We start from the raw sequence: 71,133 nt of genomic DNA, 5'->3' as shown, positions 1-71,133 counted from the left end.
GTTCTGTAATAAAGAGTTTTACTCACTCCAGTCCTGACTGCTTCAGATAATGGCTTTAGGATCAGCCTCCCGACTTTGATGTGAAAGTAGTCCTACGTATCACAGGCTATTTCTTAATGGAAAACTTCAAAGAATAAACTTTTTTTCCCGGCGCTTCATAATTTACCTCATTGACATAATGTGCTCACTTATCTCACGGCATTTCATCAGTGAGATACAGAGGCATGTTGTTATATTTGATGTTTCAAGACGGCCTGAGAGAGAGAGGAGGTAGCCAATCTCTATCCCTGGTTTGAAAAAAGGAAAATGTGGGTTGTTTTCAAACTCTGCTGGAGGATTTTTCTTCAGTGTCATAAAATCAACACAAGCCAGAAGCACTAACAGTGAATGTATTTCACCTCGTGTAGCAGAGTACATAACACAAGAGTTTGCTCACATCACTCAGAACTGGCTGCACTGTACCATTCACTGTGTCCTCTGACTTTGATACAATAATGATAAAACATTTTTATAGAGACTTCAAAGACAAAATTCATTTTTCCCCCTCTCCTTCTCTGCAGCTCCTGGGAATGGCGTTCTCCATGACACTGTTCCACCAAATCCACAGAACAGGGAAGAAGTATGACGCTTAGCGTGGGACAGACAGCACACAGGGAAAGGAGCCCCATGTACTGCCTGATGGGATAGACTCTGGATGACCCCCCCCCCCATACCTCCTGTATCACAAAGCCTCCCACTCCCCACTCTTCCCAGAAACCCTGTACAGACTGCAGCTGTGTCACCCTTGTCCTCTTCTCTGTCCACTCCACCATTCATTTGCCAAAGATAAATGGGACTGGAAGATGTCTTATGTCGTCTCTCTCCTGTTCAGAAGTAAATATAAATGTTTTGGGCGCTTGGATTAATAGTTTTGCGGGAAGCTTTACTAATGCTCACATCCCCCCTGCAAGGCGAAGAAAGCGGTGAAAAGAAAAATGAGATTGTAGTCTCCAGGTTTTCATGGATTTTGTCGTGTTGATGGTTCATGTTAACTTCCTCTTTCCCTTGTAAATGATGAAAGGCTCCGACATGGTATGCTAGTTTTCTACTCCCCGGAACCCTTTTTTCATTGAAAATGTCTTCTTTTTTTTTGTCATTGAAAATGTCATTTTTATTCCCAATACAGTATGATTTTTTTCTTCTAAATGTGTCCTTTATGCTCCTATGAAATGGAGTGTTTGATATGCTAAGTCAAGACTCTCAAACCCGGTTCCTGGAGAGCTACCATCCTGTAGGTAGTCACTCCAACCCTGTTCCTGGAGAGCTACTATCCTGTAGGTTGTCACTCCAACCCTGTTCCTGGAGAGCTACCATCCTGTAGGTTGTCACTCCAACCCGGATCCTGGAGAGCTACCATCCTGTAGGTTGTCACTCCAACCCGGTTCCTGGAGAGCTACCATCCTGTAGGTTGTCACTCCAACCATCATCTAGTGCACCTGATTCTAATAATTAGCTGGTTTATAAATTGAATCAGCTTAGTTACAACTGGGGTTGGAACAAAAACCTACAGGAGGGTAACTCTCCAGAAACAGGGTTGGAGAGCCCTGTGCTAAGTGTTATCTGTTGTCAGAGGTGTGGAATGGATGAGATGCACAGGAGGCTGCTGAGGGGAGGACGGCTCATAATAATGGATGGAATGGCGGGAATGGTATCAAACGAATGGAAACTATGTGTTTGATGTTTTCGATGCCATGCTATTTAATCCGTTACAGACATTACGGCCACCTGTGATGAGATGTGATGAGTTGCTGTGGATCAGGGATGGGCAACTCCAGTCCTAGGGGGGCGAACTGGTGTTACACTTTTCTCCTAGCCCTATAGCTAACACACCTGATTAGACTAATTGCATTCATCTAAACTGAAGACTATGGGCGCGTTCCTCTGCACAGGCGTTGCTGACGCATGCCAGATCTTACAATGCCTGGATAGATATTTTATGTATCAGCTAACCACATCATATGGTAAAGCAATCTGTCAGTCGATGACACAGTCAATGACGTGGCACGCAACCATTGGCACGTAATGTCTGAGCAGGTAGCACAGGACCCATGATCAGTTGATTATTGGAGTCTGGTGTTAGCAGTGGCTGGGGAAAACGTGTGTCACCAACCAGGCCTCCGAGGACTGGAGTTGCCCATCCTTGCTGTGGATGGTCAGGGGTTGGGATGGGTCGTAGGTCAAGGTTATAATGCCATGAGCCCTAAGTGGTTGGTGCCCTGGATTCGGAGAGGTTTTTCCTGTGATGGAAAGACTTACTTATTACACTTCAGAGGAATCAAGTTAAGAGTGCAGGGCTATCCAACCCTGTTCCTGGAGAGCTACCATCCAGTAGGTTTTCGCTCCAACCCCAGTTGTAACTGACCTGATTCAGTTTATCAACCAGCTAATTATTAGAATCATCTGCACTAGATTAAGGTTGGAGCGAAAATCTACAGGATGGTAGCTCTCCAGGAATGCCTGAACTCTTTAGTTTTTATTCCCTCTCTTTCTCCATCTCATCCTTTCGCTCTCTCTCTTACTTTTTACATGTCAGAACGGCAGGGGGGCGAGACAAGCTCTTCACAGTACACATTTTCACTGACATTCCTGCTAGACTAAGTGATGATGTGTCTACACCTGTAGTCTGGATGCTGCTGCTGTAGTTTTCAAAGCGCCTCCCTTGCGTCAGTCAGTCACAGAGTGGGTGGAAGGGAGGGAGGGAGTCTGATCAAAAGGCGAGGCTGTGGTAAGGCAACGCGCCCTGTAGGACAAGTCGTTTTACTAGCGCTACAACGGTGGCCTATGTGCGGTTCAACAGCAGGAGTCCTGTTTAGTACAAGAACAAGGGTAGGTTTCAGGGTACGTAGATAACTACACTCTAAACTGCTTTGGAGGGCTTTACCAACAGGGTCATGTTCATTAGGCACTAAATGGAACAAAATGGACTGAAACAGTTTAGGACTACCTGGACTTACAATAAGAAACGGTCATTTTTGTAGCATAAACATTTTCCTTTGCATGCCCTAATGAACATGGCCCCGTTTTCCTTTAACATGTCAACATGCAGAAGTAGAGCGAACTTAAAGAAGCATTCACTTGCAACCTTCTGCTTGTAGTAATCAATTAATTGACTTATCCTTAACATGAAGGAGGGGAGGTTGGCTGAACTGACTGGATGTTTACTGTACTTTGGGGAATTTGGTTAGAAGTTAGATAATCGGGACCAGAAGTGTCTCAGTTCTAAAATCTCATCCTACAATTGCAGGAGGGTTAGAGGCTAGGATGCTGCTTGGGATAAGAGGTGTAAGAACTCTGACATTGCTGCTACATGCGGATGTCGTGTGAAGGATAGAGGAGGCGGTAGGCGGTAAAGGACATTTTGCCAAACGCAGCTAACTCGGAGACACTGCGGCCTAGCCTTCACACTCTGTCTGCATTAAGGATCATCTTCAGGACCATCTAAGGTCATTCATTAAATCTTAATTTGAACATATTGGGATGTACAATACTCTACATAGTGGTAGATTGCAGCAGATGTGGGTTTTGTGCATGGCTGTGTCACAGGCTCAGATAGTTGTTGTCGAACTTTCTGTCTCTGATTCACTGGATGCCCCATCGTAATCCATGTTTTACAACCACAGGAAAAACATGACAGCTGCTGATGTAAAGCACTGGCATGAGCGCTTCACATCCTCTGCCTGGATGCATCCACAAACATTCGGCACAATTTATCGCTCCAGCAAATGCTGCGAGGTACATGCCAGGGTTGACATTTGTAGAGATGTGACAGTTGTCGTCGGTCACGTAAGAACAGGTTTGTACCCTGTGTACCGACATCCTTGTACCCTCTGCCACTTTGCTTGCTCCCAGAAGTAATACTGCATCTGATAATCATAGAATTATAGACTAAAAAGCCCATTCATCTCAACTGATAAGATCTGTGATCATTATTGTATTGTGAAAGTCTGACATTGTGTGAAGTGATTTGGGTTGGAAGGGTTACACGTTGAATGAAATGCAGAATAGCCACTTCAGCATGAAGATAGAAATACACGATCAAATCCCGAAGACAAAACCGGCTTCACACAGTCCATATGTCAGACTTCGTTCAAGAATCATTTCAAAATCCCAAACAGCTTTTCCCGTCGTCATTCACGTAACGTGTAACTGTCACTGCCATCTCTGAAATGTCGGTGTTCTACCATTGACATTTTTCTGTTCTTCGGAAAGGAATTCATTCAAGTCTTTGCTTCCCGCATTCTCCCACCGTCAAGTGGTTTTTCAGTGTTTTATCAAACAAATGTTGTTTGTTCATGTTCATAGAGGAGAAGAAGTCTATCACTTTAACACAAGTGTTTTATGATGTTTTCTTGTTGTACATTAGCTGTTTTTGTCTCTTGTTTTTATACGATCTGCTCTTTTACTGTGTTCTACTTGGCTTTGTTGTGTCTGAAGCTCACTGTCAGTCATCCGGAGAGCATTAGTAGTATATCCTTGGGATTATAGACAGATAGTTAGACGGGGGAATTGAAGACAAACAGGAACGTAACGTTATTCCTTTTTAAGGTGCAACTTAACCACCTTCCTGTCTTAACTTCGCCGCAGGCATTTATTCCAGTCCTGTTTTGAGGGAGGAACATGCCATCTGAGTAGGAGGATCAATACATACTGCATGTTTGCTGTTTTGTTTTCTCTATATGCGAAGAGCTGGATCCAATCTGCATCGTAAAAGTATTGCAGAAAATCCGAGTTATAGGTCGATTTGAATTTAAAGTCAATATTCCCGCATTCACATATGTCGGCTCAATCTGAAATGACCTTAAAAATGTCATTCATTTTGTGTACATTAGGATGTGCTATTCTATTATCTGCGGTATGTCTTTAACCATGCCTGTACCGTTCTTGTAAATGCCTGCCCAACTCTGCCCTATGGAGTGTGTTAAATCTCAGATGACACTGACTGAGCAACATAATTCCTCTTACTGCATTACCCTTATTCTAGTCCTGGGAGTAAATATTCTAATTTCACAACTGATCAACTGTTCTTGTTGCACCTCTGCAATAGGAAGGACCCCATTAACCTAATGCCCATTGGCATCTTCTGATATTGACAGATGATATTAACACACACGCTCTCTCTGACTGTTTATTTTTGGAAGTCATTTTCTTAGCTGTACGGGCGTTAACTAATTTCCTACCCATGAATTAATGTTGTTCATCTTTTATTTGTTTGATAGATTGTTTGCATTTGTACTTTTTAATTCAGGAGCATTGTAAACGAAATGTAAATGTGTTTTTTGGGGGTTAGTACTGTATTGTTAGTTTAATTTACAGTATTGCAGCTTGTAGTGCGAAATAGGATACATTTCATTGGTGGATTTGGAATGAGCATTAAGTATTTTTTCCCCTCTCTTCACATGGAAACACTGCCACAGACTGGAGATGGAAAGGGAAGAATGGTTATTGGGGGTTTTGTCTGCTATGGAAGCAGCTCATTTCTACCACCTTTGACATATTTTTATAATCTCATCACTAATCCCTCACAACTAAAGCTGACTATCTGAGCTGTTCTGAAATGTAAGCTCTTGAATGGTGTGTTTGATGTAGTGTCATGGCAAACCGCAGTATTATCTGCTATCTGTCAGCCTTGTCCTGTGGATTTTTTTTTTGCTACATGTAACAGAACTCTGAATATCTATATTAGGTGGTGCACTACATTTCATTCTTTAAATCCTAATATTTTTTAAATAAAGGAAAGTGTGTCGCAAAATCCCACTATACCCTGTACGCTCATTTGCCTTTCATGTTTGAAGACTGACGTTATTGTGTTCCTTTTTTCTTGGCACCGTTAAGTATAGTTTTTAAAATAGGGTTAGATTCGGAATAATTTATACTATTTTGGTATATTGAACGGAGTGAATCAGTGAGCTGTCAGAAGTTAGGCTACATCAAGGGAAACCGTGAACAGCATCTCCCCTTAAAATATGTTGTCATTTAAAGATAATGTAACCTAAGGGGCAGCTACTGCAGACAGTGTGATGAACTAATCACAATAGAAACTCAAATGACAGTTGTCAGGTTTTAAGTTTTATTAGTGGTATGTACAGGATGCGCATGGTATACATTGTCCAGTGAAATGCTTACTTGCAGGTTCCTTCTCAACAATGCAACAATAATAAATAATAAAAGATAAGAATGTGAACATAAAATAAATTACAGTAGAATAGAATAAACATTTTAGCATAAGTATAACACAGGAAGGCACAATTTATAGTCCAATATTTACATGTGTATTGGTGAAGGGGGGAATTGGGGGGAAGTGTATAAATTGAGCAGTATAATAAGAGTTTGAGCCATATATAGATATATCTCTATATACTGTATCTCACTATATCTATGGCTCTGATTTTCTTCGAGTTGGTTTCTACAGATGTGTCCTATAAAATTGTCAATATTTTTACTGTTTGATGTGAGCACAAGAGTATTTTTCTACTGAGCTTTACCCCCTGAGTTAGGCGTAGATTCAATCCAGAGCATTGAAGATCCACACTACAGCGCGGTTCAAATTTAAAGGCAATGCTCCCACGTCACAGTAAACGCAGTATGTCGGCTCAATAGGAAATAACCTTAAAATGTAAATCTCGGAAGAGCACGGATCATTAGCGCTACAGATTGAATCTAGGCCTTAGCCTATCTGTTCTCCTTCTCTCCTTCCTGTTTGGTAGTGAGTAGTTTACTGTGCCATTCCATTCTGGCTTTCTTTAATTTCACTGATCCTTCTATGCAAAAAAAATACCTATTTTAGCCTTTGTACAGACCATTTTGTATTAGTAATATGTACTGAAATAAAGTGATTAGTGGTGATTGGGGATATTCTGTTTGATTTTCCAATATACATTATTTGATTTCTTCAAAATATATATACACTGCTCAAAAAAATAAAGGGAACACTTAAACAACACAATGTAACTCCAAGTCAATCACACTTCTGTGAAATCAAACTGTCCACTTAGGAAGCAACACTGATGACAATAAAATTTCACATGCTGTTGTGCAAAGAATAGACAAAAGGTGAAATTATGAGCAATTAGCAAGACACCCCCAATAAAGGAATGGTTCTGCAGGTGGTGACCACAGACCACTTCTCAGTTCCTATGCTTCCTGGCTGATGTTTTGGTCACTTTTGAATGCTGGCGGTGCTTTCACTCTAGTGGAGCATGAGACGGAGTCTACAACCCACACAAGTGGTCAGGTAGTGCAGTTCATCCAGGATGGCACATCAATGCGAGCTGTGGCAAAAAGGTTTGCTGTGTCTGTCAGCTAGTTCCAGAGCATGGAGGCGCTACCAGGAGACAGGCCAGTACATCAGGAGACGTGGAGGAGGCCGTAGGAGGGCAACACCCAGCAGCAGGACCGCTACCTCCGCCTTTGTGCAAGGAGGTGCAGTGCCAGAGCCCTGCAAAATGACCTCCAGCAGGCCACAAATGTGCATATGTCAGCATAGTCTCACAAGTGTGTCTGAGGATCTCATCTCGGTACCTAATGGCAGTCAGGCTACCTCTGGCGAGCACAGGGCCTGTGCGGCCCACAAAGAAATGCCACCCCACACCATGACTGACCCACCGCCAAACCGGTCATGCTGGAGTGTGCAGGCAGCAGAACGTTCTACAGCGTCTCCAGACTCTGTCACGTCTGTCAATGTGCTCATGTGCTCAGTGAACCTGCTTTCATCTGTGAAGAGCACAGGGCGCCAGTGGCGAATTTGCCAATCTTGGTGTTCTCTGGCAAATGCCAAACGTCCTGCACGGTGTTGGCTGTAAGCACAACCCCCACCTGTGGACGTCGGCCCTCATACCACCCTCATGGAGTCTGTTTCTGACCGTTTGAGCAGACACATGCACATTTGTGGCCTGCTGGAGGTCATTTTGCAGGGCTCTGGCACTGCACCTCCTTGCACAAAGGCGGAGGTAGCGGTCCTGCTGCTGGGTTGTTGCCCTCCTACGGCCTCTTCCACGTCTCCTGATGTACTGGCCTGTCTCCTTGGTAGCGCCTCCATGCTCTGGACACTACGCTGACAGACACAGCAAACCTTTTTGCCACAGCTCGCATTGATGTGCCATCCTGGATGAACTGCACTACCTGAGCCACTTGTGTGGGTTGTAGACTCCGTCTCATGCTACCACTAGAGTGAAAGCACCGCCAGCATTCAAAAGTGACCAAAACATCAGCCAGGAAGCATAGGAACTGAGAAGTGGTCTTGGTCACCACCTGCAGAACCATTCCTTTATTGGGTGTCTTGCTAATTGCCTATAATTTCCACCTTTTGTCTATTCCATTTGCACAACAGCATGTGAAATTTATTGTCAATCAGTGTTGCTTCCTAAGTGGACAGTTTGATTTCACAGAAGTGTGATTGACTTGGAGTTACATTGTGTTGTTTAAGTGTTCCCTTAATTTTTTTGAGCAGTGTATATATTTTTTAAACATACATACACAGTACCAGTCAGAAGTTTGGACACACTTACTCAGCTTTGCATTCTCTCAACCAGCTTCATGAGTTTTCCAAAAGTCTCAAAAGAGTTCCCACATATGCTGAGCACTTGTTGGCTGCTTTTCCTTCACTCTGCGGTCCAACTCATCCCAAACCATCTCAATTGGGTTGAGGTCGGGTAATTGTGGAAGCCAGGTCATCTGATGCAGCACTCCATCACTCTCCTTCTTGGTCAAATAGTCCTTACACAGCCTGGAGGTTTGTTTTGGGTTATTTTCCTGTTGAAAAACAAATGATCGTCCCACTAAGCTCAAACCAGATGGGATGGCGTATCGCTGCAGAATGCTCTGTTAGCCATGCTGGTTAAGTGTGCTTTGAATTCTAAATAAAAGACAGTTGTCACCAGCAAAGAACCTTCACACCATCACACCTCCTCCATGCTTCACGGTGGGAACTACACATTTGGAGATCATCCGTTCACCCACTCTGCGTCTCACAAAGACAAGGCGGTTTGAACCAAAAATCTCAGATTTGGACTCATCAGACCAAAGGTCAGATTTCCACCGGTCTAATGTCAATTGCTCGTTTTCTTGGCCAAAGCAAGTCTCTTCTTATTATTGGTGTCCTTTAGTAGTGGTTTCTTGGCAGCATTCGACCACAAAGGCCTGATTTACGCAGTCTCCTCTGAACAGTTCATGTTGAGATGTGTCTGTTACTTGAACTCTGTAAGGTTCAATCTGAGGTGCAGTTAATTGCCGATTTCTGAGGCTGGTAACTCTAATGAACTTGTCCTCTGCAGCAGAGGAAACTGAGTCTTCCTTTCCGGTGGCGGTCCTCATGAGAGACAGTTTAGTTTCATCATAGCGCTTGATGGTTTTTGCGACTGCACTTGAAGAAACTTTCAAAGTTCTGACCTTCATGTCTCTTTGCTTATATGAGCTGTTCTTTCCATAATATGGACTTAGTCTTTTACCAAATAGGGCTATTTTCGGTATACCAACCCTATCTTGTCACACAGCAGCAAACTTTGTGAAAATTTATATTTGTGTCATTCTCAAAACTTTTGGCCACGACTGTACATTAGAGTGTCTAGTTTGAGAAACAGATGCCTCACAAGTCCTCAACTGGCAGCTTCATTAAAGAGTACCCGCAAAACACCAGTCTCAACATCAACAGTGAAGAGGCAACTCCGGGAAGTTGGCCTTCTAGGCAGAGTTCTTCTGTCCAGTGTCTGTGTTCTTTTGCCCATCTTTTCTGTTTATTGGCCAATCTGAGATACAGTTGAAGTCGGAAGTTTACATACACCTTAGCCAAATACATTTAAACTCAGTTTTTCACAATTCCTGACATTTAAACCTCGTAAATATTCCCTGTCTTAGGCCAGTTAGGATCACCACTTTATTTTAAGAATGTGAAATGTCAGAATAATAGAGAGTGATTTATTTCAGCTTTTTTTTATTTCATCACATTCTCAGTGGGTCAGAAGTTTACATACACTCAATTAGTATTTGGTAGCATTGCCTTTAAATTGTTTAACTTGGGTCAAACGTTTTGGGTAGCCTTCCACAAGCTTCCCACAATAAGTTGGGTGAATTTTGGCCCATTCCTCCTGAGAGAGCTGGTGTAACTGAGTCAGGTTTGTAGGCCTCCTTGCTCGCACACGCTTTTTCAGTTCTTCCCAAAACTTTTCAATAGGATTGAGGTCAGGGCTTTGTGATGGCCACTCCAATACCTTGACTTTGTTGTCCTTAAGCCTTTTTGCCACAACTTTGGAATTATGCTTGGGATCATTGTCCATTTGGAAGACCCATTTGCGACCAAGCTTTAACTTCCTGACTGATGTCTTGAGATGTTGCTTCAAAATATCCACATCATTTTCTTTCCTCATGATGCCATTTATTTTGTGAAGTGCACCAGTCCCTCCTGCAGCAAAGCATCCCCACAACATGATGCTGCCAGCCCCGTGCTTCACGGTTGGGATGGTGTTCTTCGGCTTGCAAGCATCCCCCTTTTTCCTCCAAACATAACGATGGTCATTATGGCCAAAGAGTTCTATATTTGTTTCATCAGACCAGAGGACATTTCTCCAAAAAGTACGATCTTTGTCCACATGTGCATTTGCAAACCGTAGTCTGGCTTTTTTTATGGCGGTTTTGGAGCAGTGGCTTCTTCCTTGCTGAGCGGCCTTTCAGGTTATGTCGATATAGGACTCAATTTACTGTGGATATAGATACTTTTGTACCTGTTTCATCCAGCATCTTCACAAGGTCCTTTGCTGTTGTTCTGGAATTGATTTGCATTTTTCACACCAAAGAACGCGTCTCCTTCCTGAGCGGTATGATGGCTGCATGGTCCCATGGTGTTTATACTTGTGTACTATTTTTTGTACAGATGAACATGGTACCTTCAGGCATTTGGAAATTGTTCCCAAGGATGAACCAGACTTATGGAGGTCTACAATTATTTTTCTGAGGTCTTGGCTGATTTCTTTTGATTTTCCCATGATGTCAAGCAAAGAGGCACTGACTTTGAAGGTAGGCCTTGAAATACATCCACAGGTACACCTTCAATTGACTCAAATGATGCCTTTTATGCCTATCAGAAGCTTCTAAAGCCATGACATCCTTTAATGGAATTTTCCACGCTGTTTAAAGGCACAGTCAACTTAGTATATGTAAACTTCTGACCCACTGGAATTGTGATACAGTGAATAAATGAAATAATCTGTTGGTAAACAATTGTTGGAAAAATTACTTGTCATGCACAAAGTAGATGTTCTTACCGACTTGCCAAAACTATAGTTTGTTAACAAGAACTGTGTGGAGTGGTTGAAAAACGAGTTTGAATGTGTTTGAAAAAACTTCCGACTTCAACTGTATGGCTTTTTTGTTGCAAATCTGCCTAGAATGCCAGCATCCAGGAGTCGCCTCTTCACTGTTGACGTTGAGACTGGTGTGGGTACTATTTAATGAAGCTGCCAGTTGAGGCATGTGCCTTTTACTGAGGAGTGACTTCCATGTGGCTACTCTACCATAAAGGCCTGAATGGTGGAGTTGTGCAGAGATGGTTGTCCTTCTGGAAGGTTCTCCCATCTCCACAGAGGAAGTCTATCAGAGTGACCATTGAGTTCTTGGTAACCTCCCTAAGGGGCTTTCCCCTGATTGCTCAGTTTGGCCAGCTCTAGGAAGTCTTGGTGGTTCCAAACTTCTTCTATTTAAGAATGATGGAGGCCACTGTGTTCTTGGGGACCTTCAATGATGCAGATTATTTTTGGCACCCTTACCCAGATCTGTGCCTCAACACAATCCTGTCTCAGCGCTCTACAGACAATTCCTTTGACCTCATGGCTTGGTTTTTGCTCTGCCAAGCACTGTCAACTGTGGGACCTTATAGAGACAGTGTGCCTTCCCAAATCATGTCCAATCAATTGAATTTACCACAGGTGGAGTCCAATCAAGTTGTAGAAACATCTCAAGGAGGATCAATGGAAACAGGATGCACCTGAGATCAATTTACTTATGTAAATAAGGTATTCCTGTTTTTTATTTTTTATATATTTGCAAACATTTCTAGAAAACTGTTTTCCCATTATGTAGATTGATAAATACATATGTGTTTAATGGATTTTAAAATAAGGCTGTAACGTATCAAAATGTGGAAAAAGTCAACGTACCCTCAGAAAGTATCCACACCCCTTGATTTTTCCACATTTTGTTATGTTGTAGCCTGAATTTAAAATGGATTAAATTGTGATTTTGTGTCACTGGCCTACACACAATACCCCATAATGTCAGAGCGGAATTAGGTTTTCAGAAATGTTTACATATTAATAAAAATGTAAAAGCTGAAATGTCTTGAGTCAATAAATATTCAACTACCTTGTTATGGGAAGCCTAAAAAAGTTCAGGTGTAAAAAAATTCTTAACAAGTCACACAAGTGTGTTTAATAATAGTGTTTAACATAATTTTTTTTATGACTACCTCATCTCTGTACCCCACACATATAATTATCTGTAAGGTCCCTCGGTGAAAACATGTTTTTAGAAATATTTGTACATTTATTGAAAATTAAATACAGAAATATCTCGTTAACATAAGTATTCACACGAGTCAATACTTTGTAGAAGCACCTTTGGCAGCTCTTATAGCTGTGGGTCTTTCTGGATAAGTCTCTAAGAGCTTTCAACACCTGGATTGTGCAGCATTTGACCATTATTCTTTTCCAAATTCTTGTGAACGTGCAAATGGAGGGCTGAGGGGAAGGGCGTGATTTAGGATTCAGCCAATGCGGACACAGTGGACTTATAAGAGACACATTTCACTACCATGTGTAGATGCAACAGCTACAATGTGGGCACAATCAAAATTGGTCCAGCAGCCTGAGTGTGGACTGCTTGATGACCTCACTACCTTTTCCTGTCCAGTCTCAGACTGGATCACCTGTCTGAGACTGGATGAGCCTAAGAGCATCCAGGGCAAGATCCAATAACCAGCACAGAGGGCATCACACACTGGGGTTCAATGGGGACCACAACATCCCAACAGCAGGTGTTAACTTAAGTCTACAGGGAGAGAGAGCAGGACATGAGGATGCTTTTTTTTTAGGTCAAATTTACATTGACACATTGTTGAAGGCCACTTTCATTGGGTAGGCCCATACTAAGAAACCAGAAAATGTGACAGCCTACAGAGAATGCTCTGGTGTTGTAAAACTTTGGCCAGGATTCCATCAGAGGCCCTTTGTTGTCAAGCGCATTGCAATAGCAACAATGTGCCTTTTAAAGGCAATTTCCCTGACATTCAGAGATCGCATTTACGGCAAAATGCTGAAGACTAAAAAAGCAATTGCTTTAGATTCCGGCCCCACTGTCAATACACAATGTCCGGCCCCTAGGGCCTAGACAACCTATATTAACCTACATATGATTATTGATCACAGGGACTTGGTTTGACTAGATGTTTCTCTTGTTGTAGGCTACTCTCATAAGGCTACACTGTAGTCCTTTACTGTAGCCTGGTCTCAGACTAGACGTAACACAGTAACAGTAAATCCCGAACACTCAAATTAGTTTATGTTAAGTTTGGTATGGTTACTTACTTCTTTAGTCTAAGACATTTGGGGGGGGGGGGGGTGCTAAGCTGACATATGGAATTGTTTTAAGATGGTCATGCTATGGATCATGATGTGTATATATATATACATTTTTTATGACTACCTCAACTCTGTACCCCACACATTCAATTATCTGTAAGGTCCCTCAGTGAAAACATGTTTTTAGAAATGTTTGTACATTTATTGAAAATTAAATACAGAAATGTCTCATTAACATAAGTATTATATATAAAAAGACCAGGTTGTTTATGGAGAGTGACAGACAATACATTAAAGCTCCTGGGCCAATGGGCCATTCAGCAGCACTGAGGCCACAGATATTTTGTGTAACCTGATTCCTGGGCTTGCAGGACAGTTCTGGTGCTTACCAGCCATGGCAGAGCAGCGTCACAGCTGCTAGCCCCCCTTTTTAGGCAGCAGCCACTGCAAACTTTACACAGAAGCTGATTCGTATGGTGGTCAAATATCTCTGGGGTTGGACTAGGCATTTCTGTGTGTGTTTTTGGAGGTTTTATTTCATTTATTAACTTTTATTTAACCGGGACGTGTCATTGAGGTCAGAAGACCTCTTTCCCAAGGAAGACTTAAGTTTTCTGGGTATATTTACATTTTTTGGAGCATAGAAAATAACAAAAATGGATAGGAAATTGAATCTTAACCGAGCCGAGACTTTTTCCTTCATCAACCCTTGGATAAGGTACTTCCTGTTCTTTTTCAGCTTCTTGTTCTGGGTAAGTGGAGCCACTCGGCTGAAGACCTCTAACATACTGTAACAAACAAGCCCTTAAGCACCAGTGATCTGGCTGTAGATGTATGTAATGTACAAACTACTGAGCAACAGAATGCTGCACCTCTGAAAAACAGAGAAATACGCTCTCAAGCTAAACGCTCATGAATTAAACATGCAGAGATATAACTCCGAAAGGTTTCCTGGGCTGCAAACCGCTGGCAGACGCTCCCTGTTTAGATAATTCACAACTGTAAAATGTCGACATTCACACCAACAATATATCAATCTGACACGTTGTGGGTGAAATTTACTGTCTCATTTCAATGGTTCTTCATGAACTTTGCACCGTTAATTATTCCTCAAAACTTGCTGGAAGTCTTAGAGGTGGTGTAAAATGTACACTAAATTGTTAAATGTGATGAGGAATGGTTATCTTTAACATGACCAAAGTTACAAGTTTGTTGTAGCGTAGACCTAAAGCCTACAGTCCAAGCTATTTAGCCAGTATTGTGTTTATTCAATGAAGAGCTTGTGTGTCTGGTAAGTCTTCAACACCACCGTTTGTTAAAGAGCATATTGTCTGATGTCTCATATAGACTGATTATCTCTTCTACCAAGCACAGGGGCTGAATGGCTGTCCTAAAGCTCACATGACCATGTCGTCATTGTGAGTGTGCGGCCATGCGGCAGATAGACAGGGGGCTTGATGCTGGTGCATGGTGTTGAAGCCATAGAGATAACACTGGGTTTTTATCTCATTGGGTGAAGCAGACAGCTACAATAAGATAAAGGATAGGGCAGAGATTATGTGATAGACGAGAGACGAAGCACTCACGGGATGGGAGTCGCATTGAAGTTCCATTGGCTCTTTGTGCAGGAGCAAATCCCATCGGGAATATATTGTAACCTGTGATATCACAGCTCTATCAATCCTTCTTTATCCATGTCTAGACAAACAGAGAGAACAGAGATGTGCAGAGTGTGTTATTGAACCGTCCAGGCCAGGGGACCGGTGGCAGCCAAACATCACTGGGCTAGTTGTGTGTGTTTATCTGGACAGGCCCTGTACTGCAGTGCTACAGCCTTTTGTTCCGGTCTCGTACCCATGGCCTGGCTCAGCTTAGTCAGGGGCTCAGGCCGCCCCAACACAATCCACCCAGGATACAGGACCGTTTCTCCCTGTTCAAAGCCTGGAAACATATCTGGAATACTTTCACCAGTGTCCCTTATTCCCAGCACCGAGACAATTTTTTATTATTATTTTTCTCCCCAATTCCGATCTTGTCTCATCCCTGCAACTCCCCATTGGACTCAGGTGAGGCGAACGTGGAGTCATGCGTCCTCCAAAACATGCCCCGTCTAACCAGACTTCTAAACACACGCTCGCTTAACCCAGAAGCCAGCCGCACCAATGTGTCGGAGGAAACACCGTCCAACTGGCGACCGAGGGTGAGCCTGCAGGAACCCGGCCCACCACAAGGAGTCCCTAGGGCGCGATGAGCCAAGTAAAGTTCCCCCGGGCCAAACCTAACCCGGACGACGCTGGGCCAATTGTGCGCTGTCCTATGGGACTCCCGGCCACGGCCGGTAGTGGCACAGCCCGGGAATGAACCCGGGTCTGTAGTAACGCCACTAGCACCGTGATGCAGTGTCTTAGATTGCTGCACCACTCAGGAGGCCAGCACAGACCAATTCTATACAATAGCCATGTTTCAGCCAGCCAGCCAGGACATCAAAGGCAACCTAAGAGCAACAATTATGGTATTGATTTATTTGATGACCTTGAAAACACTGGAGCTCCAATCAAACTGTGTTGTGTGTGGATGTATTATCTAGAGGTTGTAAATGGAAAAGTACACTGTTGCTAGGTATTGCTCTCCAACCAAGACGATTATGACAGCAACTCTTTTCAGACGTTGATGATTCCATGATGGAAAGACAGCGCAAAACAAACCATTTGAATTCTCTCATGTGTCCTTGGTGTGAATAACCCACACAGATCCTCCTCGCAAACAAACCATACTATCTATCAAGCAAAGACGTCCACGATTGTTAATGGTCAATGCAAGTCTCTCTTGCAAAACATATTTTTTATTTCAACGAGACAAAGCAGTATGAGACAACCAATTTTGTATGTTTAAATAGGAGCTTGTGCAATTAATTTCACAGAGAGATCCTACGGTGTACAAGCTCTCTCAGAACCACACACTATTGGCCATCAGGAAGCCAATCAGGGGGTCTGTAAACAAAAGACAAATCATACAAGGTGGTATAACAATCATTTGGGAAATAGATTTTGAAAACAGAACTCTTTACTCCTTCAGGGCTGTGCTTTTTGACAGAGTACACCACCTACTGACAAGGGCTAGCTCCAAGGACTCTAGCTCCAAGAATAGGGTAGCCCAAAGTCTGTCTGCCAAAAAAAGAATAGAAATACAATGAAGAGCTGGAACAACTATCAAATCTTCTGTCTGAGATTAGTTTGGCAAAGATGAAACTACACAGCAAAAGCTGACAATTTCAGACAATTCCCAAAATATAAATGGAAAGAAAAATTGAAGGCAAGGCTCGACTGATTTGGTGAATAGCCCTAAACCCAGGGTTGATAACTGCAGCAACAAAAACAAAAAACAGTATTTTAAGGGCTCTATTCAATCTGTCAGGCTGAAGTGTAATGGATTCCACAATAGAAATGTAAAAGGTAATTTCAGATTGAGCCGACATATGCAGCGTTTATCATAAATGCAGTCTCCGACTAAAGCGGGAACATTGCCTTTAAATTTCAATCACGCTGTAAAGCTGAACTTCCATGATGCGGATTGAATAGAGCCCTAAAGTTATTAACTGTTAAGGGTTTCCTGATCTAAAAAAAGTTGTATTATTACTATTTTGAGGAGATTTTATGCATATCAGATTTATTGTCCTCTTTCAGGTCTTCTCCTTGCTGATTGTTGCTATAGGGGTATATGCAAAGGTTCAAAAAGCAACAGGTATGACCCATTTTATTCTGCATATTCCAAGCCATGCATCTGTATCTGAAAATATGAATCAATACCCAAAGCTTTCTGCAATCTTAACTTCATGACATGGTTTGCTTTTCATTCATTCCAATATCACTGTGAAACTGTGAAATTAATCCCCAGTGGAGGTGCCCAGAAAGATCCCCCAGCTCATAGTAGGTTGTGTTAGTGGGTCACACCACACGGTTGTCTGTGTTCGTCTCTTGCAGACACGGTCAGAGACACGTTCCTGATCGACCCAGCAGTCATCCTGATCGTGGTGGGCGTAGTCATGTTCTTCATAACCTTCTGCGGCTGCATCGGAGCCCTGCGAGAAAACATTCACCTTCTCAAGACGGTAAGGCCAAGCTTTTCATATTCAAGCCACCTTGACACAATAAATATGAAGACGGTAGGAAGAAGGTGCTCCTAAACGATATTCAGTACAACAACTTTTTCCCTCTATTGGTGAACGTTAAAAGGTCAGGACTGGAAATAGCACTTATGTGCAACTCTGTACCTACCTACCTCTGACAGAATACCATCTCTGTAACGTCTCTCTTCTTCTCCAGTTCTCCTTCAGTCTGACTCTGGTCTTCCTCACTCAGCTAGCCATAGCTGTCCTGGGCTTCTTCTATTCAGACCAGGTACTGTTTCTACACTTCCTGGGGTCTGGTACTGCGCCTACAGCCTGGTGTCTGTCTAGTTCCTACTCTCTCTCTGTGCTGTCTTCGTGTCTGCGCTCCCTTCGCTGCTAAAACAGGGCAGTTTAACCACACTCGCAGCATCCTCTCCCCATCCGCTAAATGATTCAAACGCTCTGTCACTTCAAAGTGGAACCAAATGTTCAATTTCAACAAGATCTCTTCTAGGACGTTTGCCGTTAATGACATTCGGGAGGTGCCTAGAGGCATGCTGCGGGTGACAGACAGCGAGGAAGGGAGAGGGGAGGTAGGGGTAGATGGGGGATATTCTCCAGGGGGACCGCGGGCTTATTACCACTCTAAAGCATATGTTATTACAGCCGTCATAGCACATTAAGAGCCATCTATTCCAGCCCCAGGGCCCCTACGTAAAGCTCTCTCAGAACGTCCCCTAGGAGCCATTCCCATAATCAAACAAGCCGATTTACATGAACATAGTACTTTACATACCTATCCTCCTTCTGCTCTGTAACCCCAGACACCAGACGCTCTGGGGAAGTTCGTGAATAAAGCCATCGTGCACTACAGGGATGACCTGGATCTGCAGAACCTCATGGACTACATTCAGAGAGAGGTAATCTATTACACTACATTCAGAGAGAGGTAATCTATTCCACTACATTCAGAGAGAGGTAATCTATTCCACTACATTCAGAGAGAGGTAATCTATTACACCACATTCAGAGAGGTAATCTATTACACTACATTCACATTCAGAGAGGTAATCTATTCCACCACATTCAGAGAGAGGTAATCTATTACACTACATTCAGAGAGAGGTAATCTATTCCACTTACATAACATGCTATTTTCTCTTAATAAGTTTAACCACATCACACCCAGGTTGAGTTCATTACAGCGAGACCCAATAGGCACACAACGCCATTTTGAAGTCTTTGCAACTGACCTGTTCCCGTTGGGGAGGTTGATTTAGCATGTTAACCAGGACACCACAGAGTGACCGCAGATCAAAAGTTCCGTTATCCCAGCTTCAATCAGGCTTTCCACATGAAAGCCCCTGAGTAACATGCTGTTCAACGCATTCTGCGTCTCCCCTCGCGTGTTCACCCATCTGCACATACGGGCACACTTCGGCTGCTGGCGGGTCCTCCCAGGAGGAGTGGAGAGTGAGCGAATGTACCAGACAATGTTTCTAATTGTCCCTTTTCCTTATATTTCTCCTTCTCTCAGTTCAAGTGCTGCGGCTGGAACAACTACACTGACTGGTCATGGAACCTGTACTTCAACTGCACCCAGGGGAACCCCAGCTCTGAGCGCTGCGCTGTCCCTTACTCCTGCTGCACCCCCGTACCAGGAGAGGTGGGTGGGGGCTCAGAACATACATACAGTGCATTCAGAAAGTATTCATACCCTTTTACTTATTCCACATTTTGTTGTCACAGCCTGAATTCAAAAAACATATAGAATAATAATCTACACACAATACCCCATAATGAAATGTTTGCCAACTTATTGAAACTGAAACACAGAAATCTCATTTACATAAGTATTCACACCCCTGAGGCAATACATGTTAGAATTACCTTGGGCAGCGATTACAGCTGTGAGTCTTTCTGGGTAAATCTCTAAGAGCTTTGCACACCTGGATTGTACAATATTTGCACTTTCTATTTTTTTTATTTTATTCTTCAAGCGCTCTCCAATTGGTTGTTGATCATTGCGAGACAGTCTTGCCATAGATTTAAGCCGATTTAAGTCAAAACTGTAACCAAGGCACTCAGGAACATTCAATGTCGTATTGGTAAGCAACTCCAGTGTACACCGAGTGTATAAAACATTAAGAACACCTGCTCTTTCCATGACAGACTGACCAGGTGAACGCTATGATCCCTTCTTGATGTCACTTGTTAAATCCACTTCAATCAGTGTAGATGAAGGGGAGGAGACGGGTTAAAGAAGTATTTTGAAGCCTTGAGACAATTGAGAAGAAGAATTGCAACAGTTCTGGGTTTTTCACATTCAACAGTTTCCTGTGTGTTTCAAGAATGTTCCACCAACCAAAGGACATCCAGCAAACGTGACAACTGTGGGAAGCATTGGAGTCAACATGGGCCAGCATCCCTGTGGAACGCTTTCGACATCTTGTAGAGTCCATGCCCCGACTAAGTGAGGCTGTTCTGAGGGCAAATGTGTTCAATCCTCATGTTTTGTAAATTCAGTGTGTATTTGGCCTTGTTTTAGGTTATTGTCCTGCTGAAAGGTGAATTTGTCTCCCAGTGTCTGTCTGAAAGCAGACTGAACCAGGTTTTCCCTCTAGGATTTTATCCTAAAAAACACCCTTGCTGATGACAAGCATAAGCCATAACATGTAGCCACCACCATGCTTGAAAATATGAAAAGTGGTACTTAGTGATGTTGTGTTGGATTTGCCCCAAACATAACACTTTGTATTCAGGACATTAAGTTAATTTCTTTGCCACATTTATTGCAGTTTTACTTTACTGCCTTATAACAAACAGGATGCATGTTTTGGAATATTTTTATTGTGTAGAGGCTTCTCTCTTTTCATTGTCATTTAGGTTAATATTGTCAAATCAAATCAATTTTTTTGTCACATACACATGGTTAGCAGATGTTAATGCGAGTGTAGCGAAATGCTTGTGCTTCTAGTTCCGACAGTGCAGTAATATCCAACGAGTAATATAACCTAACAATTTCACAACAATTACCTTATACACAAGTGTAAAGGAATGAATAAGAATATGTACATAAAAAAATATATGAATGAGTGATGGTATAGAACGGCATAGGCAAGATGCAGTAGATGGTATAGAGTACAGTATATACATATGAGATGAGTAATGTAGGGTATGTAAACATTATATGAAGTGGCATTGTTTAAAGTGGCTAGTGATACATTACATCAAGATGGCAAGATGCAGTAGATGGTATAGAGTACAGTATATACATATGAGATGAGTAATGTAGGGTATGTACACATTATATGAAGTGGCATTGTTTAAAGTGGCTAGTGATACATTTATTACATCAATTTTTCCATTATTAAAGTGGCTGGAGTTGAGTCAGTATGTTGGCAGCAGCCACTCAATGTTAGTGATGGCTGTTTAACAGGCTGATGGCCTTGAGATTGAAAAACAGCTTCTGTCTCTCGGTCCCTGCTTTGATGCACCTGTACTGACCTCGCCTTCTGGATGATAGCGGGGTGAACAGGCAGTGGCTTGGGTGGTTGTTATCCTTGATGATCTTTATGGCCTTCCTGTGACATCGGGTGGTGTAGGTGTACTGGATGGCAGGTCGTTTGCACCCGGTGATGCGTTGTGCAGACCTCACTACCCTCTGGAGAGCCTTACGGTTATGGGCGGAGCAGTTGCCGTACCAGGCGGTGATACAGCCCGACAGGATGATCTCGATTGTGCATCTGTAAAAGTTTGTGAGTGTTTTTGGTGACAAGCCAAATTTCTTCAGCCTCCTGAGGTTGAAGAGGCGCTGTTGCGCCTTCTTCACCACGCTATCGGTGTAGTTGGACCATTTCAGTTTGTCTGTGATGTGTACGCCGAGGAACTTAAAACTTTCTACCCTCTCCACTACTGTGGAGTAACTACCATGTTTTTGATCCATCCTCAGTTCTCCTCTCACATTCATTCAACTCTTGTTTGTTTCAACATTGGGCTCATGATGAAATCCCTGAGCAGTTTCCTTCCTCTCCGGCCACCGATTCGATGGACGCCTATATCTTTGTAGTGACTTAGTGTATTGATACACCATCCAATGCGTAATTAATACCATTAATACCTCACCATGTTCAAAGGGATATTTAATGTTTGCGTTCAAATGTTTTTACCCATCTACCAATAAGTGCCCTTCTTTGTGAGGAATAGGTTAAATCTGTGTTCGAAATTCCCTGCTCGACTGAGGGAAATTGAATGTGTGGGGTACAGAGATGAGGTAGTCATAAAAAAAATTGTTAAACAATTAATGCACACAGAGTGAGTCCATGCAACCTGCGACTGCTTAAGCAAATGTTTACTCCTGAACTGAACTTTGCCATAAAAAAAGGGGTTGAATACTTGACTCAAGACATTTCAGCTTTTCATTTGATTACCTTGAAAAAATATTATTCCACTTTGACATGTGGTATGTGCATTTTGGGGGTATTTCTGAATGCACTGTATGTACGTTAACCCGACAGCAGCCTGGTCAAGGGGTTTGGGTCCCTTGGTGTAACAGTTAAGGTGTTGGGTTGACAGTCGCTGGACCTGGGTTCAAGTCCCGGTAGGTGCCAATCCCTGAATTCGCAGCGGATGGGTTAAGGTCACTAAACTTACAGATATAGACTTACACACACAGGTCATTATGTAGAAATGCTGACACTACCCTCATTACTGGAGAGAATTAAAACACTTAAATGGAGATCTACAGACAAAAGCATAGATTTCTCACTCTGGATAGAGTTACACTGACCGTTTACGATGCGATCAGAAACCCATTAACTAAACATAAGAACCGAGGTAGTGCTACAACCTGCAGCTCACATGCTGTAACTACATGGTAATTAGAACAGATTCAATTCATCACAATTCATTTAACTAGATATGATTGAATTATAATCAACCACATGTTATTACAATGTAATTATCTGTTTTGAGTCAACAGTGCATCATGATTGCTTATGTATGAAGTCTTAATGTTATTTTGTTTCTGTACAGGTTGTGATCAACACCATGTGTGGCTTTGGGGTCCAGACTCAGAACTACCTGGAGGCCACCAAGTCCATCTATCCAGTGGGTTGTGCAGACAGGGCGGTTCTGTGGATTGAGTCCCACCTGCTATTGGTGGGGGCTCTAGCTCTGGGTCTCTCCCTGCCTCAGGTAACCCATGCACAAGGGCTACATACAAAGGTGGAGTGGGGAACACCGGCTTCTCATAGTAGGTCTGCATACAACAAAAATGAGGCACAGGCAGATTTTAGATTCAGGTTGGGATGATAAAACCCACCACTGAGATGGTGGCCTACTTACCACATCATGCAAGATATTATCCATGCCTATATTCCCTCACATCCTGAGTGTGAGACACTCATGAATCACATCCCTATAATAGCCTTGAAAGCTTTCAAAATGTGGGATAATTTAAGTTGGTGTTTAATTAAGTTGTATGACTCACCCACTCTTGTCTGCTGGTACAGTAGCTCATTTCTCAGAGTGCTGTGTGCAGTTTGTACGGTCACTAATGAACGGGGCTGCTCACTACTCTCTAATCTGTCACTTCTCTCTCCCACTACAGTCTCTCCATCTATCCCTTTTTCTCTCTATCCCTCGCTCTGATATTCCACTGATTTGGTCTCCTCTGAGAGGGAAGTGTGTAAATTACCCACGAGTCACATCAAAACAATTGCCTTACAATTCCAACAGCTTTGATGTGGCGTCGTATTCAAGAGCAGGAGTCAATACTTTCCCCGTCTCTTCATTTATTTAACTGTTGTTTACATCACCCGATGCTGTGATCACTTGCACAAAAAAAATGCTCCTATTGATGCAAGTTAAAACAAACACAATGTGTTAAGGTCAAAGAATAACTATCAGACTCTGCAGTCTGTTTTCATCCAGATGTTAGATGAAATGTGCTAAGCAATAGAATTGTATCCACTGTGCATGGTAAAGCCACGCAAGTGTTGACCTTCACAGACTGTTCTTAGTAAGCTTTATTTAAGAGACTTACTTCAGTAAGTGAGTGGCGGTGTTGGGAGTGAGTTAGCACCCAGCCTGCGACCCAAATGAGACCCTATTCCACATACTGGGCTCGGGACAAAACTAGTGCACTGTGTAGGGAATAGGTTGCTATTTGGGACGCAGACGGAGTGTGTTCTTGTCTCTATCAGATTGCAGGCATTGTGCTCTCCCAGATCCTCATCTCTCAGATCCAGGATGAGATCAGCTCAGTGTTGTGAGAAGAGGATGGCCCGACCGACACAGAAAATAACAGAATAACTAGGAGAGAACAGAGAGAAGAACTACTGGCCACTCCAGTTAACAAAGGACATCCATCTACGGTTTCATTACACAGCCTTCGGAGCATCTGGTTTAGTGGTGTGCTGTATAGACCGTATGGAAGTGTGTTATTATATGCTGGACAGAGATGACTAAAGGCTGACATTGGAAGTGTTTATGTATACATGATTTTAAATATGACATGAGGATATTCTTTTGTGAAAATTATGTATTATTTATTTCAAAGTGTGTTTGCTAATATAATGTGCTATTTGACATACTGTAAATGTTGTGTTACAGAACATTCAATTGAACATAACATTTTCACAAACGTTGAAGTTATAGAAAACATCATTGGATATTGACCATGTTGACGATACAGATGATCATTTCTATTAGGTCCATGAACCTCAAGAATAAAGGCCACATTCTTCAGCCACACATCCAGTCAATTTGGGGAGGGTACCTCTGCAGTAGCCCCTGGTCCAGACTCAGTGACATCCAGCTTTAGGCCCTCTGTGCCCAGGCTACCCAGGCTAGGCATGCAGGACATGGGCTCTCTGGATCAGCCGGTCAGTGAGGGGAGAGTTGGGCTTAGCTGCCTCACGCTCCACCAACAGACATCTCCAGGAGGACAGCACAACACAAGACAAAAAGGACAGTTCTAGATTGAGTTATTTAAGTAGAACATCTAACTGGAGAACAAAAGGCACTCTGCAACGGTAATCAGTAGATACAGTATACAGATAATTGTGTCTGTATTGCACCCAGACACGCTTGCATTTTACAGACTTCAGGGGTGTCAATAAGGACAAGCTTAGCCATGAGAACATACTGATGAAATTCAACAGTCAAGATTGCACTATCAAGATATTGTTACTTCTACTCCCCTAACGAGGACGCACAGGGAGCAGAAGACCAGAGAAAATAAAATCGTACTGGACAGAGGACCATTTTCTTAGTCATGTGTATTATATTGTACAGAGAAATCAATATTGTGTATTGAGCCATTCACTTTTGTTGGGTTCTAACTTGAAAAACGTATTCCTGTCATTATAATCAGAAGTTATTGATTACGTTACACGTATAATACATGCACGTGTCAAGGATCAATGAAGGGTGAATAGGAACTCTGTGTATGAAAGGTTACTATGAGAGAAAAGGGAAACAGAGTATGACCGAGGTCTGTTGAGTAAGGTGAATAGAGCGTCACTTGTAAACATCATGGAGAAGTGACCGGATAAAGAGTAGCTGCTACCAGACGGCTCGATCAACAAAGACAACAGCACAACAGTGAGGCAGTATTGGGCAACAGATAGCACTTGAGAAGTTACACCCCTAATCTCATCTTGACATATAAATGGTTGTTTGATCATGTGCAAAGTGTGATTGCAGCTGAGGCACCCAGTGGGTTGAATAAAATGGGTTAGAATTTTTACTAGTTGTGCGTTTGAGTCAACTCTGTTTGTTCAGAACCTAACACTTTTTTCTCATCAATGTCTATTTTGAGAAAGAAACATGCTCGGCATCTACGTCAATGTCCAATCACAGTGACACAGTATTGAAGTGACCGCGGGGCTAATAACACAGCAAATCGGAGCAAAAAGCCTTTCCATTGGAGGCAGCCCATCAACGTGTTTTACCTGGCCAATTTCTGGTGATGAGTCACTCCTGACTTCATTGCTGCGTGAATCAGCAGCAGATTAAAGACGTCTCTCTGAGAAATGGAACAAACAAGGCAATTACAATACACACTAGACCCAACATATGTTTTACCACAGAACATACTGTGTCTACCCCTCTGGATCATGTTCACTAGGGCACACCATTTCAAAAGGTTGTGCAACGGGGAAAAAACTTCTTATTGGACAAGTTCGGGTAGCACCTGCCCGTTTGCTTCCGTTTCTTGCCAAGTGAATACGACCCTGCTGTTGTACCCATAGAAATAAGAAAGAATAGAAAGGGCATCTCCATTCAGGTCAAAGATAACATAATGGGTATACTGGCAGCCATTTTGAGTGTACAGTACCCATGCCAGGAAGTAAAAGCAGGAAGAGTACCCTTCAATCTGTGCTGTGATTTGTTGAGTCATCTCTACTGACATTACATGAGCCACATCAGTTAGCATCATTTAAAATGTCAATACAGCATCAGTTGATAGAACATTCCAAATTACCATGGGAATTATTGCATCACAATACCAGGCAGCCATTGAGTGTACCCATGAGTTTACCAGTCAATTGCCAGGGTCAGAGCTTCCAAGCCCATTCATTCTTATTTCTATGGTTGTACCTAAATAAGGATTGTTTTCCTATGAACAGCGCCTAAGGACGATTGCATTATGGTTAAATTGACACAGGGTTAAATTATGTATCACTCATTGCATTGTGCTTTACATCCCCATAGGCCTATTAGAAACAGACTGCCATAGCCTGAATGCCTCAGTGAGTGTACGTCAAAGGTCCCTTTTTCTGACATAGATTATATCTATTCCTGGTCTAAAAAGCACTTCCAAAAAGCACATTCCCTATTGAACATGCTTTTTACTCCAGGCGTAGGTTTCAAAGCCCATAGAGCTCCTGAAAACCCCCCGATGGTTCACAAAATGGGGGCTCACCTGCGCATCACTGCCTCCTATCTCCATCATGCGGTAGCGTATGGGCAGCAGGAGCTCCACGGCGCGGCTGTAGTTGCCCTGGTCGTACTCCAGCAGGGCCTGACACATGGGCAGCCCCACGCTGCCAGCCAGCTTGTGCTGGTAGTTCTCCTCTGGAACACTAGACACACAGCAGGAGAGAAGATCGAAGACAATAGAGATGTCAAAAGCCCTATTATACTTACAAAACAATGTATGCTCTCACTGAACTGTATGTGAACCCTGCAGAAAGGGAGCCAACAACCATGGTGTTACTAGCAAAACGAGGTCTGAGGTTTATTCTGTACTGTCAAATACAGTTCATGACCAGAAGCTTCAGGGGTTCATCCTTACACAGCCAGATGAAAAGGTAAATTGGATTTACAAAACATTGTAGAATTAACATTTGATAATGGATACTGTAGGGCATTACTGCATGTGATTGCAGAAGAGAGAAATGTGTGAAACTGTCTAAAACGATAACACATCCCACCAGACAGAGTCGCTTTCATAAAATCTCTAGACTAGACCATGCATTCCAATATGATTCCTAGACATTGGTGTGAAACAGGGTTGCATTTGATCACCTATTCAGTTCAATGTATATTTATGATCTTACTCTGGCCATCAAAACCCTAGAAAAAGGTGTCTGTCTAAACAATGAACAAGTGGCTGTTCTTTTATATGCAAATGGAATCGTATTGAGCTCTGAAACTGAAGATAAACTTCAAGAAAATGGTAAATATGTGAACTGGTGTGAACAATGGAAACTGAATATCAATGTAGACAAAAAATAGTACACTATAGGAACTTAAAAAATAAATCTAGAACACCTTTAATGTTCTCCTGTGGTCCTGCCATATTAACGTTGTCAGTGAGCACAAGTATCTGGGGTTGATTATTAATACATTTTTGGATTACAATGTGTCTGTTAAGTATGAAGCTAACCATGTGAATTGTGCCCTTGGTGCCATCATTACAAAGTGTAAAGCCATGGGTGGCCTACCTTTTAAATGTGTATGTACTTTCTGTAATGATGGTTCCATTGAAACTGAAGCTCATACAACGAAATAAGGGCTGATCTTTGTCAGCTGTCCAGCCAAAATGAACATGTTCACGGTCTTGATGAAAATTAATAGTGATGTTTTATCCGGTAACAATAATGGAAATGCCTGCGTCAAAGCCTGCCACCGTATCCTCCAACGGAGAGGTTTCTTTAGAAGTGCCTAATTGTCCTTTCACTCACTGTTCTTTGCTTATGCAAACGCATATAGATGATGTAATGCATTATAGATGACGTCTGTACCATGTTTGACTGATTTGAGACACTAAAAACTATTTGAGTGGTCTACAATGTGGTTTTAAAGAAATCCCGTTTTTTTTGTATAATAGTGGCGTGATAAACTTTTTCTAACTCTGCATGCATCACTGTTCACAAACACGGAAACGAAGCTTTAAAGAAATAAAATAAACGATGAGTATAATTTTTGGTAGCCTACTTTGTCATGGTACTTATATTTTGGTATTATTTGGGAAATTACACTCGACCACTAGGTCCAGACAAATGGTGGTGGTAAACATCAGGCGATCTATAAAGACACATGGTGTGTGTGGCTGGGGATCTCAACAAACAACGCAAGAAACACCAAATAAGATACAAAGGATTACTACAGTCAACTCTACAGCTCAACACACATTTAAGATAGCAATAGTGGTTAAGTTTGAGGCTCGTAAAGGGCAAGTTTATTAGCTACCATCCACTCACCTGGTGACATTGGCTAGTTAGAACTTTTTTATTTTCCAGATTTTTCTTTCACCTTTATTTAACCAGGTAGGCCAGTTGAGAACAAGTTCTCATTTTCAACTGCGACCTTTCATCTGCGACCAAGATAAAGCACAGCTGTGCGACAAAAACAACTACGCAGAGTTACACATAACCGCACGGTCAATAACACAATAGAAAAATCTATTTACAGTGTGTGCAAATGCAGAAGAGTAGGGAGGTAGGCAATAAATAGGCCATGGAGGTAAAATAATTACAATTTGTGATAGATGTGCAGATGATGATGTGCAAGTAGAGATACTGGGGTGCAAGAGGGTAAGTAATAATACGGGGATGAGGTAGTCGTGTGCTATTTACAGATTCACTGTACCTGTACACAGCCATCGGTAAGTTGTTCTGACAGCTGATGCTTAAAGTTAGAGAGGAAGATATCACTGAAGCTGGAGTCTTTTTGCAATTCGTTCCAGTCATTGGCAGCAGAGAACTGGAAGGATAGGCGGCCAAAGGAAGTGTTGGCTTTGGGGATGACCAGTGAAATATACCTGTTGGAGCACGTGCTAGGGGTGGGTGTTGCTATGGTGACCAGTGAGCTGAGAAGGCAGGTCTTTACCAAGCAGAGACTTATAGATGACCTGGAGCCAGTGGGTTTGGCGACGAATATGTAGTAGGGGCCAGCCAACGAGAGCATACAGGTTGCAGTGGTGGGTAGTATATGGAGCGTTGGTGAGAAAACAGATGGCACTGTGATAGCAAACTGGATGTAGTCTGAGTAGAATGTTGGAGGCTATTTTGTAAATGACATCGCCGAAATCAAGGATAATCAGTTTTACGAGGGTATGTTTGGCAGCATGAGTGAGGGAGGCTTTGTTGCGAAATAGGAAGCCGATTCTAGATTTAATTTTGGATTGGAGTCTGTTCCTAACTTCCCTGAAAAGTTGCATTTTGCAGGGGCTATTCGATGCTAACGCAGAACGCCACAGGATGCTTTTGTGCTGGTCAAGGGCAGTCAAGTCTGGGGTGAACCAAGGGCTATATCTGTTCTTAGTTCTACATTTTTTGAATGGGGCATGCTTATTTAATTAAGATGGTGAGGAAAGCACTTTTGAAGAACAACCAGACATCCTCTACTGATGGGATGAGATCAATATCCTTCCAGGATACCCGGATGCAAATTGTCATAACAGAAAGCATTACGCAAGCAAAATTAATTGACCAAAAGCGCATGCATCTGAAAGAGACTTGAGTTTCTCTCCTCACTTTGGGAATTGATTTTCCCCTCTCAAAAAGCAGCATTGGCCCAAAGGTGCCTTGGCTGCCTCCACGCTACATTTTCCTGTTACGTAACAATCAGAAAACATGACAACTGCCCAGGATTGGATTTTTTGGCAGAAGGGGTTGTTCGCTGAGGAACATTGTGTATAGAGCGTGTGGTCAGGGGTGTCAAAACACATTACAGCCACACACACGTAAACACCACAACCTGTGGGAGAGCGAGCAACCCTGAGCTGTCTCTCCACTCTGAGGCTTATCCCTCTCACCCCACCAGCCATACTCCCACTCGTTTTCTCCTCGTGTGTTATGTAAGGGGGCTGTGTAGGAGTTTCATAAGCCAGCAGTGGTGGTGGTGGTGTGGTGCTCACTTGGCCCGCTCGCGGAGGCCCTCCAGCAGGCGCTGGGACTGGGCCGCTCCCCCGGACTCCTTGGCTCCCAGCGACGACATGAGGAAGTGGAGGTCGTTGAACAACAGCACATGGTCATCAGTGTGGGGCTCTGTGAGTTGCTGCAGCTCCCGCCAGCGGTCCTTCACGCACACACCTGACACACAGGAAGAAAGTAAATCATCAAAGACACACAAACATATCGATAGGACACACACAAACACACACCTGATTAGACACTAGATACAGAGTAAGTTGAGTGCACATAACAGTAAACTGGAGCAGTAAGCGCGTCTAACCCTCCATCTCCAGTCTGTAGAGTAGAGAGCAGGCGTCCACAGTGTCCAGCATGGCCCCTGAAGCCCTACCGCGCCGAGACACCTGAGGGGAAACAGTCACTTCTGTTCAGTACACAGACTTCAGCCGTAACTATGGGTTAACTATAGGGTAACTATGTGTTAAAATGCCTCTCCAACAAGGGAATATCAATTTGCTCATACTTGCTTTCATTTCTAGAATTGATACAGTAGTTCCCTATCCATTCCCAATGTACCAATAAAATAATAAGGGCAGACTTGACTGCTGTATTTAAGCAATAAGGCACAAGGGGGTGTGGTATATGGCTGTTCTTATGCACGACGCAACGTGGAGGGCTTGGATTGGCCATATACCACAAACCCCCGAGGTGCCTTATTGCTATTATAAACTGGTTACCAATGTAATTAGAGCAGTAAAAATGTACGGTCTGATACACCACGGCTGTCAGCCAATCAGCATTCAGGGCTCGAACCACCCAGTTAATTTTGCAAATTATAAAATTACAGCATATATTCCAGAGACACAATGTAGCTTTACTACATATTAGTTCATATTTTCCAGGGCTGTAACAATATACGAGGACACACATGTTTTCTAATAAAAATAACAGAATATATAACACACAGTCAATAGTTTGGACACACCTAATCATTCAAGGGTTTTTCTTTATTTTTACTATTTTCTACATTGTAGACTATTAAATCACATATATGGAATCGTGTAGTAATCGGAAAAAAATTAATTAAGTGTTAACCAAATCAAAATATATTTTACATTTGAGATTCTTCAAAGTAGCCACCCGTTGCCTTGATGACAGCTTTGCACACTCTTGGCATTCTCAACCAGCTTCATGAGGTAGTCACCTGGAATGCATTTCAATTAACAGGTGTTCCTTCTTAAAAGTTAATTTGTGAAATTTCTTTCCTTCTGAATGCGTTTGAGCCAATCACTTGTGTTGTGACAAGGTAGGGGTAGTATACAGAAGATAGCCCTATTTGGTAAAAGACCAAGTCCATATTATGACAGGAACAGCTCAAATAAGCAAAGAGAAACAGTCCATCGGTCAGTCAATACGGAACATTTAAAGAACTTTGAACGTTTCTTCAAGTGCAGTCGCAAAAACCATCAAGCACTATGCTGAAACTGGCTCTCATAAGGACCGCCACAAGAAAGGAAGACCCCAAGTTACCTCTGCTGCAGAGGATAAGTTCATTAGAGTGACCAGCCTCAGAAATTGCAGCCCAAATAAATGCATTACAGAGTTCAAGTAACAGACACATCTCAACATCAACTGTTCAGAGGAGACTGCATGAATCAGGCCTTCATGGTCCAATTGCTGCAAAGAAACCACTACTAAAGGACACCAATGAGAAGAAGAGACTTGCTTTTGCCAAGAAACACAAGCAATGAACATTAGACCAGTGGAAATCTGTCCTTTAGTCTGATGAGTCCAAATTTGAGATTTTTGGTTCCAACCGCCGTGTCTTTGTGAGACGCAGAGTAGGTGAACGGATGATCTCCGCATGTGTGGTTCCCACCGTGAAGCATGGAGGAGGTGTGATGGTGCTTTGCTGGTGACAGTATTTTATTAAGAATTCAAGGCACACTTAACCAGCATGGCTACCACGGCATTCTGCAGCTATACGACATCCAATATGGTTTGCGCTTAGTGGGACTATCATTTGTTTTTCAACAGGACTACTACATGATTCCATACATGTTATTTAATAGTTTTGATGTCTTCAATATTATTCTACAATGTAGAAAATAGTAAAAATAAAGACCCTGGAATGAGTAGTTGTGTCCCACCCACCCACACACACCCAAAAGTAAGTACAGACTCCCCTCTTCTGGGAAGGCTTTCCACTAGATATTGGAACATTGGCGTTTTAGTGAGGTCTGAAACTCCCTGCAGCAACCTTAGTTACAGCACTGATTTTTCACCATTAGCTTTGGATTTACTCTTTGCCCATAAAAATACCACACCGGTATCATGTTGTGAACAAAAAAACGATTGAACTTCTCTTTTTGACTTTAGACCTGAATGACACACATTGACCCCCAGTCTGCAGCACATAACCACACCATATAGCTTTTACTCTGCTCCCATACAGTAAGTGCTGCTACAGTAGGATTCTTGGAAGGCCTCTGGTACACCGTCTGCGAGGCCAAATTAGTCTTGATGAGAAGTTATTGAGAGCACTAACCTGGCTGTCAAATATGTTCAGGGCTGCATCATACTCGCCCTGCGGGGGAGAAAACACAAACACAAACAAATTGAAAAACAAGTATGAGTCTTAAAGTTAATTACACAGACTAATACAAACATGACCAACTGTAATCAACTTCACACTTCAGAGAACCCACGGAAAGGTACAACAAATATAAATTGTATCCCAACAGCCCTACTGTGTGATAACAGTGCACTTGACTGGAGTATCTCATTAAAATCTGTACCTTTTCGATGAAGTATAGGGCCCAATGCCAGTAGTTGTGACAGGCTAGCATGTCACATCCCTGCAAATGAAAACGTCTAAATTAATTACGTATTTACACAGATAGTGGGGCAAAAAAGTATTTAGTCAAGTTCTCCCATTTAAAAAGATGAGGCCTGTAATTTTCATCATAGGTACACTTCAACTATGACAGACAAAATGAGAAGAAAAAAAATCCAGAAAATCACATTGTAGGATTTTATGAATTTATTTGCAAATTATGGTGGAAAATAAGTATTTGGTCAATAACAAAAGTTTCTCAATACTTTGTTATATACCCTTTGTTGGCAATGACAGAGGTCAAACGTTTTCTGTATGTCTTCACAAGGTTTTCACACACTGTTGCTGGTATTTTGGCCCATTCCTCCATGCAGATCTCCTCTAGAGCAGTGATGTTTTGGGGCTGTTGCTGGGCAACACGGACTTTCAACTCCCTCCAAAGATTTTCTATGGGGATGAGATGTGGAGACTGGCTAGGCCACTCCAGGACCTTGAAATGCTTCTTACGAAGCCACTCCTTCGTTGCCCGGGCGGTGTGTTTGGGATCATTGTCATGCTGAAAGACCCAGCCACGTTTCATCTTCAATGCCCTTGCTGATGGAAGGAGGTTTTCACTCAAAATCTCACGATACATGGCCCCATTCATTCTTTCCTTTACACGGATCAGTCGTCCTGGTCCCTTTGCAGAAAAACAGCCCCAAAGCATGATGTTTCCACCCCCATGCTTCACAGTAGGTATGGTGTTCTTTGGATGCAACTCAGCATTCTTTGTCCTCCAAACACGACGAGTTGAGTTTTTACCAAAAAGTTATATTTCGGTTTCATCTGACCATATGACATTCTCCCAATCTTCTTCTGGATCATCCAAATGCTCTCTAGCAAACTTCAGACGGGCCTGGACATGTACTGGCTTAAGCAGGGGGAKACGTCTGGCACTGCAGGATTTGAGTCCCTGGCGGCGTAGTGTGTTACTGYTGGTAGGCTTTGTTACTTTGGTCCCAGCTCTCTGCAGGTCATTCACTAGGTCCCCCCGTGTGGTTCTGGGATTTTTGCTCACCGTTCTTGTGATCATTTTGACCCCACGGGGTGAGATCTTGCGTGGAGCCCCAGATCGAGGGAGATTATCAGTGGTCTTGTATGTCTTCCATTTCCTAATAATTGCTCCCACAGTTGATTTCTTCAAACCAAGCTGCTTACCTATTGCAGATTCAGTCTTCCCAGCCTGGTGCAGGTCTACAATTTTGTTTCTCGTGTCCTTTGACAGCTCTTTGGTCTTGGCCATAGTGGAGTTTGGAGTGTGACTGTTTGAGGTTGTGGACAGGTGTCTTTTATACTGATAACAAGTTCAAACAGGTGCCATTAATACAGGTAATGAGTGGAGGACAGAGGAGCCTCTTAAAGAAGAAGTTACAGGTCTGTGAGAGCCAGAAATCTTGCTTGTTTGTAGGTGACCAAATACTTATTTTCCACCATAATTTGCAAATAAATTCATAAAAAATCCTACAATGTGATTTTCTGGATTTGTTCCCCTCATTTTGTCTGTCATAGTTGAAGTGTACCTATGATGAAAATTACAGGCCTCTCTCATCTTTTTAAGTGGGAGAACTTGCACAATTGGTGGCTGACTAAATACTTTTTTGCCCCACTGTAGTTGAAGCCTAGCCTGGTGCCAGAGCTGTATGCATTGGCATGACAATGACTATAGGAGTTGGGACGGCAGGTAGCCTAGTGGTTAGAGCGTTGGGCCAGTAACCGAAAGGTAGCAGGATCGAATCTCCGAGCTGACAAGGTAAAAATCGGTCGTTCTGCCCCTGAAAAGGGCAGTTAACCCACTGTTCCCCAGTAGGCCTTCATTGTAAATAATGAATTTTTTCTTAACTGATGTGCCTAGTTAAATAAAAAGGTAAAAAATAAATACAAAAGGAGCTGGCAAGACAGCACAAACAGATCTGGTACCAGGCCATATTGAGGTGTTGAATGACACAACATGCAAATAAAAACCCACCACCCAGTCTTTCTCTGTGCTCTCCATGAACTTGAGGCCCTTTTCCACCTCAGCCTTCATCTCGTGGACATGGGCTATAGAGTGGACACACCAGGCATCCTCCGGGGTTAGAGCCAGGCCCTGGGGGTTAGAGGAGAAGATTGTAGATTGAACTACCTCATTGGTCAGTCTAGTTGATTGCCTATGCAACGGAAACTTCTGCACAGTAATAGGCATCTTCTGAATGTGGTTTGATTGCCATCAAGGTTGGACAATTTAACCAGCGGAGGTCATCGTCGCATGATGACAGAATTAATGATTTACAGCTCCAAATCATTTCCGTGGCAAATTGACACCACCAGAAACATCGTACCTCTTTAGCGATTTTCTCAGCCTGGTCATAAAAATGTGTCTCCAGAAGTCCAAAGGAATATAAGCCTTTTAGGTAGCTGCAGGCGAAAGCAAAGAAAGTACAAGTATGAAAGCAGTGCTACAACAATAGCAGACCCTAGGTCATTATTTGTGTAGTGCATTTAAGGATGAATTATAAAACGCCTTATAATAAATAGCCATCCATTTGTTTTAGGGAAGAAAAAAAAAGAAAAGAAAATGGGATCATTCGATTTGAAATCGACTGTCATGGTCTGACTGCCAGTGGTGATTGTTGATCACAGTAAACACTAATATACAGAGGCAATTACTGTCTAGCCGAGATGGAGCCTCTGATGAAATACTACGAATTATTTAACTAGAATGGCCCTCAAGAGTTCACGTTATATGAAAAATACAGTATTACTATATCTGACTGAAACCTTGAGTCTCAGTACTCTGAAAAATATAAAAAGTTACAGTTCATATAAGGAAATCAGTCAATTGAAATTAATGCATTAGGGCCTAATCTATGGATTTCACATGGCTGGGAATACAGATATGCATCTGTTGGTCAGATACCTTTAAAAAAAAATCTACACAACATCTCCTTCACATAGAGTTGATTGTGGCCTGTGGAATGTTGTCCCACTCCATTCAATGAGTGTGCGAAGTTGCAGGACATTGTAATGGAAACTGGAACACGTCGATCCAGAGCATCCCACACATGCTCAATGGGTGACATGTCTGGGAAGTATGCAGGCCATGAAAGAACCACCATTTTCAGCTTCCAGGAATTATGTACACATTCTTGCGTCATGGGGCCGTGCAGTATCGTGCTGAAACATGATGTCAGCGGATAAACGGCACGACAACGGGCCTCAGGATCTCATCATGGTATCTCTGAATTCAAATAGCCAGCAATAAAAACGCTATTGTGTTCGTAGCTTATGCCTGCCGATACCATAACCCCACCATGGGGCAATCTGTTCACATCAGCAAACCGCTCGCCCACACTACACCATACACACCGTCTGCCATCTGCCCTGTACAGTTGAAACCGGGATTCATCCATGAAGAGCACACTTCTCCAGTGTGCCAGTGGCCATAGAAGGTGAGCATTTGCCGACTGAAGTCGGTTACGACGCTAAACTGCAGTCAGGTCAAGACCCTGGTGAGGATGACGAGCACACAGATGAGTTTCCCTGAGACGGTTTCTGACAGTTTGTGCAGAGATTCTTTGGTTGTGAAAACCCACAGTTTCATCAGCTGTACTGTTGGCCGATCTCAGATGATCCCGCAGTTGAAGAAGCAGAATGTGGGGGTCATGGTCTGAGCGTGGTTAAATGTGGTCTGTGGTTGTGAGGACAGTTGGGCATACTGCCAAATTCTCTAATACGACGTTGGAGGCAGCTTATGGTAGAAAGATTTACATGAAATTTTCTGGCAACAGCTCTGGTGGACATTCCTGCAGTCAGCATGCCAATTACACAATCCCCTAAAACTTGAAAAAACTGCACATTTTTGACTGGCCTTTTATTGTCACCAGCACAAGGTGTTTAAATCAGCTTTTTAATAATCCATCCACCTGACAGGCATGGCATATCTTGGCAAATGAGAAATGCTCACTAACATGGATGGAAACAAATTTGTGCACAAAATCAGAGAAATAAGCTTTTTGTGCATATGCAACATTTCTGAGCTATTTTATTTCAGCTCATGAAACCAACACTGTACAAGTTGCATTTATATTTTTGTTCAGTGTAAATGCCATGAACCTATCACAATGCCCCGACAATCAGATAAGACCCCCTTGGTACAGTTAACAATAGCATATCCTGAGTACAAAAAAGACCAATGTGCAATGACTACCTAATGAGGGGGTGGGGGGGGGGGGGGGGGGGCATCCAATGAGGCAGCACCTACCTATATAGAGGCATGTGGGGCTTCCAGTGAGGCAGCACCCGGGCCACAGAGTCTCTCATCTGGGTCTGGGCCCCCAGGTAGAAGAAGCTGTCGTGTGCAAACTTCAGGGCGAGCAGGTCAGTAGGGTGTTCCACCAGGATCTCCTCCCAAACATCACACGCCTTAGGGAAACTCCTACAGGGGACAGCCAGTATTTATTCGCTATTGGTCTCAAGTCACATTAAAACCACAGGAAAGCAAATCAACATCAGATCAAGTGAGAGATGTTACCTTGGTTTTAGATTCGAGTTGTACTATATAACTGTGCTCTCAGAGTCATAATATTTCTCTATAGCTTAGATGTGTTTGTAGACTTAAGGAAGGAACTGTTTTTAGAAGCATGTGCCCAAGTCATAAGGCTTAGTCGCCTGGTAAAAACAAAGATACTGGTGTGTGAATGGTCTGTTTTGCTGGGTGACCACAATTCTCCAGGGTATTCCTTTGACCCGGTTCCAATGCTATCACACAAGACGAGCCGAACAGATGCGGTTTTGTTTTCGCTTGTGGAATCTCTTCGGCTGTCCAAGATTTGGACCTCAATATCAGTGCTATTACAGTTCTATTGTCACCTGGGAGAAATAGAGTAAATCAGGGCCAGTATCCACTAAGCGTCTCCGAGTAGAAGATGCGAGGATAGAGACATTTTACTCTTACGGGTAAAAATCTACGCACGAAGCCTCTTTCGTCATAAGCGTCACATCTAGTCAGATATTTAGGAGACCACATGAGCTATCCTAACCAGTTAAGTGTTACTAGCAGGTGTCTTGATAATAGAAAAATGCAGCGAGTCAGTGGTTCCTGCACCACATGCAAATGCTTTGGAGTTCTTAAAATAATGGTTTTGATACTTCTATATGATCAATCCACAATTAACTTAGACCTACAGTACCAATCAAAAGTTTGGACACACCTACTCCAAGGGTTTTTCTTTATTTTTACTATTTTCTACATTGTGGAATAATAGTGAAGAAATCAAAACTAATGATATGACACATTTGGAATCATGTAGTAACCAATTTTTTTGAAGTGTAAATCAAAATACATTTAATATTTTAGATTCTTCAAAGTAGCCAACCTTTGCCTTGACAGCTTTGCACACACTAGGCATTATCTCAACCAGCTTCAACTGGAGTGCTTTTCCAACAATCTTGAAGGAGTTCTCCAATATGCTGAGAACTTGTTGACTGCTTTTCCTTCAGTTGTCCAACTCATCCCAAACCATCTCAATTGGGTTGAGGTCAGGTGATTGTGGAGGCCAGGTCATCTGATGCAGCACTCCACTCACTTTTCCTGTTGAAAATGAAATGATGTGCAAACCAGATGGGATGACGTATCGCTGAGGTAGCCATGCTGGTTTAGTGTGCCTTGAATTCTAAATAAAATCACTCAGTGTCACCAGCAAAGCATCCTCACACCATCACACCTCCTCCATGCTTCACGGTGGGAACCACACATGCGCAGATCATCCGTTCACCTACTCTGCGTCTCACAAAGACACGGCGGTTGGAACCAAAAATCTCAAATTTGGACTCATCAGACCAAAGGACAGATTTCCACCGGTCTAATGTCCATTACTCGTGTTTCTTGGCCAAAGCAAGTCTCTTCTTATTATTGGTGTCCTTTAGTAGTGGTTTCTTTGCAGCAATTCGAACATGAAGGCCTGATTCATGCAGTCTCCTCTGAACAGTTGATGTTGAGCTCAGTCTGTTACTTGAACTCTGAAGCATTTATTTGGGCTGCAATTTCTGAGGCAGGTAACTAATGAACTCATCCTCTGCAGCAGAAGTAACTCTGGGTCTTCCTTTCCTGTGGCGGTCCTCATGAGAGACAGTTTCATCATAGCGCTTGATGGTGTTTGCAACTGCACTTGAAGAAACTTAAAAAGTTAAAAAGTTACTGACATTTTCCACATTGACTGACCATCATGTCTTAAAGGAATAACGGACTGTCATTTCTCCTTGCTTATTTGAGCTGTTCTTGCCATAATATGGACATGGTCTTTTACCAAATAGGGTTATATTCTGTATACCACCCCTACCTTGTCACAACACAACTGTTTGGCACAAACGCATTAAGAAGGAAAGACATTATACAAATTAACATTTAACAAGGCACTCCTGTTATTGAAATGCATTCCAGGTGACTAACTCATGAAGCTGGTTGAGGGAAAGCTTTGCACACTCTTGGCAGTCATCGATTTAGATTTGTTTAACACTTTTTTGGTTACGACATGATTCCATGTGTTATTTCATAGTTTCGATGTCTTCACTATTATTCTACAATTTAGAAAATAGTAAAAAATAAAGACAAACCCTTGAATGAGTAGGTCTGTCCAAACTTTTGACTGGTACTGACCTCTTGCACTTCTGACAATGATTTCACATGAGGCCTATTACACAATCATATATACCTGAATACTTATAACCACTAAGCAAATAAACATGTTTTACTTTTTTATTATTTAATTAGCTACATCATTCATTCCGTTTAGTTCTTAAAATGGTAAACGGTTTCTTTAATAAATACACCCCTACTGTACCAAAGAGATTTGGAGATGTTAAACGGGAGTGACAAGTGTGTTGACAACGGTAATATTGTCCAAATTCTGCTTTTAACAGCCTTCAGAATTGGTTATGCAGGCCAACATATTAGGCAATAATTAAGAGTAGGCAAAGTGATCGTGCCAGGTGATAATTAGATCAAACTTTTTAACATTGCAACATTTGATGTACAGTCACATTCACCGTGGTTGTCTGAAGCCCGATACCTGTAGAGGTCACAGATGGCGATGCCGTACTGCGATTGGATATTCTCCATCATTTTGCAACAAAGTCAGAGTGTCATCACCAGCTTTCCTTTGCGGTAACTCAAACTGTCGGGATGACCAGCTGAGAAACTTTTATGAGTTGATTTTACTCCTGGCTCAGAGTTTGTCTGGGCAGTGTACTACCATCACCCTAAAACCTACCCTTAGCTGGGAGTTTGTTGTCGTTTTAAAATAGGTTAACAGGATTCCTAGGACTTTTTCTGAGATGTTTTGTGGCTACAGACCCAGTTCGCTCTCAGATCTCCAGTGGTTATTAAATTTGATTTGGTTCCCTGGTTCTCACCCCTTGGAGAAGTGCTCCATGGCCCTGACGTGCAGCCTCTCCCTGGTGGTAATGTCCTGCTGGATCTGGCCAAGCTCTACGGTCCTCTTCACCGCACTGGCCAGGCGCTCGTTCAGAAGAACCGAACTCCCTGTCCCCACCAGCTCCATCCCCGTGCTGATCACATGACCCATCACTACAGGGCACAGGGACACTTTTGATAAGTCTGAAGGCTTAGTCAACAACTAGATACTCATTCACTATTCTCTCAAAAGCTACAGTAGTCGTGATAAATGTAGACCCTCAAAGTTAACATCAGATAGTTGGAATTCAACCTCATAGCTACAATCCTAGACACTTCTCAATGACCTGAAAGAATTGTATGGATGTAAAATAATATGGCCATGGCTCCACCTCGTCATCTGAAAGGAAGGTAGAATTTCCACCAGATTGGTTAGACCCATCCGCTCCGTTCTGATCTATGAGATGTGTCCTGTACTACACTTCAATGTTACAATGTTGTGCTGTATTTAGACTGAAGTCCTGAATGTAGGCTACTGAGTGTCATTGCTATAGCCTTAACAATGCTCCAGTAACCTCTTTCGAATGCTTGTTAATAATGTATCTTTATGGGCTGAATAGGATTCTGTGCAGGCCTTCTAAGGGTTTAACACCCATACAATGCTACCTTTTTATGAGGAAAAATGGATTACCAGAAGTCTCACTATGTTCTTACATACCAAAGTCAGGGTCAGCTGACTTGACTGCAGAGATGCATCCCTCGACTCCTCCAAGGGTCTCATCATTGCGCCAGGTTACATACTGGGATTTAAGATAATGCAAAACCCCCAAAAATTTAACAGAATGTGTTCAGATCATAAAAAGGAACATATTTGTCTCTCTCCGGTAAGTTGTTAGGCTTATGTCAGCAATTATACACAATTACCATTTTGTAACTTTTTTTTGTCCACAAGGAAAAAGGCTATTTTAGGCTTAGGGGGTAGATTCATGGTTACAACCGTGTAGGCTCCTTCGAGGAGGTAAGGGAGGGAGGACCATCCTACTCAGTGAATTTCAGAAAAATGTAAAGTTCAACATTAAAAGTGATCCTTTTTACATTTTAGTCATTTACCAGACGGTCTTATCCAGATCGACTTACAGTTGGTGCATTTAAGATAGCTAGGTGGGACAACCACATATCACACTAAGTACATTTTCCTTCAATAAAAGTAGCTATCAGCAAAGTCAGTAAATTGAGTGTTAGTTCACAAAAGGCTATTTTTGTTGATAAAACTATACTTAACAAAAATGTAAACGCAACATGTAAAGTGTTGGTCCAATGTTTCATGAGCTGAATAAAAGTCCCCAGAAAGGTTCCAAATGCAAAAAAATAAAAAATTGTGCATACATTTGTTTACACCCATTTATTGAGCCTTTCTCTTTTGCCAATATATCCATCCACCTGACAGGTGTGGCATATAATTGTAATTTTTATTTAACTAGGCAAGTCAGTTAAGAACAAATTCTTATTTACAATGACGGCCTAGGAACAGCGGGTTATCTGCCTTGTTCGGGTTTTTGATCTAGCAACCTTTCGGTTACTGGCCCAAAGCTCTAAACACTAAGCTAATTAAACAGCATTATCATTACACAGGTGCAACTTGTGCTTGGGACAATAAAAGGTTGTTCTAAAATGTGCAGTTGTCACACAACACAATGCCACACATGTCATGTTTTGAGAGAGCGTGAAATTAGTATGCTGAGTGCAGGAATGTCCACCAGAGCTGTTGCCAGAAATTAATGTTCATTTCTCTACCATAAGCCACCTCTAACATCATCTTAGAGAATTTGGCAGTATATCCAACCGGACTCACAACCGCAGATCACGTGTAACCACGCCAGCCCAAAACCTCCACCTGCGGGATCATCGGAGACCAGCCACCCCGACATCTGATGAAACTGTGGGTTCACACAACTAAAGAATTTATGCGCAAACTGTCAAAAACCGTCTCAGGGAAGCTCATCTGCGTGCTCGTCGTTCTCACCAGTGTCTTGAGCTGACTGCAATTCGGCGTTGTAGCCGACTTCAGTTGGAAAATGCTCACCTTTGATGGCCCCTGGCACGCTGGAGAAGTGTGCTCTTCAGGGATGAAGCCCGGTGTCAACTGTACCGGGCAGATGGCAGACAGCGTGTATGGCATTGTGTGGGCGAGGGGTTTGCTGATGTCAACGTTGTGAACAGAGAGCCACATGCTGGCGGTGGGGTTATGGTATGGGCAGGCATAAGCTACGTAAAATGAACACAATTGCATTTTGAATGCACAGAGATACAGTGACGAGATCCTGAGGCCCATTGTCGTGCCATTCATCCGCCGCCATCACCTCATGTTTTAGCATGATAATGCACAGCCCCATGTCACAAGGATCTATACAGAATTCTTGGAAGCTAAAAAATGTCCCAGTTCTTCCATGGACTGCATTGGGATGCTCTGGATCGCCATGTAAGACAGTATGTTGCAGTTCCCGCCAATATCCAGCAACCTCAGTCGCACAGCTATTGAAGAGGAGTGGGACAACATTCCACTCTATGCGAAGGAGATGTGTCACGCTGCATGAGGAAAATGGTGGTAACACCAGATACGGACTGGTTTTCTGATCCACGCCCCTACCTATTTTTTTAAGTATCTGTGACCAACAGATGCATATCTGTATACCTAGTCATGTGAAATCCATAGATTAGGGCCTAATGAATTTAAATTGACTGATTTCCTTAAATGAACTGCAACTCAGTAAAATCGTTGAAATTGTTGCATGTTGCGTTTATAATTTTGTTCAGTGTAATTATATTCAGGTCACCAAATAACTGATTAAAACAGTTGCAATGAAAGTCTACAGCAGCCTCAACAGAACCCTCTAGGGTAGCACTATGGTGTAGCCGGAGGACAGCTATTTTCCATCCTCCTCTAGGTCCATTGACTTCAATACAAAACCTAGGATGATCATGGTTCTCACCCCCTTCCATAGACTTACACAGTAATTATGACGACTTCTGGAAGACGTCCTCCAACCTATCAGAGGTCTTGCAGCATGAACTGACATGTTCATCCAATCAATGGATTTAGAGAATGAATCTAGTTCTGAACGCATGAGCTACAGCTATCTAGCACTGAAGTGCATAACGTGTGGTGAGTAGTTGACGCAAAGAGAGAAAGACAATAATTGAACAGTTAAATGAATTTCTTCAACAATTGAGAAGCAGCAGGTTTGAGTGAGAGAGCGAGAGCTAGCTATATTTCATCTTACCTTTCACCTTCTTACAGTAGCTATCTAATGCAGCTAATTTAGCCAACTCAACAACTTGACTCAAACAGAGAGGAATGCTATTTATGTTAGCTTGCTGGCTAAGGCTATCCAACACTGCATCTCTTCCAAGTCAAGGTAAACTTTCCATTTTATTAATTTATTGCCACGAGGCCCACCGGTGTAATTGCTAAACTGTTTGCTGTACTGCATGATAGTACACATGGATTGGATTGTGGGTTTACTAACGTGTTAGTTCTAGTAGCCATGTTGACTATGACGTAAGCTAACACGGTGAGAACAATATAGGCTGCGTAGTGGTTAGCGTTAGCAGTTATGGTATGAAGGTTGGGCTTGGAGAGGTTTTTCACCTGGTCACAGACAGCTGTTGTGTTGTGCATTGAAGTTGACAATGAAGGGAAAAGGTGATAGAAGGAGAGAGTGTAAATGCAAGAAGGAATTATACAAGAAGCAATTACACAAGAAGCAAAGTGATGACGCTGCATGCGGCTGCTACGAAATGTAATCTGTGTGCGCGGATGATCAGGGGTGTTTTCCATTCCACTGACTCTGTTGCAAAACGTTTATTAAACTGAAGCAAACGGAACAAAATGGGGATGGACCTGCCTGAATTTGTCCAATAGAAACTATTGTTTTAGTTGAACTGTTTAGACTAATGATTACACCCCAGATCAGTTAGATGCAGGTGGTATTGAATGTGTCACTGTCGGTCACCTTGATTACTCCAATTTGTCTCAACCTCTACTTTATAAACGTTCATTTGTAGGCTAGGTTATAGCTACCTCATGATGGGTATAGGGCGAATTCAAGTATCATGTAGTAGCATAAACCTATCGATTGTTACATTGAGCTGGGTGAATGGAATATGAATGAGTCATCCAATATGCTGTAATAGAAATAAGGCTATCCTCCCTAATATTAAACGGCACCAACCGCCACTGGGCTACAATTAGGGTTAGGGATAAAGGTTAAGGGAAAATAGGATTTTTAATGGGAATCAATTGTTTGGTCCCCACAAAGATAGTAAAACAAATGTGTGTGTGTTTGTGAGTAGACAGAGCTAATAAAATTACTACCTGTGTGAGTATAGCATCATACATTTTGCAGGCCTCATTGCTGGATGTGGACAATGGTAGACCCTCTGCCCTCCAAGCCTAAGGAAATAGAAAGCGGTTATCACACTAACCTTACGTCCCTTGAGAGGGAACTAAACTGTTCGCCTTAGGAGACTTTTGTTATCAAGCGGGATTTTAGTGTGTGGAGGAAAATTGTGTCCCTCGGTCAAAGTCTATCTGACTTCATCACTTCATGAAACTGTAAACATTTTTATTGACGACAGACACCTTTACTGCCTAGGCTACTGCAATAGAAAATCGTTTATCGCGATAAAAATGTAGCCTACAAAAGTTACAGTAGCCTATGCAGCTTGCCGTTATGCACATTGATGTTATCGACAAAGACAGGACAATAATGTAAAATGTAATTTATCCATTGTAAATAAAACAACAGTTAACCTCTCTGAAATTTGGCATGCCCAATCAACAGCGCAATAACTTAATGGAAGGAAACATAGCATATTGAATTTAAACAATAATAATATGCAATCCGATACATAGCACACAGCTTTGGTCATTTGTTATTTTACCTGACAATCCCTGAAACTAGACGCAATCATTTCTGCAGCGGTCTTCTTTTTCCTTGCGCGACTAAAAACTTTTCCGTTTCGACTGCACACACCCGCCCTTTGTACTGAGGAGATACACAGAAATACCGGAGTGGATATTTCAACCAGCAAGTGGCTTGGGTCAAAATCTGTCAGTGTGTAGAGAATAGACGCCAGGTTTCTTCCTTGTCGCGCCTATATCCCAATTGGAGTACATCGACAGTGAAAATTAGGCTACCTCAGCAAATTTGTCACAGGTAAATGTTACACATTATGTCGGGTAGATTCTGAGAAAGTTGCCCTTATTTGATGTAGCCTAGGTCATAGATAAAACAAGCACTCCTGGTTTTAATTGGGCAAGTATTCAAACTGATCCATTCATTAGAGAATCCAGACCAAGTTCAGTAGCCAAACGTTGCAGATAGAAATGCATAGAGCCGAGGTGATTTCTTATTCTACATGTCAGAGAGGCATATTTGTTCTACATAGCACATTTATCTGATTGTTGCATCCTGCTGAATTTACACCAGATGTGCCAATTCTGGAATATACCAAATAATTGGAAATGACAGGGGGCAGCATGCTATGCAGGACAGTTCTCTTTCAAGTATTATTTTCGGCATTTCACTTATGGGATACGCCCCCAGCGTGTTTGTCAAAAGCCTTTATTACACTACGTCGACGTCGAGTCGTGTGCGTCGGGAATGTGTCCTCCTACCCTACAAAAAGGTCAAACGCAGCATCTCTGGGTCATTCAAAACCCTCTTCTCATCAGAAAGTTTACTTCAACATGACAGCATTTTCCAGAACTAGCTAAACTGTCCAGAGATGTGAGCTTACAACTCGCTCGCTGGGCGCTGTTCTCGGGACTGGTGGTGTGTTGATAATTGGATATGGAGAAGGGTGAGCCGGTCAAGGATCGATTCGGACAAGGTGGTAAATTGTATGACAAGTGACAGTTTTATTCAGAGTGAAGATATCTGGTACAAGRGTATACGGTCTCGTTCCTTTAGCTCATAGAGAACCTCCAGAAAAAYGGCCCAGATAACAGAATGCATAGACATTTTATACAACACAGAAAGTAGGTTGAGTCTGGAAGTTCTGGTCCTTTGGTTGGTTCTGGACAGGTTGTTGTCTTCTCAGATTGGTCCTGATGAGCTGGACGTCATCCTTCTGAGTCTTGCAACAAAAGTTCTTTGTTATCAAAATGTTCAGCTAAAACAGGAGATTTTGTGTGTGCGTAGTCAGCCCTCTGTCCTTGAGTATGTGTGTGTGTCTGCACCCTTTTCTTATCAGTGTTTCTGAATGTTCTGTGTCAGCCATCTGTCTCTGGGTGTGTGAGAAACCCTGCTTAGAAAGAAGTTAGTTATAACAATGTAATAGCAATATGCTTGTGTTATTTTCAAATGGTATTTATTACAGGTGACAATTTTACTTTCCCTTCACCATAGTTAGATAAATTATTTGAGGGAGGAACGGGTACAGCTGTGAAAAGGCTAACTCATTCACGACCAAGTTAACTGTATCGAAACAGTGACTAGTGAGTTAGCAAGCTAGCCGCCATGCTAGCTAGCTTTTGTGGTTTTACTTCGACAAGAAAGGTTTTTACTACCTACACCAAGCTATCTTCTAACTTCTTGTTTCAGAAACGGTATCCGGCCATCACACTGAGTGCCACCACCATGGATAACCCACTAATTGCTAGCTATCGGACTAGCCTACCACACTAGTTTTTTTCTGACAGCTAAAAACAGAGCATCCAAGCTATGGCGACAAAAGCATCTCCCACCCCAAACGAGGAGAAACTCCCAGCACGAATCTGTTCCTTTGGAAACAAGATATCGGCCAAAGACACCCACTTGGTGTGTTCCGCTTGCAACGTGCCCAGGAAGCCTTAGCCACCCTTGGCTCCTGTCCACACTGTGCCTTCTTCACTGTGAAGAGCCTCTGTCGTAGGCTAGCACGCCAAGCTAGCCTGAGTCAACAGGACCTTAATATGGGGGCTGGCGCCCGTAATGGCTCACCAGTGACAATGGACATCCCCACAGGGAACCGTGGAGCGACGGGTAGCGCTAGCTGGGGTGACCAGCTCAACGCCACTGCCCCGCTGTTGGAGGACTCCAACAATGACCTCCCAGGCTTCCTGATTGGAGACGATAACGACGCCACAGGCTTTTCCAACAGCCTCCTTTTGGAATCATCGGATAGAGACGAAGACTCCTTCATCCCCTCAGGCCAGGCTACCAAGCCTCCTACCGGGAATCCAAAACCGGTCAAGTAGGCGGGGCGCCATCCCCACCAGTTCTCAGTATAGACCTGCAGGTTGTGTGCAAACGTGCTGCGAATAAACTGGTGATTCCCTGGCCCATTGCAGTAGCAGAGACCCCCACGTCCCGCTACGAGGGTAAGAGGCTACCCAAAGCCAAATGGGTAGCCAGGCAACTACTACCAGTCTTCCCAGAATGCCTGGAGGAAGTTACCCATACCTGGAGTAAACCTTTCTCCTCCAAGAACCCTGTCCAAGGTAGGTGTTGACATGGCAGCGATTGGGCTTGCCCACATGCCCCCCTTCGAACCCCTGGTGGCTTCCCATCTACACCCCAGCCAGAAGTCCTCCATGACCTCGACTACTGGCCCCACCTTACCAACCAAGTAGGAGCGCTTCCAGTCCTCTGTGACAGAGAAGGTCTACAGGTCAGTCACCACAGCGGTGAGGGCTCTCAGTACACACCGGAGCCGGGTCTGTGGGATAAGATCTGTATTGCCACAGACCTCAACCTGCGTCTGCTGAAAGCCGCTGTCTGTGTCAGGAAGAGCGACGGGGCTCATGATTGATATTGAGAAGCTGAAGATTCTGGATACTCCAGTAGACCCTAAAGGCCTTTTCGGTCCCACTGTCAAGATGATGCAGAAACGGTACAAGGAGAAAGAAATCCTCCAGCTCTGTCTGCCCAGGAAGACACAGCCCAGTGTCTCTCCTGTGCCTCGCCGCACCTTTGCCCAGGCTGCAGCAGGTCAACCCCCCCCTCAACCTTTAAGATCCCCAGATCACCAGCCCCCAGGCTGCGAGCCCAGGGCAGCAGAGAACCTTAAGGGCCCCTGGTCTAAGAAGCATCCTATCCCACCCATGGCACCAAGGAGCCACCCTGCCCCTAACCCCACCCAGGGGGTGAAGAGAAAGAAGCGGATGGCCTGACAATGTCCCCACCCATGTGCCTAAGAACACACCGAGAACAATTTTAAACTGTGTTTGAACCAACCTGGCTAGAACTCTGAGAAATGTATGATAGGACAGGGAGTACCCCTCCAGGTTTCCCTAATCTTGGGGGAATGGAACTGTCGGCTGTGTAGTGATAAACAGTGGTGAGAACTCTGGAGAAGATAACTCCAATGTTCGTGTGCATAAGTAAGGAGCATGGTATAAAATGGATGTCTTTGTATATGAACTGGAGAGTGCTCTCGTGAATAAACATTGATTTGACTATTGTAAGCTGGGAAATTCAGTCTGTTTCATTGAAACCAGAACTTTACAAACTCTGGGTTGCAGACAGAGTAGATTAATTGAAATTTATGAACATTGATAACAAAATTCCATATCACAAGTTCCCAGGCACCTCAGTGTTTTTGGCGTCGTGGGGTACAGACCAAAGAGACGATGCTACAAGGCCCCCCTTTTGTCTCAAACACTACTTGTAATAGGTTTTATATAAAAGGAGACAACATACTTTTTTAAAATAACTGCATGGTTTTATTGCCGTTTCAGCATACATCCAACACTCTATGCATTTTAGCTACATGAATAAGCATTTACATATCTGCCATGTGTTTTAAAAATTAGGATTCATTTTTCTTTACATATGATACATTTTTGCACACATGTTAATAAATATCAATACAATCTGTCAAACGTATCACACGCCATCTAAAACACCAAGCCTTGAAATGTAACTTTTTTTGTATTCACAGCTCCGTTTAATTCTTACACATATTCTCACTGTGTGTAACTCTATACAGCAAAAAAAAACGGTGACCAACCAAAGGGTTACAGTTTGGCAGAAAGGCCAGTAGGTTCGTATGACAAACAAATGTACATGCTCCTGTGACTGAATAGAAGCGGTTTACTTCGAACAATAGAGCAGCTTCGTGTCTCCACTTCTACTCATGACTGCTGTTTGGCCACCTGTAGTTGTATAAAAAGGATTAACAAAAAAGTTATATGTACCCTGGTGGGATACATACAAGTTTGAAACTCAAAAGAAAACTGTCAAATATTAAAACAAATTAAAAAGGCATTTTGCTCCAAAGCAGGTCATATACCTCAGCCCCAGGGATAGCGAAGCCAGAGGCTGTGTTTGAGTTCTGTGGTTTATCCCCTTTGATATTGCAAAATATTCACTGACACAACTGTACTGTGACACCAGTTAGTGATGTGTCAGTTCACTTCTGGTATTATGATGATAACACGATGCACTGATCTACTGTGGAAGTCCAATAAGACACTGCCTCTTCTGAGATCAAATTAACTCGACTGCTATGTCTTTCTCTTTTTAACATTTCATCTACACTGAGGATATTTCACGGTACAGTATATGCCAATTAGTATTGAATAAGGGCAAATGATTATATAAACTGACATTTTTATGTGATATACAGGGAAAGGCATCGTATGGAGAAGGACACATTATCACTCAGAACTAGGAGCCTAAGAGATGTGTCAAGTGGGTTGCTTGCTGAAGTGTTCATGTGTCAATTAATCTATGCTACAGGTTAGAGCATCAAAACCGTGATGTATCATGGGTAAATAGTGACTGACTGAGCTACAAATAATATTGAGTAGTTATTTATGATGCAAGGTGATTTGTAGATCAGTCAGTCCCGACTCGCCTTTAAAGTCGGCTGCAATGACAAAACGTGCACTTTGTAACACATGATATGCTTCTATATGAGCCTGCAGCAGCATACAGTCCTGACACGCACTTGCTTCTGGGTGATGGAGTTTTCCGTTAGCTTCCTTGCTGTCAATGTCATAAAGAGAGCGCAAGTGCATTCTGTTGAGCCACCAGTTCAGGCACTCTCTTCCATGACCGAAAATACCAAAAACAGTTCATTCAGGTTCTTTGTAAAAACAACGCTAATAAATACACAATTGAAAACGTCTAAGTGACCAGATTCCATTGATCCTTAGCGTTGACTCTTAGTGTGAATCTCTGTGCAAAAAAATTACAGGCCTTTTAGAGTGTGATCCTCATTGGCTCCTCAGAACATGGAAGCCACTGTGTAATTGGAGAGAAAGCCAGCTAATGCAGAGGATGTCCCTCCCTCAGTCAGCATTCACAATGGCAGAGGATGTCATTAGGTTAGGATGAGAGAGACCAGAGGCTTCGGTCCACTCCTCCCCTTTCTACAGAAACCCTGTAACAGTCGATAGATCAAGGGCCTACCCTCATCTAAAACCACAGCTTCTTTAATGTGTTGTGTTATGCACATTCAATACACAGAAACCGTTATCATATATTGAATTCCTTTACATCAGCAGGACCAAACCTCTTTCTTCCCTTTGTGTGATTGAGATTAAAAGAAATAAAAAATAAAAAACATTCTTCCTAGAGGAGGTAAGTTCCCCGTTCTGGAGAACCACGTCGAAAGAACTTCTGAGGTTCTGAGAAAGTCCAGGCTGTAGTTGCTCCTCCCACCGTGAGGTGAGATATCACTAGGTAATGATGCCTGCCTGGTGGCAGAGTAGATATGTAAACATTTTAGACTGCTCCAATAGCGGAGCCATGATAGGACAACTCTGCGCACATTCGCCAACAGAAGGGCCGTGAAAGGACAACTCCGTTCTGTACACATTCTCTGCTGAGGAATCTGGGACCAAGCATGGAACTGTGATTTAGGCCTTCACTGAGCCCTGACACAGGGGAGGGGTAGTGTATTATCTGAGTGGGGGTGGATGGTGCGTCTAGTTTCAGGACCAGTTGAGGTTGAAACCCTTAGAGAGCATGACCGACTCCAGGTCCTTATCCTCCTCCTTCTCCCTGAGCCTCTGCTCCTCCAGGAGGGCTACCAGGGAGTCTCTCTGCTCCACCACCTCCAGCATCTCATTCAGGATGTGCTTCTCCTGCGCCAGCTCCACCTCCGTCTTCAGGTGGTCTGAGGAGGAGAGGAGGATGAAAAAGAGAGAAAGAAGTCGAGAGTTCATATGTGGAGAGGAAAGTGAAAGGAGTCTCACTGAGGTAGTTAAAATTTGATGAAACCATGAATGGTGTTTCACATTGTGCCGCTTTTCCATGTTTTTTATGCTGCACACAAATTGCCCTTTGGGTACAATAAATATTTATTGAATTGAAAAATGGCGATCCTCACCTTCAATTGCCATGCGCTCCCTCAGGTCCTGCTGCAGTCGACTCTGACGATCCTCCAGCTCCAGTTCTCGTGCACTGGGGGACAGAAAGACAGACTTTAGGCCAAACTATTACACCCGTGGCCCTGAATTATGTCTTAAGTCTAAATTACGTCATAAATCCTCTAAATTATGTTTGTCTACTTTTTGTTACAGTACCGTATTTGGATGCAGAGTTAACATTCAGTAGGCCTATAACAAAGGATATTAATGGTCAACTCACAATATCATCAGCTCAGATTCGTATCGCACCAGGGCATTTTTCTCCTGGACCAGTTTGAACCACTCCTGCATGAGTTTGGGGTCGTCCTTTTTTCCCATCCCTGGAAGAAGCAGCAACACAGAAAGGGGAGTGAGGGAAACGGCAGGGCAGAGGAAGCTCTAGGTGGTTCTGATGCAGACACTGACACAGGCAACGCATTGACAGCCAAGCCAAGATGTCTTTGTAATGGGAATGGATGATGAGGTAGGGATGATCGACCGGACTGTTGAGCAGGGCTCAGGATGGTCTGGCCGTACGGCTCACAGAAGATGGCGTGGAGGATATTTCAACTTTGGGTGTTGCAAAGTTGAGAATTTGTGCGTCACTCAATCTGGACTTCTGAGACAGACACCCCTGCTACTGTACTATGATATAGTAATAATAATAGTAATAAATGGCATTTAGCAGATGCTTTTATCCAAAGCGACTTACAGTCATGCCTGCATACATTTTTATCATTCGGGTGGTCCCGGGAATCAAACACACTATCCTGACGTTGGAAACGCCATGCTCTACCAACTGTCCTACAGAGGACCACTGTATGTTCAGAGCAGTGGACGTCTCCTACCAGTGTGTGTCCCCCTTACAGAGAGGGCCATAGGTAGGGAGTAGAAAACCTGGCTATTCCACCACATTGTACCCATGGAACCTATGGACTTTTTACACAGAGATACAACTATTCTGGTGTTCTATCTCAATGGAAGTTCGACATCCCTACATGCAACAATGAACCACCAGCAGAAATAAAGGATTCTGTCGGATCCTATTCATGCGGAGTGGTTTCATAACACCCATGTTATGAATTATTTCATACTCCCTACAGCTTCTACTGGGTCAAATGGTGGAGTCGATCTGTCATTTAGACCAATAGTGAAGCTATCATACTCTCCTATTAGGTCTGCCTGAGAGGGAAGCCTCTACTGGCATTTGGCATGCATTACTGCAGTCAAGGGCCAATGCAGTCAAGGGCCAATGCAGCCAAGGGCCAGGGGCCGCAGAACCTTTTTCCTTGTGCCACTGTAAAAGGCGGCCAGTCCATGCTATGCTATCTGTCGCACGCAGGTGGAGCCAAGCGGTTTCAATGAGACACTGAGGGGGCAAACCATTAATGCAGCATGACGTACTTAGCTGGAGTGGTCGAGTCTCTTGCAAAACGAAAAGGAAAAACACAGTACACACAAAAATCGAATGGCTGTGCTCTTGGGTGCTGCTGCCGGCTTTCGCTGATTAACAGACAAGGACAGAGAGAGGCAAAGCAGGGTTCCTCAGACAGGACAAAGAGGAGATGGAAACAGGTGGATTTGCTAACTTATCCAACAATGTGCTTGCTTTTCTCTCCCTCTCTCTTTCTTTGCGCCTCGTCCACCACCACCCTCAGCCCAGGTTCCCAGAACAGGAGAGAAGAACCACAGAATTAGCAATAAAAACACACTAGCCTGAAAACCAGATCGCACAGAACACACACAGGCATGTTTTGTTTGGTACATTGATCAGAAGGCTTCTCAAGAAGTTCCACTTATCTCCTAATCTGTATATTGGTAGAATATGCAAAACTGAGACGTGTCAGACGTTGTAGGTATTTCGTTCTCTTTCCCACAACCTTGTCACACACGGTCTAGTTGCAACACACTATAGTCGAGGGACAGAGGCTGTCTGGCAGCCTTCACGCACTATAGCGAGACTAGACCATTCAGTCGTGCATGTCCATTGGTTTTACAGCAAACAGAGGACATGCCGTTGATTAAACACACACTGAAGTAGAGAAGGTTTTCCCTTTAGCTTTTTTTTAGCTTTAGCTGCAGCTACTTGGAATGATGGAAAAAGGTGTGCACAGTAGTTGTTTACTTGAGTTGTTAACTAGGGTTGAGGGCTTTGACACATGCTTCACATGTTCTGCCTGAGACAGTTAAACTCAAGGGAAAGATCATCTGGGAGAGGGTCTATAGAAACGTCAATGTATATATGGTTGATTCATGACAGTCACTATATAAACCTTTTAAAAGTTTCTATTGTTGGCAATGTGAACTAGGTTTCTGAGTATCCTCAGCTCAACAAACCAAAAGTACATCAGTAGCATAGACATGTCCTGTCCTTATGTTCTACACCGTTCCAGCAAGTTCCCAAATATCTACATAAAAGTGTGTACTGTAGTGTTGAATGTAGTGTGATACGACTATGGCAGATACAGAACGGTGACATGAGGAAATCTACTGAGCCCGGGCACACAGAGGGTGAGGAGGAGTTTCAGGAGACCAGGCGGGAGGAGCCCGGCTCTGTGGATCCCGGTGGTCGGTTGCCATGGTAACCCGCAGCAACCTGATGCAGCGGAGGCAATAGATTACGTTACCTTCAGGGGAACAGCAGGGGCAGAAGGAGATAGGTCTTCGGCGAGGGGTCCCGACAAAAGGCTCAACTACTTCCACAACGTGGTGAAAGAGTGCCAAGGAGTGGAAGAGTGGAGGAAGAGGGAGAGGTGATAGACACAGAGAAAAAAGTGTAGAGGGCATAAAGCGTGAGAGGAAGTGAAGGAGGGGGGGAAGGTGAGGAAGAAACAACAGTGAGGATAAAAATCTAAAAGAGGAGAGCACTAGGGGGGAGAACTGAACCACTTGAGAGAGGAGGTGAGAGAGATCAGTTGTGTGGAGGAGGGAGGAGGGAGGGAGGGAGGAGGAGGGAGGGAGGGAGGGAGGGAGGGAGGGAGGGAGGGAGGAGAGGGAGGAGGGAGGGAGGGAGGGAGGGAGGGAGGAGGGAGGAGGGAGGGAGGGAAAAGGAGAGTAAAAACAAAGGGTGGGAACGGGAGGGAAAATAATCTTGTTCTTTCATCTGTTCATCTGAATAATACCCCTCAAACTCAGCAAGACAGTATTGTGTCCATAGAGTTCTATGGTGCTATACAGGAGCTTTTGCAACATCAATGTTGTGTGATGTGTTGACAATGCTCTGCAAATTGGGTTCATCCAAATAAAAACAGCTTTATATTCATCATCACTCGAAGGTTTACAGAAATAGAAAATAACTATTTCCCGCTCAGATGATTTCATTATTCCATCCTTGAAAATATTTCAACTTTTCCAGGTAAACATAACTTGTATTTTTTGACGCTGTTGTGTCTATTTTGAAGTGCAAATTAGCATTTCGTACAAATGCATGTGAACCTCTGAGAATGTTCTCACAGAAAACGAGTTCATACTATCTACTGGATATAGTAGAGTTAGTAAAGTGGAAAATAGACAAAATAATTCAATTTTCTCAACAAGGAAGAGCCTTCTATCCCAGAGTACGGAACACACAATGGGAAGGATCTTGATAGGACATGTGAAGAGGAGGGATGGTGTCATCCACTGTCACACACCAAAACAGACAGGAAACTCACACAATGTACTGAAAACCTGGGGTGAAAGAGCTGGGAGAGAATGGAATGCGGGGAAATTGAACCACAAGGGACTATCACAGAGGATAGGAGGAGGATGTGTCGGAAGAACTGCCATGTAGAATCATCATAACTCTCGACTCAAACAAGAAAGTCTATCGCTTATACACTCACTGCTGGCAGATTTTTAGAGCGGATTGCTTCTGCCTCGTACCTCATCATGAAATCAAAGTTATGGAACAGAACATGTATATGAATTTCCAAATCATTGAGAATCAGTGCAATGTGAAACTAGCGTGCCTATTGGAGGTGATTATGGTCATAAATGGAGTGATAGACAAGATGTGTCGCTGCAGTCAACCCTGCTGGCCAAAAGCGAGAGCATGACAGTTTTGTTCGCTAGCTTTTAGCACCCCCTGCAGGACTACTACACACACAGCACAGCCATGCTGCTTCCCAAAACAGCCTGTGTCGCGGAGCACGACTCAGCCAGAGCCAGTCCGATGGATTGCCAGTCCACATCACTTTGCCAGACAGGCCAACACTGTACCAGACCAGGCCCAACCTGCAGAATGCAGACCATGCACACCTTCTCCTCCACACAGCCCATAAGCTCGAGACCACGGTATTCAGTTTGGAGGATCAAACCAAGTGGCAATGGTGTCTTCCATAAATACTTACCTTCTGTGCAATGGATTCCTTATCTCAAGAAACTAAACATTTATGATGGTTGCATGCAATTGTACCGAGGCACGATAAACCACAAAGTAAGGAAGTGAAGAACAATAGTCAAAGAGGGCATGAAATTCATGAATGTGATCATATTAAAATCGGGAGACAATGGCCAGATAGATTTTTCCCGGTGTTACAACACTCCACACCATCTCCTGTCTAATGGATGGGGACAACGACAACATGGCTGGACAGCATCATCACAGAGAGAATAACAGTCCAACAGTCGGACGGACACACACCACATCCACCCTGGGTCAATAAGACGGAGACTCTGTTGGACAATCACAGGTTATGTCCCAAATGGCACCCTATTCCCTATGTAGTGCACTTATTTTGACCAGAGCCCTATGGCCCTGTGTGGTGCACTATTTTTGACCAGGGCCCAAACCCTTTTCCCGATATAGGGCGCTGGTCAAAAGTAGTGCACTACGTGCCCTGGTCAACTGTAATGCACCATATAGGGCCCTGTTCAAAAGTAGTGCACTATATAGGGAATAGGGTGCCTTTCAGCACAGACACGTACAGTACAGGGAGTTATGCAACGGGGCAGGTATGGTAGAGGCCGAGGAGCAGTGGCACCAGAGCTGGGACTACAGGGATGGATTTAGTACCACAGCACACAGCTCTAAGGTAGTAGGGGTGGGCTAGGGGCTAGTCAAGGGCCAGGCCAGGGGTTTAGTTAGGAGTCAGTAAGAGGCACGGCTGCACTACTTTCCAGTTGGGTGTTAGCATGCGTGTATTTATTTTAGTCGATGTGATCATTAACTTGTACACAAAGCATAAAGGCTTTGACATTTACCACCGCCGTAAAATCATATGATGTAATCAATGCAGTGGCGTTGACGTTACAGTGATCAAAGAGGCTTTGAAATTGATCAGACTATCTTAAGAAGACTAGATAAGTGTGTGATCTTTCGGACTGTGTGTGCTGGAAGTACAACTGAAGGGATCAGAGGGTGAGTCGGCTACTGCCGCAGCAGGGGACGTAGCTAAGGGGAAACAAGCTCCAGACCAGTAGCATAGCTGGGGAAGACAAATAGGTGGGTTAGCTGTTAGTTAGTTAGTTAGTTGGAAGCGACAGATTTGAAATACATACCGCCCAGATGCAAGTCCAGGATTTCACTGTAATTAGACTCTCCCCAATAGTCTACAACAGGGATATATTAGAGATACGAGTTATTGTACACACACACAGCCACCACTGGGCTACACCAATCTGCAACAACAGGGTCATGCATGTGATTGCATACACGTCACATTCACACACACACTACAACATACACCCAAGTACTCACCACAAAACAAATGCAGTCAAGTACACATATTGGCTTGTACTACATGGCATTTTCCATAATGATAGGATGGCTACATAGATTTGTTGTATGGCTGGGTACTACCTCTGTGTACAAGTTATGAACAGTGTGTGTAGGAGGCAACACCAGCTCTGGAGCGTCATTGTGATATAACCCAAAGGGTTGGTGGGTTAAGATTTCTTGTAAGTATCCCCACTTTTGATTATTGACCATACCAATAGATAAACACAATGTTGCACGATATGGAAGCCCTTTGGGGCAAAATTCAACTCAATCTTGGCGCATATTAACCCTTCTAGAAAGAGGCTATGTGGACAACCACTTCCAGTGTGAGCACACACAAATCTATGTTGAAACAGACATCCTCCAAATCGCATGCAGCTCAAGACGATGACCGACAGAAAAAAAATGAGTACAAAGATAAAATGTTCAGAGATGGAAGACTGTTGCAGTGTCACCACTAATGACATGTACAGTACGGGTCTTATGTTAAACTACAGTGAGTCTAATACCTGATCGTCTTTTGTGTTGTTTTGGTATAGTACAATAAGTCCCTTTATACAATCCTTTAAAAGAGTAGACAATAGAGAGGTTAAAGTCAATTTGAGAGAAATTTGATGGGGGGAAAAAGTTTTAGTAAAATAAGCACAATGACCAATCAAGATCGACTCCTACACCTCAAGGTTGTCATTCAATTGGTCTCATTCTTGGGGGTGTAGAAAATCACCATAGCTATTTTATAAGCAAGCATTCACCAGCTTGTGTCGTATTCAGCAAGCATCATGTAGATTACAAGTAATTATAGATTATATTGAGACTCAAATGTATCCCTCGAAAAGTGACCGATTATGTTCTAACTATGCTATCCTTTACATGCCTTGAAACCCTCCTAAAGCTGGGTTAGCATTGTATCGTGTCATGTTCGTCAGTAACCAATAATGACTTCTTCACCGAGTGAAAGTACAGATGTCTGTGATAGTCCCTTGTCTTGCACGGTTTGAATGCATCGTTTCAGAGTAACAGATACCGCCAGTATACAGACACTGCATATCCACATCCGAGAGTAGGATTTCTACAAATGTAAGACATACTTTCATTCATTGCAAAACCTGGGTGACTGGGTTTGTGAAAAGCATACGTTTTAGAAGTCTAGTCTGCTGCTATCAAAACCACTTTTACTACGTAAAAGGGAGGTCAACGCATGTTTCGAGGAACATTGTTACACGGACAAGAAACCCTCAGTAACAGCGTTTGAGAGTGGTTGAGTTGATTTAGAGGGCAAGCAGTCAAATCTGTACTTGCATAACCAGAATGTATTTAGTATACAAGCAGCGTATAGTAGCATATAACATATAGAAATGTAAAATAGAGATGAACATATTAAGTTGTTGAAGAGCATCATCTCCACCCAACTAGGACACTCGTACATCAACAAACTGAATGAAAATCTCCAAACTCTTTCCCCAATCCCAACATTTAAAATGCATGACCACACCCCACGGGCGGGCCCTTGGGGTATGTAACTCAATCAGAATAAGAAGACATAAGAGTGACAGATATGTACCTGCTTCCCCTCGCAGGGCTTTCTCCACGGCCACGCCCCTCTCCTCCAGCTGTCTCTGCTTCTCCTCCACCTGCTCCAGCTGCCTCTGTATGGTCTGAGGGAGGGAACAAACAATTCAGAACACACACACACAGAGGGTCTGGGAGAGTCTCTCATAGCCCACAGATCAAAAACATTTGAATGAACTGAATGAACTCATTTTTTGTATGAGAAGAGTTTAAAGGTCGTGTCTGAAACCCTCTTAATAATTCCCGTCTCAAAGTTGGATCCGTTTTTGTTCTTCTATAAATAGGCTTACTTTTTGTCTTATCAAATATTCATGAGCGGCAACACCGAGGATGCATAGCTAATTAGTATTGTCTTGATCTCTGCATGGGAGTTCTGTTTTGACGATCTTCAAAGACATCAAATTGGGGCTTGCTAAAATCATTCATAATTCACAGCGGTCTTGGTTCACCGGTTAAACACTCCTGTGCAGTGTGGACTCATACACAAGATACTTAATCCACCCACAAAGTTTTTTCCCCAACACAAAATGTCCTATTGGCTGCTTACCTGGGCTCTGTGCAGTCTCTTCAGCTCCTCCTGCTTGGCCTGTCGCCGGGCAGCTTTCTGTACCCTACGTGTCAGCTTGGCATTGAGCTCCTCCTCTGTGTAGGTTTTCTGAAACAACATTACAACCATGTCAGAGGCCTTTGACTGATGGCCCATCCAGCTCTGTGGGAACTAGGCCCTTCACAAGACAGGACAGTAGGACCTCTCTGTTCACAGAACGTTCGAAGAACATTCACAGATCGTTTTCTACAGTGAAGAGACCAGTGAGAGCTTACAGGGGTGACTGATATGGTCTAATGTGATCAACAATCTATGACATCGCAGGAAAACACCAGAGAACGATAGCTCTCCTCCTCCACAGTGGGATTAAATAGAAAACTGGTGTTTCTTTCTGGGAGATGGCTATCACTTATACCAATGTCTACCATTGAGAGTACGAGAAGAGCTCACCAATTCTAGAAATGGCATAATTAGGACAGGGCTCAAAGGGTAAGACTAACTACAGGGATCTTATAGACGGGGCAGCTACCACAATCTGCTCTAGTAAAACCTGAAGTTCACAATACACAATCCAAACTGAACAGTCAAAAATACACATAACTACAAATATGAGATATACCTTAGATTTCCTTATATCACTTCTCCAACTCGCAATATTTCCCCAGTCTACAAGCCTATAAATTCTCAGAAATGTATGGAACATTTTCCATCACATTTTATGAGTTGGTCTATGTGCGTTTAACGAGGTTCTTGTCCTCTTTCAGTTCTTACTTTTATGCAATAAACATTTGAATTTGGAGTGAAAAAAAAGTATTAAAACAAATATGAAACATTTAATATAATTTAAAGAAACTGGAGTGATCGAGGAAAAGAGATAGTAGTATAGAAAAGGAGCAGACTGCAACAAGGAGAGGTAGCTAGAATCGAAGTGGATCTGATAGCAGCGCTGGAGAACAGTGGGTTAACATCAGACCAGTACAGACAAAAGATAAGGTGATCGACAACCGACCGGAGCAGACAGAGGAACAGCACGGGTAGGCATATTGAAAAGTTGTCATTCATTGTGGCCAGAAGAATGAGGAGTGCGGTAGTTTGGACCTCCAGCAGAGGGGAGGGCTCTGTGGCATGCATCTGAAGAGTAATGGTTAGTTATGCGGTCACGGTGGCCACTGTGGCAAAATGGACGTAGTAGCTTAGGGTAGTAGTGCAACGGTTGGCGCATGCGCTGGGGTAATATGACGTGGGCCAATGGACATGTATGTACACACTACCTTGGTGGCGTACGCTCTCTTGAACGCCAATGCGTGAGGGACATAAACAGACTTGGGGAAAACAAAACAAACAGAAAAAAGAAAACAAACAAATGGAATGATTAAATGGGTACAATCAAACAGGCAATGTTAAAAGCCACCCCCCCCATCAACACAAAGATGAGGGTGCAGTGATGAGTGGTGAATCAACATTACTACCATGAATTATTCATCAAACATTGAACTGAAATAATTTGTATTTAAATAGATACCCAAGTGGTCCAGAGACAACGTGAAGAAAACATTGACGCACAACAGCTGATTATATTAATGAGAAGGCTTTGCTCCAAAATATACTGAACTAAAATATAAAAGCAACAATTTCAAAGATTTTAATGAATTACAGTTCATATAAGGAAATCAGTCAATTGAAATAAATGAATTAGGCCCTAATCTATGGATTTCACATGACTGGGACTACAGATTTGGGGGGGGAGTCAGTATCTGGTGTGACCACCATTTGCCTCATGCAGCGTGACACATCTCCTTCACATAGAGTTGATCAGGCTGTTGATTATGGCCTGTGGAATGTTGTCCCACTCCTCTTCAATAGCTGTGTCAAGTTGCTGGATATTGGCGGGAACTGGAATATACGTCGACCCAGAGCGTCCTAAACATGCTCCATGGGTGACATGTCTGGTGAGTATGCAGGCCATGGAAGAACGGACATTTTCAGATTCATTGTCATACTGAATCATGAGGTGATGGCGGCGGGTAAATGGCACGACAATGGGCCTCAGGATCTCGTCACGGTATCTCTGTGCATTCAAATTGCCATCGATAAAATGCAATTGTGTTTGTTTTCCGTAGCTTATGCCTGCCCATACCATAACCCCACCGCCACCATGGGGCACTCCGTCTACAACGTTGACATCAACTAACCGCTCGCCCACACGACACCATACATATGGTCTGCGATTGTGAGGCCGGTTGGATATACTGCCAAATTCTCTAAAAAGACTTGAGGCGGCTTATAGTAGAGAAGTTAACATTACAATTATCTGGCAACAGCTTTGATGGACAATCCTCCAGTCAGCATGCCAATTGCACGCTCCCACAAAACTTGAGACATCTGTGGCATTGTGTTGTGTGACAAAACTGCACATTTTAGTGGCCTTTTATTGTCCCCAGCACAAGTTGCACCTGTGTAATGATCATGCTGTTTAATCAGCTTCTTGATACACCAAACCTGTCAGGTGGATGGATTATCTTGGCAAAAGAGAAGTGCTCACTAACAGGGATGTAAACAAATTTGAGCACAGAATTTTAGAGAAATAAGTATTTTGTGGTTATGGAACATTTCTAGGATCTTTTATTTCAGCTAATGAAAAATGGGGCCAACACTTTACATGTTGCGTTTATATTTTTGTTAAGTGTATATTCATCTGCACTGCTACTAGCAGAGCAGTCTGAGACAAAAATAAGTGACAATTACATACAGTAGACTACCTACTTCAGTGAGAAGTAAAGGTACTATTTCACTCCACAGAACTGTAATTAAACTACTCAACGTCTCTAAAAAACAACAAACACTGAACAAACCACAGAACACAAAAATGAATTGAGACTATTCTGGATAAATGATCCCTGATGTTCCTCAATGAGCGTCACAGGGCCAGATCCCTTAACGAACATGAAATTACATTTAGTTAAATTGTTTGAGCTAAAAACACGTTTTATGCTGTACCATCAGACATATTCAGTCTTGGAGCCTGGGTCAAAAATATGACTGAAGTCATGTTTGCCATGCCCATTGAGGCTCCGATACATGTTCAGAGTCTGTTGAAATCATAACCATGGGCAAGAAATTAACGACGAGTTGTTTTGGAAAGTGTTTAAAAAAGGTTAGCATGAGGAATGCTTGCCTCTGGCCCTGAGCTCCATCTATTCTAATCGATAAACCTCCACAGATACAGAGCAGCAGCGGACTAAACACTTTTGAATTTCAACTATTTCAGCGTAATGAACGCAAATGAAGTCCGATGTGTGGGCCTCATTTTGCTGAAGACTTATTTTTGCCAGACACTGCATATTTTGACTGTTCACTAATACAAGTAAAACTAATTCAATTTAACTCCTGTCCTTGATCAGGATTTGAGGATCAGGATTTGATTTCCCAAACTCGGTCCCAGTGTCCCCCCTGGCTGAACGTTTTTTTTTTTTCCCTCGAGCTAAGATGCTAACATTTGTGTCAACTCTACACAGTTCTGTGAGTGTCACTGGGTAGGCTGATACTCCATTACATGGGTGCAACATCCATAGGTTAGGCTGTACAGTGCATATACACTGAGTGTACAAAACATTAAGGACACCTTCCTTATATTGAGTTGCACCCCCCCCTTTTGTCCTCAGAACAGCCTCAATTCGTCAGAGTATGGAATCTACAAGGTGTCGAAAGCGTTCCACAGGGATGCTGGCCCATGTTGACTCCAATGCTTCCCACAGTTGTGTCAAGTTGTCTGGATGTCCTTCGGGTGGTGGACCATTCTTGATACACACAGGAAACCATTGAGAGTGAAAAACCAAGCAACGTTGCAGTTCTTGACACAAACCGGTGCACCTGGTAGATACTACCATACCCTGTTCAAAGGCACATACATCTTTGGTCTTGCATATTCACCCTTTGAATGGCACACATACACAATCCATCTCAATTGTCTCGAGGCTTAACAATCTTTCTTTAACCCGTCTCCTCCCCTTCATCTACACTGATTGAAGTGGATTTAACAAGTGACATCAATAAGGGATCATAGCGTCCACCTGGATTCACCTGGTCAGTCTGTCATGGAAAGCAGGTGTTCTTAATGTTTTGTATACTACGTGTACACGGTCAGTATGCCCCCAATGCAATTACAAAGTCTAATACTTCCACAGTGCGATTTCAACTGATTTATACTTTGTCAAATTAACAAATGATTGTATTTTGCTGAACTTTCACTGGGGGGCTTTGATTTTAAAGGCGAATCGCAAATTCCACTATTGTGGCTAAGCCTTATTGCAGCTAGCTTCACACAGGTAGAGTTGTTGACCATTTTCATCAACATTGGTGCCATATTGGCTTTGATATGATGGTATGGTGATTTTAATTTAACATTGAACTTCAATCAATCCCTACTATTAATACCAATACTATACTAATACTTTGTTACTTTGCTTGCAGGCAGAACAAAATGCCAAAAATTGGAATGGATTAGCTTCAGACCTACCTTGATTAATTTTATAATAGGGTTAGGGTTAGGGTTAGGGTGTCTGGGATTCTAACCAGAAAAGAACTCTGTTTAAAAAGAAGAATTGCTGTGCTTGAGCATAATATAGTCCAAAAAATGAATAGTAATTTACATTCAACATTTGAATTGTTATGCTTGTTTGAAATTCAAAAGCATTCATCCCACTGTAGCACCTAGTGTAGTACCTCCTCTTCCTCTATGATTCGATCAAGGTCCCGACCTCTTTCTCGTTCCTTTTCTCCTTTTTCCCTTTCCCTTATTTTTTGCCTTTTTCTCTCCCCCACTTTTTCCTCCTTTATCGTTTCCTTCTGAATGCCTGACACTAGGTCAAAGATGTCCGTATGCCGCTTGGAATATAAAGGATTTAAAACAGCATATGAAAACACAAAAAAATGACCACAGTTGGGGTGAGGTTTTAAAGAGTGAACCGGTGATGGATGAAAATAAAAAACTGAGTGACAAGCATGACTCACGTCTGTCCTAGACTTCTGAGAAGACCTCTCCAGCACATCATCACATGACAGATCCGAGTCCTCAGAGAAGCTCAGGTTTCTGCGCGACTTCAAATCTGGAATGGAAAAAACAAAGACAGCATAACTAACTGTTATTTCTCTCTGGACTTGATGTGACCATAACTAAAATAACTAGCCAGGAACACATAAACAAAGAGTGACATCAAGACTAAATGCCTTGCTCTAAGCAAGTCATGGTAAACTACAGGCCATGGTAAACCATGGTAAACTGGTAAACTGTAGACTCCATGACATCCTGTGTTTCTCTGTCAGTCTCACCTGACGACCTGCCGAGAGGCGACAATCGCTTCTTCCCGGAGTCGTTGGTGTTGGAGCTGGATGGCGTGCTGGGACATGACTTGTCGTCCTTATTCTTCTTCTTGTCTTTCTTGTACCCCGAGAACACCGCCTTCCACAGGGACTTGTGTTTGGGCGGCGACGGCGTCTCGTCTGTGCCATGCTTGGCGGAGAGCTGGCTTTCATTCTTGGCTTTCTTCTCCTTCTTGTTCTTGCGCGGTGAGAAAAGCGAGCTGCGCTTCTTGCTCTTGCCCCCCGAGGCGGAGCCGTCGGAGGAGACGGTCGAGCTGTCCAGACTCTTGTTACCCTGACTGCTAAAGAAACGCTCTGGTAGAGTCTCACCCTTCTTCGACTCAAGAGATTTCACTGCAGACGTCTTTGGAGAACCGGATGACTTCTTAGTACTTTTCCCGGAAGTCTCTGATGAGGCCACGTTCCACACCACTTTAGCCGCGGCGGCGGCGCCCTTGGCCGTGTCCGTCTCTCTCATCTTGTTGAGCTGCTTGGCCATGGCTTCCTTCAGAGCTTGGCTCTTGATGGACTTCTCTCTGGCTCTCATCCGTTCCTCTGCTATTTCCTTGGCCTCAGGGGAGAACTGCTGGGCCTTCTGGCTCTTCGAGGCCTGCTGGTTCACAGGGAAAATGGGCTTTCCGTTTTCCATGGCCAGGGCCAGGTGCAGGGGACGCTTCTCCCTTTCCCTGTTGGGCTTGCTGCTGGGCGGAGTGTAGAACCTGTCCATGGTTGTGTCCGGCGTCCGCTCGTCGTACGTGTCCTCCACATCGTCCGCAAACGGGATCTCCGCCACACACTCCACGAATGACTTCCTCACCTCCTCCCGACGTGGTTTGCTGCTCTTCTCCCGTCTCATGACCACCAATGGAGTGACCGGAGCTGTGAGCGGCGAGGTGACCGGCGAGGTGACCGGTGTTGTCCTGGGGGCAGGCTTGGGCGCAGATACTGGCATAGACACAGGGCTGAGTTGGGTCCTCGGTGTAGGCACAGGGCTGTTGGTCTTGGTGGGGGCCACCTTGGCTGGCTCAGGTGTAGTGGGGCCATCGATCCCATTGTCCCAGGACACCTGGTGCTTCTGCTGCTGCCTGAGAGTAGCTGGCTCCTCGTTGGGCGGGGGCGGCGGGGGGCTGGAAGGCGGGGTGAGCATGGTGGAGTCGGAAGTGTGGTAGCTGTCACTGGCCGCCTGGCTGTTCTGGTTGGTGGCCGTGCTGTCGTTGAGGCCTAGGCCGGAGCTGCTGCTGAGGTCCCTCCGTTCTGAGCCATTGCTCTTGGGCTCCGCAGGGGAGATGACCTGGCCCTCCACCGTAATGTTCAGCCTGCGAATGACCGAGCGACCGGTGAAGGGAGAAGGGGAAGGCCTAAGCTCCTCCGAGAGATCCTCTGGGGTGTAGGACTTGGTCGAGGGGGATTCCGGAGTGGGCACCTTACCCACAGTAACATGACACTTCTCTGGGGCTTTGCTGCTGCTGCTACGGTCCAGTGGGGTGAGACCCAGGCTCTTCCTGATCTCGGCACTCTTCAGCCAGAACTCCTCGATGATGTCCGTCTTCTTCACTGGAGTTTCGTCTGTGAGGTCCAGAGATTTATGAGGCTCGGGGGTAGTCCTGTCAGAGGAGGCTGGTTTGGCCAGCGGCGTGGAGGTGATGGCAGGGACAGGCTGAGTTCTGACAGGGGAGTCTGAGGTGAGGGGTGAGGAGGGCTCGTGGCAGGGCAGCGGCTGGGCACAGATGGGAGACAGCGGGTTCCCTGTCGGGGGGCAGGAGCAGGGCGGAGAGGTGACAGGGGATTTTGGGGTGACCGTCTCAGGCAGTGGGATAGGCTGGGAGCGGATAGGGGATTGAACAGGGGAGTGAATGGGGGACGGGGCAGGGGTAGCGTATTGGGGGCTCTTGGCATTGGGAGTGTGAACTGTCCTCTGGGGTATTGTGACGTTCTCCGATGCAAAGGGATCTGGGAAAAAGCGCATGCCGGGTGATTTGACCAGGTAGGGAGGAGACGTGTGAGACATCTGGAAGACAAGCAGAGGAAGAGGAGCATTTAGCCTTTGACGAACTCATTAAATGCCAAGACCACAGAACTAATGGCTAACAAGTAGATGACAGGGAAACATTTCTTACCTGTAAATCAGGCTGTGGAGGTGGTGATTTGACTGGCGAGAGGACAACTTCCCCATCTAACTCCACCGGACTGACACTAGTTTGTTCAATGCTATAGGCGATCCCCTGACTCTGCGACTTCTTGTCCTCTTCAGGAAGCGCATCACTGAACTCTGACTGGTGCAGACGAGCCTCAGCCTCCGCGTCAGAGGGAATGTCCTCTGTAATAATATAGACAAGATCAGGGTTCTTAATAAGCCATCTGTGACGCCTCAATAAAGTATTAGATACAAAATAGTAGAGATTTGCTGAATAAGTTGGTTTCAATACCCTGGTCCATCTCGGTGCCTGGCTCAAAATCACGGCTGCCCACTTCTGCTTCCGGGTCATCATCCTCACAGGGCTCTGAGGGCACAGGAGAGATAACGTTAAACAGGGGTATCAACTGAGCTTTCAGTTAGGTTCAAGCGGTGTATGTCATTTCAGAAAGTCATGACACCCACGATCCCAGATTGTTCTGAAAAGGTTTCTGCAGTTAGAAACAGATAAGATAAGCATTCCTACAACATTATTTTGTTTAAATATAAGTTGATCTGAGAAATTAAGCTATTGATTGCATCCAAATTGGCCATTTTAATTTATAGTTCATATAATATTCAATAAATATAGTACATAACATCCAATTTAGGCCAAACTTTTTCCTACCAATAAGAAATACATGAGGAKWCCCCCCCCCCCCCCCCCKCTGGGAATACATTTCATAGTATTAAAAACAATACCACAAGCCGCAGCTCCATACTATTTGTCACAAATATACAGGTTTGTTGGGGTGGGATTGTCACGGGTGTGGGGTCGGTGGGTGGTTTTCAAAATATATATTTTTTGATTACCCATGACTTACACATTGGTAGAAAAAAGTTTGGTCCAAATAGGATGTTGGCAGTATATTTATTGAATATTATTTGAATCCTATACATTTAAATGGCCAATTTGGTTCCAATACAATTAGTTTAATTGCTTAGAGATCAAATTATATTTCAACAAAATAATGTAGCAGGAATGTTAATCTCATGTGTTTCTAACTACAGAAACAATTTCAGAACAACTTGAGAGGTTGGGTGTCAAATTCCTCTTTCTTGTTGCTTTTTGAAGGTGGATCAACTCTAATCTGAACCCTCTCCATGTCTGACCTCAGAGTAAAAAGATAAGACACAAAGGATTATTAAACAAATACTTAAGAAAATGCCTTTGGGTAGATTTGAAGCGTGAAGAACAGGAATGAGATAAAACAAACGAACGGGGATTATTAAGAACTACGCTATAACAACTACTACAGGCTAGGCTAAGGGGAGGTACACTTCTGGGACAAACTTTAAAAAGAGATGTGTGCTAAGATATTAACAGACACGTCATTATAACATTTAGACATAGTTGCACATAAAAACTAAAACAAAAAGAGGCGCATATATCATGGCATGATTAGTGGTATGAGACATGCACTGATCCATTTCTGCAAAACACAAAACATGACGCTTGCATCAAGCAATTGCACAACCAAAACGGGTTAATGGCATCCCATGTCGAAGTGGACAAGCAAAAGTATCCCTCCTCCAAAGTGTCCTTGTGACGAACGAAACCCCTCCAAAAAGCTTTAAATGGGAGTCACCCGACCTCAGAAACATGCAACTGTTAATATCAGAGGGAAACAACTATTCCAGAGAAATGACTGCGCTCTAACTGTCAACTCCTCCCTCATTCATTCCCCATCTAGTGACACCATTGTGCAGGCAGAGGCAGACTACCATAGACTTGCAACAGCTCTGGTGAGTGTGACGTGTAGCCTACAAGAGAACTCATTCTAATGTGTTATCAGCACAGCTTTTAGAGAGCTTTACCCTGGCTGGCCTGGCACACTGTGAATGATCTGACTCTCAACCCCAAACACATCCTGACCTCCGTCAGGCTTTAACACGACCTATACCCATCCCCAGGCAGAATAAGAGTTTTTATTTTTTACTTTTACCCCTTTTTCTCCCCAATTTTGTGGTATCCAATTGGTAGTTACAGTAGCTGCAACTCCCGTTGGACTCGGGAGAGGTGAAGGTCGAGAGTCATGCGTCCTCCGAAACACAACCCAACCACGCCGCACTGCTTCTTGACACAATGCCCGCTTAACCCGGAAGCCAGCCGCACCAATGTGTCGGAGGAAACACCGTACACCTGGTGACCGTGTCAGCGTGTCATTGCGCTCGGCCCACCACAGGAGTTGCTAGTGCGCGATGGGACAGCTAAACCCTCCCCTAACCCGGACGACGCTGGGCCAATTGTGTGCCGACCCATGGGTCTCCCGCAGTGGCGCCTCTTGCACTGAGATGCAGTGTCTTAGACCACCGCGCCACTCGGGAGTTCATTCTCTTACATTCTTGATGGTGCTTGCCGCTATAAATGTGTCAAGTCTAGAACACCTTATGCAACTCGTCTCCCCTTCTACTCCTATTTGCTGTAGGTACTGTTTAGTCCGATGCACAGGGAAGCGGGGTTGGGTGGTGAGTGAAGTGGTAAAGGTAGTGCAAGTGTTGGCTTCACCACAAGAGAGATACGCTCTCCTGCGTGGCATCATTCCGGCATGCATGCTCGTGAGTGTGGGTCTGTGTGAGTGTGTGCTGCCATGCTCTAAGGAAGGCCGGTATACAGTAGCATAGAGTTACGAGCTAAAGTATATAGGGACCATCATATAGAATGAGCACATATATCGTTCTGCACTACCTCCAGACACCGACTCCAACCAGACTCGCACAGCCTCATGACGAGCGGATGTGTGGGCGGGGGCTACATTCAAAACAAACATTGGGATAGGAAATGAACGTAAAACAACAGACACATGGGAAAGAAACAACAGAACAAAACAAAGCCAAACTAGACAGAATTTAAAAAATGAGAAAAATAAATGAAGGAAGCCGGGGTGTGATTGTTGACCTTTGACCTGACCCAGTGACACCGGTGTCTTTGTCCACCAGTCACAACCCCAGACCCCCGCAATAACAATTAGACACAACATAAAACGCTGGACAAAAATTAGACACAGAAAATAAAGCAGGGCAATCAAAACAAATCACAGACGATTATAGACAATATGTTTGTTAATGTTGGGGTTAACAGGTTGGCTCCTCCTGGCTCAGACACACAGAAGCAGCCGATCTGATGAAAAACACTGGTCTCTTCCCTCAACCTGGAGACCCACAGCCAAGGAGCCACGGGGCCAGGTCTGGGAGTGTACCCAGGGATCAGCTCCTCTGGGCTGGGTTACCTGTGAAGGGGGACTGGGTGAGCGTGGTGGATGGCTGGGAGGCCGAGGCAGGAGGCTCCTCCTTGTCCCCCTCTGACAGTACGGAGACTCGTCTGAGATTCTTAATGCCCGTCGGATCCACAGGCTGCAGCACCTGCTGGATCTGCAGGTTTCTGGCTGTATGGAGGTGTAGGGGTTGGGTCATATATGTGGGATGGTGGTGTGTGTGGATTTGAGTTGCAGGTTGTAGAAGGGTGAGAGAGTGTAGAGGAGAGACAGTCGTTGAGGAAGTAGGGTAGGAATACAAAGGGAAAGGGGAACAGACAGGACAGAACGGGAAAAGAAAAGGAGAGAGAAGGCAGAGAGGTGATTAAAGACCAGTAGGAGACAGTAGAGTTGTATATGATATACCACAAGCAGGAAGGTGGACACTGCATGCACTAGCATCCTGGAACAAGAGTAGCAGCTTTACAGTAAAAGTATTACATTAGCAACAAAACTGTAATGACTAAAACTGACTCTGTACATTTTCTTAGTATTAGTCGATTAGTACAGAAGTTGAAATAAAAAAAGTTAATTTGAAAAACGTTAAAAGGGTTAGGGTAAAACAGGAAGTCATATTTCAGCTTGAAGATGTAAAACAGAGAATGAAAAATAAATCATTCTTACTCTCTCCAAAATCGTACTACATTGCAAACATAACCAAATCAGACAACATAATAATGCAAACAAAACACTTCAGGAGAAAGCCTGGTAAAAAGAAACAAATTAATGAGAAGGTTTCTCCACTCGTAGTTATTTTGTTCAGCGTACAAACTGCAAAACTCATCCGCAGGCAGTGGTGCTACCTTTAAATCTACAGGTATCCTCTTCGTCTTGGAGGTTCTCCA

General features: G+C 43.5%; 4 protein-coding genes across 13 annotated transcripts in view; 2 read left to right on the top strand and 2 right to left on the bottom strand.

The window, feature by feature from the left end:
- The window catches only part of LOC111952939 (tetraspanin-9-like), a 303,733-nt gene extending 297,922 nt beyond the window's left edge, over window positions 1-5,811 (top strand). For both annotated transcript variants that reach the window (XM_070435279.1, XM_023971974.2), the window contains one exon: window positions 561-5,811. In XM_070435279.1, the coding sequence (XP_070291380.1) occupies window positions 561-632 (72 nt within the window). In that variant the 3' untranslated portion in view covers window positions 633-5,811. The remainder of the gene's footprint in view (window positions 1-560) is intronic.
- Window positions 5,812-14,026: 8,215 nt separating this feature from the next.
- Window positions 14,027-25,465, top strand: tspan33b (tetraspanin 33b). 3 transcript variants are annotated; one of them, XM_023971219.2, is made up of 8 exons: window positions 14,027-14,319; window positions 17,285-17,342; window positions 17,542-17,709; window positions 17,924-17,998; window positions 18,534-18,629; window positions 19,247-19,375; window positions 22,744-22,905; window positions 23,916-25,465. In XM_023971219.2, the coding sequence occupies exons 2-8, from the start codon at window positions 17,319-17,321 to the stop codon at window positions 23,982-23,984; spliced, it is 723 nt and encodes a 240-aa protein (XP_023826987.1). In that variant the 5' UTR covers window positions 14,027-14,319; window positions 17,285-17,318; the 3' UTR covers window positions 23,985-25,465. The 3 variants fall into 3 exon arrangements, with proteins under 3 accessions (XP_023826987.1, XP_023826985.1, XP_023826986.1); XM_023971217.2 differs by having other exon boundaries at window positions 14,029-14,353; window positions 17,582-17,709; XM_023971218.2 differs by having other exon boundaries at window positions 14,265-14,353.
- ttc38 (tetratricopeptide repeat domain 38) lies at window positions 24,236-45,433 on the bottom strand. 2 transcript variants are annotated; one of them, XM_023971215.2, is made up of 14 exons: window positions 45,287-45,433; window positions 44,718-44,795; window positions 41,061-41,142; window positions 40,342-40,516; window positions 37,193-37,366; window positions 35,271-35,346; window positions 34,919-35,038; window positions 32,876-32,935; window positions 32,626-32,664; window positions 30,400-30,481; window positions 30,083-30,257; window positions 26,642-26,801; window positions 25,668-25,741; window positions 24,236-24,648 (listed from the first exon to the last, which is right to left on the bottom strand). In XM_023971215.2, the coding sequence occupies exons 1-14, from the start codon at window positions 45,314-45,316 to the stop codon at window positions 24,561-24,563; spliced, it is 1,413 nt and encodes a 470-aa protein (XP_023826983.1). In that variant the 5' UTR covers window positions 45,317-45,433; the 3' UTR covers window positions 24,236-24,560. The 2 variants fall into 2 exon arrangements, with proteins under 2 accessions (XP_023826983.1, XP_023826984.1); XM_023971216.2 differs by lacking the exons at window positions 41,061-41,142; window positions 45,287-45,433.
- Window positions 45,434-49,029: 3,596 nt separating this feature from the next.
- The window catches only part of LOC111952935 (protein-methionine sulfoxide oxidase mical3a), a 136,396-nt gene continuing 114,292 nt past the window's right edge, over window positions 49,030-71,133 (bottom strand). For 2 of the 6 annotated variants that reach the window (XM_023971963.2, XM_070435258.1), the window contains 15 exons: window positions 71,092-71,133; window positions 70,265-70,420; window positions 69,724-69,786; window positions 67,288-67,362; window positions 66,979-67,178; window positions 64,832-66,869; window positions 64,514-64,608; window positions 60,775-60,825; window positions 59,504-59,611; window positions 58,949-59,042; window positions 57,897-57,950; window positions 57,168-57,218; window positions 51,928-52,027; window positions 51,668-51,741; window positions 49,030-51,454 (listed from right to left, as the gene is read on the bottom strand). The exon at window positions 71,092-71,133 is cut by the window's right edge and continues 48 nt beyond it. In XM_023971963.2, the coding sequence (XP_023827731.1) occupies window positions 51,270-51,454; window positions 51,668-51,741; window positions 51,928-52,027; window positions 57,168-57,218; window positions 57,897-57,950; window positions 58,949-59,042; window positions 59,504-59,611; window positions 60,775-60,825; window positions 64,514-64,608; window positions 64,832-66,869; window positions 66,979-67,178; window positions 67,288-67,362; window positions 69,724-69,786; window positions 70,265-70,420; window positions 71,092-71,133 (3,386 nt within the window). In that variant the 3' untranslated portion in view covers window positions 49,030-51,269. The remainder of the gene's footprint in view (window positions 51,455-51,667; window positions 51,742-51,927; window positions 52,028-57,167; window positions 57,219-57,896; window positions 57,951-58,948; window positions 59,043-59,503; window positions 59,612-60,774; window positions 60,826-64,513; window positions 64,609-64,831; window positions 66,870-66,978; window positions 67,179-67,287; window positions 67,363-69,723; window positions 69,787-70,264; window positions 70,421-71,091) is intronic. The other 4 variants (XM_070435255.1, XM_070435256.1, XM_070435257.1 and 1 more) reach the window with 4 other exon arrangements.

Source organism: Salvelinus sp. IW2-2015, linkage group LG26 (genome assembly GCF_002910315.2).
Source record: "Salvelinus sp. IW2-2015 linkage group LG26, ASM291031v2, whole genome shotgun sequence".
In the NCBI taxonomy this organism is placed as follows: Eukaryota; Metazoa; Chordata; class Actinopteri; order Salmoniformes; family Salmonidae; genus Salvelinus; species Salvelinus sp. IW2-2015.
This window is presented reverse-complemented; position numbering and strand designations above follow the sequence as displayed.

Excerpts from the sequence above, each read along its gene's own strand:
- tspan33b (XM_023971217.2), top strand. The coding sequence starts at position 14,258 with ATGGATAGGAAATTGAATCTTAACCGAGCCGAGACTTTTTCCTTCATC. Across the intron at positions 14,354-17,284 it reads TTTTCAGCTTCTTGTTCTGG|GTCTTCTCCTTGCTGATTGT; the intron begins GTAAGTGGAGCC and ends GTCCTCTTTCAG. Across the intron at positions 22,906-23,915 it reads TGGGTCTCTCCCTGCCTCAG|ATTGCAGGCATTGTGCTCTC; the intron begins GTAACCCATGCA and ends TGTCTCTATCAG.
- ttc38 (XM_023971215.2), bottom strand. The coding sequence starts at position 45,316 with ATGATTGCGTCTAGTTTCAGGGATTGTCAG. Across the intron at positions 26,802-30,082 it reads GGCCTCCGCGAGCGGGCCAA|TGTTCCAGAGGAGAACTACC; the intron begins GTGAGCACCACA and ends CTGTGTGTCTAG. Across the intron at positions 24,649-25,667 it reads CATCACCAGAAATTGGCCAG|ATGTCTGTTGGTGGAGCGTG; the intron begins GTAAAACACGTT and ends GTCCTCCTGGAG.